Raw genomic sequence first — 72,089 nt, forward strand, 5'->3', positions numbered from 1 at the left:
ATAGAGATTCATTGAATCTGTAGATTGGTTTTGACAGATAGAAGAACATTGATGTAAACCTTTCCATCCTATTAGATTACCATGGATTAAAGCTGGATATCAACAACAAGAAAAACAACAGAACATTTACAAAGTCATGGAAACTGAATAGTTCTCTACTGGGTGAAAAAAATTGGTCAAGGCAGAAATTAAAGACCTTATACAATTGAATATAAATGAATGCACAACATATGCAAACATGGGACACAGTGGAAACAGTACTGGGGGCAGGTTTATGCCACTAAGTTCCTACATAAAATATTGGAGATGTCTTATAATAGCAACTTATTAATACACCTGAAATCTCTAGAATAAAAAGGATAAATCACACCTGAAAGGAAAAAATGGCAAGAAATAATTAAATTCATGGATGAAATCAAAATAGAACCAAGGAAAACAACTCAATGAATCAAAGAGTGCATTCTTTGAGAAAATCAATAAGATTTACAAGCCCTTATTTAAATTAACCAAAAGACAGAAAGAGTGTATCCAAATTAACAAAATCAGATACCAAGGAAATTCAGAGAATCAAAAGGATATACTTTAAAAATCTGTACTCTAGAAAATTGGAAAATCTAAAAGAAATGGACAGGTACCAGTTGCCTAAGTTAAACCAAGATCAAATAAGCATTTTGAACAGATATTTAAACCCTAGTAAAATAAAAGTAGTCATTACAAGTCTCCAACCAAAAGAAGCCCAGGGACAGATGGTTTTTTTGCACACATTTCTACCAGACTTCCAAAGAAGAGTTAACACCAATACTCCTCTAATTATTCTATTAATTAGAAAGAGAAGTAACACTGCCCAAATAATTTTATGAAGCCATATAACTAATCCACATAAAGACCAAACAGAGAAAGAGAATTACAGATCAATTATGAACATAGATGCAAAAATACTTGCAAACTGAATTCAAGAACACAGCAAAAAGATCATCCACCATGATCAAATGGACTTCCTCTCAGAAATGCAGGAATATTTCAACATATAAAAATTAATAAATGTAATCTACCATATAAACAACTGAAAGAAAAAATGATCATCTCATTAGATGCAGAAAAGGCCTTTGACAAAATACAACATCCCATCATTATAAAATTCTTGGAGAGATTGGAGATACACTGTACATACCTAAACAAAATAAAGGCAATTTATGGCAAGTCCATAGCCAACATTAACTTTAAAGGAGATAAACACAGGCAATTCCTCTAAAATTAGGAATAAGACAAGGTTGTTCACTTTTTCCCTATCCATTCAATGTAATACTTAAATTCTTAGCCTAGAGCAATAAAACAACTGAAGGAGATAAATGAGATACAAATTGGAAAGGAAGAGGTTTAAGTATCTATATTTGTAGATGGTATGATAAAATACATAAATGACCCTAAAAATTCAAACAAAGAACTCCAACAGCTGATAAACACTTTTGGGGAAGTAGCTGGATATAAGATTAACTCAAAAAAATCAGTAGCCTTCCTATATAAAATTGACAAATGGACTGAGAAAGAAATCAGAGAAACACATTTTCACAATAGCATCAGACAATATAAAATATTTTGAGGTAACTGTAAGCAAGTGAAAGTCTTGTATGATAAAATTTCAAGTCTTTGAAAAAAGAAATTGAAAACGATAGAAGAAGATGGGAAACTCACCCATTCTGATTGATTGATAGGATTAACATCATCATCAAATAATAATAATATAATAATAATATATTAATAATAACAATATAATAAATATTATTATTATAAATGTGCTTTTTGTTAACTTCAAAGTCATGTTTCAAGCATGGAAGGTATACATATCTTAAGGAACAGATGGCAGAAGTGAACTGGTAGGGGCCAAACTCTGCCATTCATTCACATTCTCAAGACTACAGAAAGCATTGCATTTTGGGCTTGGGGCAGACATCTTTGGAGATCAGATACTGATTTTTATTCTCTGTCTGGGAACATCTATCAATAGCCTCTCATGGTAGCCTGCACAGCATGTAAGGCCATTATGTTTTAACCCATTGAGAGTATTTTAAGGCCCTATCAATGGAGTTTCATTCTTGGGCTATGGTTGACTGAAGTCTAAACTCTTTGGTATCATTACATTCTATTATAGGGCAGAGTGAATGGACAATCATCAGTACAAGATGTTGAATAAAGTGAGTAATATCATGTGGCATATAGATATAGACTTTGCTTTGCATTTGCTGAATTAATTACTCATATTATATGTAAGTTGTAGATGTTTCTTCCACATATGTTAATTTTATTTTAAAAATTTAATTGAATTGGTTCTTAGACAATTCATACATGTGCATCATGCATGCTGACCTTCATTCTCTATTGTCTTTTACCTGCCTGCTCCACCAGTTTACCACTTCCTCCCAGCAAATCTCACTCTCACATTCCCATCCATGTGTTTTGTTTAGTGACCCACTGAGTTTTACTAGATCAGTCTGTGTGACCATGGGTGTAGCTGGAGGCTTTTCTGCATTCAGCCTAGTCCCATAGCCACTTATAAAATAACCACTCAGAGGCTTAATATTACTTTTAAATACTTGGCCTATTGTTTAGGCTTATTACTAACTAGCTCTTACAACTTAAATGAACCCATTTCTATTAATTTATGTATTGCAACATGACCATGGCATTACTGGTCGGCTGGCATCTTGCTCTTTGGTCTGCTGGATGATGTCTCTCTCGACTCTGTCCTTCTTTCTCCCTGTATTCAGTTTGGCTTTCTCACTTAGCTATATTCTGTCCTGACATAAGCCAAAACAGCTTTATTCATCAACCAATAAAAGCAACACATATTTGCAGAAGGACATCTCACATCACATAGGTTTGGAGTTACTAATCAGAACCTAGTGTACTCAGGGGGTACACAATTTGGGTCAATGATTCTCCTTTTTCCAAGAATCTACCAATAGCCAACTAACTTCTCAGTAGAAAAGGATGCTGCACTTCAAACCAGGCCCCTTCCATTGCTAGCTGTTGATAGGGCCAGTCTTGAGTGGGCAAGTAACCAGAGTTGCCTTGATTTCAGGATTACATTTACATTTCAGGATTACAGTTACATTTAGTCTAGAGGAAGGAATTCTACAGCTTTCTGCTCATATGTGCTCCCCACTGTCTGTCTAATTTGTGTTTCTACTTAGTTCCCCACAGTACTTAGCTCAGTGTTATGAATACATTATAGTCATAGCACACCTGAGGTGATGACAAATGATGGATGAACAAACAAAACCATTTCACTTCTTTGTTAAATACATAATCTGAAGAAATTGACTGGTTAATTGTGAGGGGAAATTGTTAGATTTGTCATGTGGAAGAGAATTAAGAACTCAGGCTCAATATATATCTAGCATCTCTTTTAGTCATAAAAGTGATAGCCCATCTATTATTGTTAAGAAAAAGTGACATGACCTTTTACTTTCTTTTGGAGAACAGTTCTTGTGGTTCTTTCTTCCCATGTCATCCACAGATGCTAAGTGCATGAGGCATGTTAGAAACTAGAAAAATGAGCCCAGGAGTCATTTCATAAAGTGCTGAAAGTATTGTTTGATCATTGACTTACTTCAAGAAATCGACTGCTCTAAAGTTCGTTACTTTTTCTTAAAGGGACAGATAACAGTATAGTAGGCATTGATGTCCACATAGTGCTTGTCACATGTGTTCAGCTCCCAAGACATCCCGTGAAGACAAATTGGAAATTAGTACAACCATATTGCAAAGAATCCTTTCTCATAAAATTATTCTGTGTGTCATAGCTTGTTTACCTCTGAATTAGTTTAATTGCTATAAAATGCATCCATACTATGATTAACGCTAGATCACCACGTTATCCAAGAAGTGTGATATGCACATTTTAGGTTTAAAAGCAGATTAAAAATTCTATCCACACCAGATGAAATATCAGCCCAAGACACTCTATACAATGGTTTAATCCATGTAGTGACAATACTGAGGAGTCTTCCTGAGGAAAGAATGAGCTCCAGAAGTCCAAAGGCTCAAACATACATTGTACAACCTAAGAAGGATATCTTTACAACACCTTGTACAGGGGCTAGAGATATAGCTTAGTGTTGAAGAGCATGCAGCTTCTCTTGTAGACCTAAGTTCAGTTCTCAGCACATGTCTGACATCCCATATCTTTCTGTTACTCCAGCACTAGGTGGATGCAATGTCTGGTTTCTTGGGACACCTGCATTCATGTGTAATTAAACACACACACACACACACACACACACACACACACACACACACACACACTCAATCAATCAAAATTAAAATTAATATTTTGAAACAACAAGTACAATGATTAAAGTCTAGTACAGTTCACCAAATTTCCTGAGATGGATCTTCAGAGAGATGCCTTGGCTAGGAAGATGGTTTGGTGGGTAAACTGCTTGGTGCACAAGTGTATATATCTGAGACCAGATATCCAGGGCCCCTATTAAATCTAAGCATGTGTGCCTACAACTATAGTGCTATGCGGGAAGACAGGAGGATCTCAGTGGTAAGCAAGGACATCCTCATGTCAAGTTCTGACTTGTGCTTTCACTGTGCCCACATAGGCAAATACACACACACACACACACACACACACACACACACCAAAAAAGAGAAGGCCAAGTAGACATAATACAGGTTTTGCTCAGTTTTCAGGTCCAGCTCTCAGCTGACCATCTTGGAGTCCTTGGTTTCTACTTTCTGAAGAGCACTACACTGGGCTGTGCAGACACTAAGCCTGGTGAAGTTGGGGTGGTTGCCCTTTGATGACAGCTGAGAAATCTGCATTTGTATCTAGAGAATGACTTTTAAGAATGTGGCCTGGTGTGAGTGGGGGTAGGGGATGGGGGTACTGGGAGGGGAGGATAGGGTAGGTGGCAGCTGGGATGCAAAATAAATAGATGAATTAATAATAATAATAATAATAATAATAATAATAATAATAATAGAAGATTGTGTCCCAGAACTGGCCTCCTTTATCGCCAAAAAGAAGTCATTGTTTATTCTCTTAAATTTTTTAGAGAAAAGAGTCCAAACGTGGCTTGATTTTTCAGGTTTGTTTATTGTTTGATTTGTTTTATTTTTGAGAAGTTAGAATGCTCTGTTTACAAACATTTATTAAATATGCTTTCTAATTGATTATTCATATTATTAACATTTTATGTTAAAACAAACATGTTTTTGTTATCCTAATTGAGACTGCTATCCAACAATTTGCAACTTTTCTCTCAATGGAGGGTAGAATTTTATTGGCAGACAGGGGACATGCAATGAAAAAGATGAGAACATTCTACACCCATAAAGTCTCACCAGCATGCCTCCCTAAACATGCACTGAGCAAGGATAACACCAATGGGCATGCCAAAGCAGGCAGGGAAAGCTCACAAAGCCTCAGCCTTACTCAAGGAACTACAGGCAACTGTGGAGGAGCTTCTCTTTGCAGAGAGATGGATGATGATGAGACTGAAGACTAAACGAAGTTCTGAGACTACATGACTGTTAAGTGCTCAGCCTTAAGTGGGACAGCTGCATCACCAACTCCTTTGAGGCCCAGAAAACATCACCAGAGACAGAAGAGAAAGATTGTAAGAGCTAGTGATGGTAGGACTATTGTGAAAGGCTGTCTTTTGGATAGAACACTGCTATTGTAGTCATGAATTCATAACAGCTTTGACCTCCTGCAACAACCACCATCAAACAAAAACACAGAGAAGCAGGAGAGGAGGAATGAAGAAGAAAGGGGGGATGTAGAAGAAAAACAGGAAGGAGGAGGATGATGGTGGAGGAAAAGAATAAAGGTGGAGGAGGGGCAAGGAGAAGAGGGAGGAAAGAAGACAAAGGGAGAGGAAAAAGAGGGGAGGGAAGAGGAGGAGGAAGAAGCAGGGAAACAAAAGATGAATGAGTGGGAGGATGTATGGACAGGGGAAGAAAAGAAAACAGAAAAACAATGAGCATGAGAAGAATGAGGAGAAGGATAAGGGAGTCATGAGTGAAAAAGAGAAACAAAGGAGGCAAATTGGGAGAGCATATTATCCTAGTATATTTTGTAAATGAATTTTTTTTAAATTAAGAACAGCTTTTTAAAAAAGGAAAAGAAAATTGTCTATTGCTTGGGAAGGTGTGTGAGAACAGCTCTATTGCTTTCTACATACTTAATTTCCTGATTGACTCCACATCATGAGGACCCTAGGAAGGAGATTTGTTCTCTGGCAAACGATTGCTTACCTGTTTCTTGTTAAACTGTCATCGTTTTGAGAGTTATAGTTCATCACACTGGAGCACCCTAGGAAACCATTGTCCACAACATGGACTCAGAGACCCAGAGGAAAAAAAAAATTTCTAACATAACAAACACCTCCTTGTGCTGTAGAAGATTAAAAGGGGGCATTTATTTTACTGGGCTATTGACTCCAATATGGGGTACCTGAAGTTCCCAGAGTAGCTCACAATGGGAGTGACAGTGAAAGGTTTGTGTCTTTAAACATTTACCATTGTGACTGCCAAGCTGCAAAGATAAATCTTTTTTTTTTTTTTTTTTTTTTTTGGTTTTCCGAGACAGGGTTTCTCTTGTGTAGCTTTGCGCCTTTCCTGGATCTCACTTGGTAGCCCAGGCTGGCCTCGAACTCACAGAGATCCGCCTGCCTCTGCCTCCCGAGTGCTGGGATTAAAGGCGTGCGCCACCACCGCCCGGCGATAAATCTTTCTGAGGAATAATAGGAGACTTTCTCCTCTCAAAATGAATGGGCTCTGTTGGGCTATTTCCCAGGCTCCAGGGAGAAGGGCAGCTTTAGTCCTGGGTTCCTTCCCTGCCAGTACCAATTTGCCCAGCCCTCTGTGGTAGTGCTATTCATCTGTCTCTCCTTCAGCTGTCCCATTTTACCACCTCAGCTCAGGGGTTCACTCTTGCATTTAACGATCATAGGCTGATAGCCTTTGGCTGGCCTCTTTTCCCCGATGTTTCCCAATGCAAGTGACTTCTGTCTGTTTCTTAGAAATTACCCTTTCAAAGAGTAGAGCTTTGTTGTGTGTTGTGCACCTGTGTGTATGTCTGTGTGAGAGATAGAAGTTGATATAGAATATCTTGCTCAATTGCTCTCCATGTTACTTGTTTGAGACATGGTATTTCACTGGCCTGGGGTTTGCCACTTCATGTAGGGTAGCTGTCCAGTAACTCCAGAGAGCCTTCTTGCTCCTTCTCTCTGTCAGGAATTTTATGCATGTAAGATCACACTTGTTTTAAGTTCTTATGGATCTCAGTTCAAGAACTTAGGCTTGTGTGACTAGCATTTTACAGAATAAGCAAACTCCCCAGCTTCCACATCATCAGAGGAATATATATTAAAATTTTAATTTAGCTTAAAATTATTTTCAAAATAGTAAGGATAAAAGGTTGTTCAAGGGTGCACTGTCAGTATCTCTAGACCTATACTTATTTCTGAGTTCAGTATCCTTAAAAGACAGACAATGCAACACATCCCAAGGGCCCAGCATCTAATTCCTTTTTGCCTTCTCGCTCTGACTGCTTAAGCTCTCTATCAAATCTCTACCTTTTCTCTACTTGAACATGTTCCTCGGGGCTCCCTTAGCACAAACAAGAGTGTTACTTTATCACTCAGAGTTTGAAAGACTTAGGAATTATATTGTGTAGAAAACATCATGATTCACAGATTTTCTTTATGTTTTTAGAAATATATTCCACAGATAACATATATGTACAAATTATTCTTTTAATGATATAACATTCCTTCACACATTAAATAACCAAACTCCAGTGCTACACAGCTCAACATTAATTAATTAAACACAATAAATATTGTTGAACTAAAAAAGATAATTACAGCTACTTACTAAAAAATTCTAAAAAAATTAATTGAAAATTAAGTGTCATAACTTTTTCTGATAAAAGAAATAATATTGAACAACTTAAATCATTAATCTATTTGTAATCAAACAAATAAGATTTGCTAACTTATAAGATTTAATTTTTTTCATAGACAAATTTTGCTGTACTATGTATATATTTCTGTATCATTTTAGAAGTTAAGTAATCTTTCCAGTGTTTGGAAAGGAGTTTAAAATCTCTGATTATCCTGGATTGTGGCTTTGGGAAACTATAGGTATACACTACCACAGTGTCAACTCTAACCTTTAAAAATTAGGGATCTGACAAATATTCTTTGAAAAGTCTTTCCAGTAACATTTTTGGTCACTGAACCAGAACATGGGAAACTAAGTCAAATTTCAGCCAACTGAAAGGCTTCCAGTATAACAAAGGAAGTAATCAAACCAATGATGAAGCAAGCTACAAAATGGGGAGAACTATTTGCAAAACAAATGTTGGATAAGGAGATAAGAACAACACTGAACAACAGACTGATTCTGAAAAACAGAAAAGGTATTTCTCTAACACATATGTGGTCAGAATCACGTGAAAGGGTAACTCAATGTTATTGATCATCAAGGAACTGAAGGTTGACACCAATGATGCCTGCATTAAAGATGAAGGGTAAGGAAGTAGAATGGAAACAAATAGTTGTAAATGGAAGTATTTTTGTAGAGTATGTGGCAAAGAGGCCTGAAAGTCCTAAACCTGCATTAGAAACATAGTCAAGAAGAAGATGATGGTTAAAAAGGTATCTAAGTGTGTTTGTGTTTTTGTGTGTGTGTGTGTGTGTGTGTGTGTGTGTGTGCGTGCACACGCGTGCGCTCTCGCACATGTATGGAGTTACAGAGAACCAATACATGAATATCCCAGTTAGATATGCAAAGGATTTTTATGTTGATAGAAAAAGATAAAGCAAACTATTGGTATGTTCAGAATATGTCTTTCTTAATACAAATGAAATGATTTTCTGTTTTTCTCCCTTAGAGCAGTGGGCAGATGCCTACCACAGGAGCCTAAAGTCCAATAAAATAGGCACAAACATCAACTACACTGTCTGACCCTTGGGCCTAGCCTAGAGAGTACAAATAGGACATTGAAATGAAATTGACAAAGTGGACAAGAAGTAGCTAAGCGTGCCATGCAAGAGACCATGTGACAGCAATGTTTCAGGATCGTTGAAAGGGAATTCGAGCAAAAGTGGTTTCAGCCATCCACAAACTTTCATTTTAGATCACATAATAGGAAGTTTATTGTAGAAGGTGGAAATGATAGCCAAAGATACTTGGTAGATTGAAGGTTAGTATTTGTATTATCTGAACATGATTTGAACACAGACCCACCTTCAATACTCTGAAGTTCCTTAGTTTGGCTGGCTGGGTTTCAGCCATTCATTGCAGAAATAGTCTTTTTAGTCAAATTTTTCTCCTATGTTAGGTTGCAGTGAGATAAAATGTATCTAGGCCAACTAGGTTCATGTTGGTTTCATTTAATGGAAAAAAAAAAACAGGCTTCTTAGAGGGTACATTTGGTTGTTCCTTGAGATGGAGAAGGAATTCCAAGATAACATGTTTATTGAACTCATAATTCAGCAGTTTTCCTTTTGTCCCATGTACCTTATCTCTATCATAAAAATATCACTTTCACCAATGACTGAGAAAAAGCATAATTCCAATTGCCCACAGGAGATGAACAAATGTGTGAACCTCTCTGTGGCAACTTATAGACTAATAAAAATGGGTTAATTTAAGATATAAGAACTAGATAACAAGAAGCCTACTGTGGCCATACAGTTTGTAAGCAATATAAGTCTCTGTGTGTTTATTCGGTTGGGTCTGAGCGATTGTGGGACTGGCGGATGAGAGAGATTTGTCCTGACCATGGGCTAGGCAGGATCAGAAAATCTCCCGGTATATGGACCCAATACAAGCAAAGACAATTTCTTTATTTTTCATGAGTATCTGGCCCTGCAGCAACACTCTTTGTCCAACATACAAAACAGTGTACAAATTCTTTAATTAAAGATTTAGCATCATTCTCAAAGAAATCCAGTCCCCATTCTGTCTCTTGGTAATAACTGGAACAGTGTGGGAGACTGCCATTGTCCTGACTATAGAGCTGATGGCATAACTGATACAATTTCTAAATTCTAGGAGACACAGAGTTGCAGTTTAAAACTGTTTAAATAACTTTGAAGGTATCTCTCAGCCAATTGTGGGGCACTTTGAGGATCTATACGGGGGCCACAGAGAAAAGATTATTTAAACAGAAATCCCAATTGTATTGTTCAAAGACTATATTTGAGCACCACTGACAGAGTTTGTATGAATATTTGATTACATCCTACAAAAACCCCATGATTTTTCTAACTCCTGTATGTGCATTCAAAATATTTCTATCCTTATATCATAAATTGGTTGCCATCACTCCCTATTAAATGAGTCACATGCTTTACCCTGACCCTTGTGATTGCCTAACTCATACCTATATTATTCTTGAATATGCACTGGATTTTTGAAAATATGACCTAATCTCTCAGCATATAATCACGTGTTTTAATGCTACCAAGAGCTTTCCACGCAGAAGGTGTTGGGCAATGTATTCTGTTAGCTTCATTTCATCACAATTCTTTCAGTGGAGATCATTTTATTACCTGTGGGAGTCTGTCAGAGTCCAACTCAGACCTGTCAAAGGGTTCTTGGGTAGGGGAGAGAGGAATGAGGAAATATTACATAGTACAATAGAAAGAGACAATAAAGCCGGGCGGTGGTGGCGCACGCCTTTAATCCCAGCACTCGGGAGGCAGAGCCAGGCGGATCTCTGTGAGTTCGAGGCCAGCCTGGGCTACCAAGTGAGTTCCAGGAAAGGCGCAAAGCTACACAGAGAAACCCTGTCTCGAAAAACCAAAAAAAAAAAAAAAAAAAAAAAAAAAAAAAAAAAAAGAAAGAGACAATAAGAAAGACAGAGAAACAGAATAGCTTCGAGAGGGATCAATACTCAGTCACCCTGAGGTTTATTCCAAAGGGCTTTTTGTAGAATGCCAAGGGGAGAGGCAAAAGGCCTCTTCCTATAAAGATCAAAGCACAATGTACTAGCAAGTGTAGACCCTTCAAAACATCTGTTAAACATGCCCCTGGCCAAATCATCACATTGTGTAGCCCTGCTGGGTACTTGTTTTACTTGTTTTCCACATTCTCTGACCCTGAGTAAGACCTCACTAGATAGCCTCTGTGGATCACCACAATTCCCATTTGAAGAATCATAAAGAAGCTCAAGGCAAACATGAATGCAAGGATTATGGCCAATATCTGAAATTCATAAGATTTGTCTCCCTTTGATAATCATTTCTTTTTAGTTTTAGTTTCTTTTTCTATGTAGCCACGTATGTCCTTGAACTTCTGATCCTTCTTTTCTGCCTTGTGCATGATGGGATTATAGGTATTCATCACCAAGCTTAGTTTATATGCCTCTAGAGATTGAACAGATATGTCAGGCAATCACTCTACCAACTGAGCTACATTCCTACCCATTTCCTCATGAGGAAATGGATAAAATCATACAGGGAAGATTGAAATGTTCAAGATGATTCCTGCCAACATCAGAAAGCAGCCAGAGGAATTGTCCAAATAAATCACCTATATGCTAGAGTGTGGTATTTATTTTGGGTTGAGCTATCTAGGGCTAATTTCCCTTATTTGGCAAGAGTTGTTTGTTAAACCCTTACTCTTTCTGTATCCAATTCAAGAATCAATATCAAGAAGACAGAAACATGGTGTGTGAGTTTTTTCATTGCCATGAAAAATACCTGAAAATAAACAATTTGAGTAGGATATCAATATCACCTGACACACACACACCCAAGATCTCAGAGACGATTGGGAAAGAACTAATAGAAAGGCTATACTAGTCTAAAATCAGGAAGGGCCAGGACAAAAAAAATGTCTTCTGGATATACCATGTCTGTTTCACTCATGAACTGTCTGTGGGTGTTGACTGCATAAGACCTGCACAAGATCAATCAGTATTCCAGCAGGGAGGGATGTGGAGTTTATCAGCTCCCACTCCAAGCTAAGGGCCTTTTGAGAGTAGATAGCTGCTGTGGTATGGAAATCACTTTTCTTTAAGGATGCAGCTCCTGGTAGATGAACCATTACCCAGTGAATGTTCTACCCACATGAATGCATAGTCAGCACATATTCAACTGGCAGATTATAAACAATCTAAATAAAAGAAAAAGACAAGAATTTGGGAGTTGGATGGGGAAAAGAGGGTAGATTTGGAAGGAGTTAGGGCAAAAAGTGGTGAATATGATCAAAATATACAGTATACCTCCTTCAGGGAGATGGGAATGGGGGATAGGCTGGGGGGAAGGGGAGGAGGGAGAACAAGGGAATCCATGGCTGATATGTAGAACTGAATTGTATTGTAAAATAAAATAAAAAAAGAAGGCCAAGAAAGGCATCAAAGGTTCCTGTAAATAAATAAAGGTCTTCACACACACACACACACACACACACACACACACACTCTGTATACATATATGAAATTCTCAAATAATTAATAAAACATGGTATATAAAAAGAAGTAACTTAAAGGAGGAAGGATTTATTTCAGTTTCCATTCCCAGGATAAACCATGGCAGAGGAAGCACAGCTGTAAATGGAGGTGACAGCTGGTCACCACTGAATCTGAAGTCAGACATTGAAGAGGAGACAGAAGGATGGATGGCTGGGCTGCAAACCCTCAAGGTCCAGCCCTGTTACCCACTCCCTACAATGAAGCTTTACTTCTTAAAATTTCCACAACTTTCTCCAACAGGATTATCAGCTTGGGAATAAGTGGTGAAATACAGGAGCCTGAGGAAACACTCCACATGGAAACTGCTGTATCTGACAGACATTAACTTTGAAATAAAATGTCCAGTCAACCCCATTCATCTTTGTCATGTCTGTGCTGTGTTGTTACACACCAGCAGTGAGGAGGGAGGCTTCCCATGCCTTGTGGGCCCCAGTGCAAGAGTGTGACATGTGTATTCTCGGCTTCCTTCTGTATGACTTGATTTTTTTGTATTCTACCCTCATATTTTCATGTTTCTCCCTTTGATAAAGTCATATTGACATGGAGAAATATATGAAATATATGGATAGAAAGGATATCACTTGCCATAAACCTTGTAGGTGGCATATTAATTTGTATGTCCCTAATGTTGTGTTCATGAGATATCATTCCACAAATGATCATCTGCCTTGTTTGAGTTTTACACTACATATTGGAGCTATACAGAGAGATTATACTCATGCTCGATGCCAATATTTTACCTGTATTATTTTATATTCATGGTGATTCGGCTACTGTATCAACAAAGTGTTATGGTTTTAATATTAAAACTTAATTACATATTCTCAAACCACTGATAACATAAAAGTGTTCTTGCTTGTCAAAGCAGCAGATCGGAGTATTTTAAAGGGTTTATTTCCATTATATATATATAATCCTGTTTGTATTTTTTGAAGTTTCAAATTATGGGTGTACTGGAAGGCATTTTATTACTTTGTGCTTTGAGAGTTCTGAATATTATAATACACCCCATTAGAATCGATGTACTGTATCATTACACATTACAGATAAACTCACACCTCTAATGTGAGGGGGGTTATAAAATTGAAATAGAATAATATTTTCCCCGTTTCTCTAGTGTTTTATGCACTTCATTTAGTAAAAAACATAAAAATGGTCAGTAAAATATTTACGAGTACTTTGAAAGTCTCTGAAGACATAAATTGAGTTGTGTTGTATCTCTCTGGCTTTCCATAAAGGACCTTGCTTCAAAACATGGCAGTCTGGCTCTTATTTTATTGTTAAATTTGAGTTTGCATGCTTTTCAATGCTAATCTACTTAAACCTAGTATGAGAGGATATCCCATTTTGCATTAAAGTTTTTATAATTTACTTTATTGTTGCTGACAAAATCTCAAATAGATATTGTGTATTTGCTGTTGTCTTATCAGAAGATTTTTGTTATTTTGTTTATTTGTTTTGGCATGTGTATGAATGTGTGTGTGTGTGTGTGTGTGTGTGTGTGTGTGTGTGTGTGTGTGTGTGTGTGTGTGTATAGCAAGATTCAGTCTAAAAGGGCACCATTTCCTACTTTGGGGATCTGGACTGCATAAGAGTAGAGAAAGTTAGCAGAATGTTAAGCATGGAGACATTCACCTTCTCTCTACCCTTCAGTATGGATTTGACAAGCTGCTGTCTCTGCTGTTTTTTTTTTTTTTCTCATCTTTTGGGTTCTTGGATTTGGCCTGACCTCCAGTAAAGCTGCGGTCTTCTTCCAAAGTTGTAGCCCAGAATGTGCTGCCCAGGGAAGGGAGTGCACCCTGGGGTCATTGGGTGGGCTTTAAGAAGTGTTAGTAGGTGGTTGATGGTATCTTTCCTGGGGCCCTTTGGACAAGCCTGGCCTCCAGTAAAGCCTAAGTCTTTTTCCAAAGTTGTAGTCCAGAATAAGAAGCCCAGGGGAGAGGGTGGACTTTAAAGAGTGTTCATGGGCAGTAGGTTGTATCTTACATGGGGTCTGTAGGACCAATTTGGCCTCCAGTAAAGCTTCTGGTGCTATGAGCAAGGGAGAGGACCATGGAATGTGTCCTAAGGAACAAGGTCTAGTGATTGGGGCAGCTCAGCTGGGAGTCAGGCCACTTACCTGTTCTACAGACTGGTGTAGACTGTACCTGGGGCTATGGAGTCTGCTGGAGTTGTGGGGAAGGGCTGGCTTTTGAAGCAATCACTTTACCAACTCAGCCATCTCCTCAGTCCCCACAGTAGCTTATTTGGATATGACTTTATTCATGAAACCTGGCCATTTAGTCTCTGATGTGGATCAACTACAGTTATAACTTTCTCTGATCTCTTCTATGAACCCATGTTAGGAAGATTCTAGTAATTGGCAATCGCTATAAAACACAATCCTTAATAGTTCATAAGGTACAACTTGGTGACATGTACATTGACATCATCATTAGTGGCATATTATCACATTAATGGATACAGGAAGATAAAATGATCTCATTAAATAGTGATGGCTTGGAAACATCCTAACTAGGAACAGTTCTGTGACAAAAAGATGTGCATGTCATCAAAGCATTTCCTGGGGAGGAGAAATGAATAAAAAACAAAGTGTGTATGAAAGCTTCAGCACAGCATAAAAAGCCTTCTCACTCCCAGAGACTCTCCTTTTACACATTATGAGGAATAGGTTTTACAGAGTACTCCATGTTGTTCTGATCTTCGAAGCATTCCTACCTTGTGGATTCTTTAGAAATGTCTATACTGGTTTGTCCTCAAGAACATTTCAAATCTTTAAATTGGAAAAATCTTTTATAACTCACACTGTGTTTGGTGTTTAGGAGTTAAATTTGATTTCTTCCTTCTGTGTTCTAATAAATACAGAATTATTTTCTTCTTTGTCTCACTGGAATATTGTACTTACATGTAAATATCACTTACACTGCTGCAAACATTCCTACTGTGCTTGTTAATATTGATTGCCAAATTGACAAGATCTAGGGACACCTAGGAGACAAGACTCGGGGCATGTCTGTTAGGGAGTTTCTAGATTAGATTAATTAAAGTTGGAAGATCCACCAAAATTTGGGTGGCACCAGTCTATAGGCTAGGATTCTTTTTTTTTTTTTTTTTTTTTTTTTTTTGGTTTTTCGAGACAGGGTTTCTCTGTGTAGCTTTGCGCCTTTCCTGGAACTCACTTGGTAGCCCAGGCTGGCCTCGAACTCACAGAGATCCGCCTGCCTCTGCCTCCCGAGTGCTAGGATTAAAGGCGTGCGCCACCACCGCCCGGCTAGGCTAGGATTCTTAAATGAGTGAAAATGATAAAGTGAGTTGAGCACCACCGCTTTTCAGCTCTTTCTGCTTTCTGTCTACAGACCCCATGTGACAAGCTGCCTCATGTTCCTGCCATCATTCTTCCCCAAGATCATGGATGGCATCTCTTTGAACTAGAAACTGAAATGGACAGTTCTCCATGGAGTTACTTCTTGATGAGAATTTTGTGGCATTAACAAGAAAAGTAACTAGTACTTCTACTTTATCTCTTCACTCTTATTTTCTCTGTAGACTGTATGTTAACTTATTTCAATAAAGCAATGCTATTAATATATTTATATGAAATTTCTTGGACTCTATTTGTTAAATTAAAAGTGACACAGGCAAATGCATACACTAGTAGTAATCCATAAAGGGTGTGTGTGTGTGTGTGTGAGAGAGAGAGAGAGAGAGACCTGCTTAAACTAAGGGATATTCCTCGGGCAATGTAAGAATAAACACTAAGTAAGTGCTGAAGTAAAATGGAAAAATTTCCCCAATATTTTAATTGACTTAAGAATTTTAGAAATTATAACTGCTGGAAAACATGGGTCTATTTATAGGGGAGTTTAATAAGAATATTTGTGGAAAATTTGTTACTTGAATTTATTTTTCTTTGACAATTCCATTTTTATTTTTTAAAGTGTACTTATTAAATGTATGTGTATTTGTGCATGTTATCCCCGCAACATACACAACATTCATGTGAAGAAGAGAAACTGCAGTTTTATAGCCTAACAGTGTACTTAAGTTTTATAACCTTGGGTTTTGAGATAGTTTAGTTGCAGCAGTATTGTGAAACAGACAATAGTAATATAAGTAGGGAGCAAATGTAGTGAGGATGGAAGCCTAAACCAAGTGGAGTTACTCTGGGGATCAGATGGCAACTAAACACTTGCAGCAAGTTGAGTGGTGAGAAACCTGATAGAGGGTACCGGGATACATTATAGTATAATACTTAATATGATATAGAAAGACTCCAGACAAATTGTATGAGCTCTGTCTAGCCCAGTCAGCTGAACATGACTGAGTAAAATTTGTCATCACTTTCTTAAAAGTAGGATATCTGGGATGGGTGTTATATAACAACATGGACAGGGAGCTGCAGAACTGGATTCAAAGTGCATATTGAAAAAGTTTCTGTAGAATTAATTTCAGTGTTAAAATATCTCACAGTAGTTATGTATATGTTGATTAGTAATTATTCTGAATATTTAACTATTTCCATGTGTCTTACTTTAAGAAATTGTTAAATGATGTCCAGTGAAATGACTCAGTAAGTAGATGCAGGAGAATAAGAAATGCAAGGTCATCTTTAGCTATACAAAGAGTTTCATGTCTGTCTATGCTACAAGAGACTATACAGCAAATAAATAAATAAGACATCGAGTGCTTCCAAGCCTCTTTAGAGCTATCATCATTAGCATTGTAAAGAGTCAGGAAATAGGGGAAGGGACATTTGAGGATACAACTTTCTTTGTTCTTGCTTTCTTTGTGTCTTTGTGCTGTAGTCACCTGCTTGTCATAGTCAGTCACCTGCTTGTCATATCCCAATATCAAAGTGAGAGACTGCTTTGCTTAGAGAATTCTGGTTTAGTCCTGTGTTCACTGTTAACTGCTGCCAGTATACCAAATATATGCTTATTTCAGAGCTTACAATGGATCACTCATGCTAAAAAAAACAAAAAACAAAACAACAACAACAAAAAAAAAAACATGGATGTGGTGAAAAGAGGAGGTCCACTGCCAAACAACATCTAGATCGAACTATTAACAGTAAAAAGAAAGAATAAGTGTCAAGTGTCCAAAAAATACATATCTGTAACAATTTATATTGCAAGGTATTGACAGCTGAGTTGCTTCATTCTTTATGCAAAGGTATTTTAAGAGTATAATATATCTCCATTCATGCTTCTCTGCTGGGATTCTTTCTTTTTCTTTCTTTCTTTCTTTCTAAATTTTAAGTGTATTTATATATGTTTGTGTGTTATACATATTTGATGTATGTGCACATGTATGTGGGTACATGCCTCTGTACATGTACATAGAGAATCCAGAAGGCATTAAGTGCCCTGCTTGTTTCTCTGGGCCTTATTTTTCTATGACAGAGTTCCTTACCAAACCCGGAGGTAGGCTGCTGTCAAGGAAACCCCAGAGATTCTTCTGTCTTTACATCCCTGAATACTGGTATACCAGGCTCAGAATTTAGTGTGTTTTCTGGGATTTGAACTCATAGCCTCATGGTTGTACATTAAGTACTGTTATCTTTAGAACCATCCCCCTTCTTTCTTTCTTTCTTTCTTTCTTTCTTTCTTTCTTTCTTTCTTTCTTTCTTTCTTTCTTTCTTTCTTTCTTTCTTTGAAAAAGTCTTGTGCTAGAAGCTCGTCACCAAGTCCCTGTCTAGTACAGGATGGTTTTGTACTTATGGTCTTCAATCCTCTGCCTACCAAGGGCTGGAACTGTAGGTAAAAGAAGATATATTTTCATTAAATAAGTCTTTATTTATTGGATTATATACATGTTTCATCACCAGTAGGGTTGGTTGCTAGGTCTTTTATGTCTCAATTTACTTTCAACAAGCTGAATATGATTTTATGAGGAAAGATACAGCTAGGTGCTTTGGTGCATTCCTCTATTTCCATAATTATGAAGCCCATCAGTTTCAAGATTTCTACAAATTAAATTTTTTAAAGTATTAAAACTTCAACAAGCTTTGCCACAATGAATTTACTGTTCTTTCCTTTGCTGTGATGTGGATATGAGTGACTACACATCTTTACAATGATATATGAGAATGAGAACAGTGACGATCTCTTTGTAGTACTGAATTCAAATGTAGGTTCTGTACAACGGCCCTATAAGAAACGCTAAAAATGAGGGCTTCAGACATGGCTCAGGCAGTAAACTATTTGGCATGCAATCATGAGGACTTAAGTTTCAATACCCAGCATGGAAAGATGAGCGCAGTAGTGCATATGTCTATAATTCCAGAGCTGGGGAAGCTGAGGCAGAAAGATATATAGAGCTCCCTGTCCACTCAGCCTCACTGAATTCATGAAGGAAAGGGTCAAACAAGAGGACCTGCCTCAGGAATGTCAAGAGGGGTGCTGACTTCAGAAGACACCTGTTGTTGACCTCTGACTTCCACACATGTGCACACACACTGGGGGGGGGGGAAGAGAGGGAGAGAGAGAGGAGAGAATGAAAGAAAAAGAAACTTTAACTAACCAATTCAAAATATTCCACATATCCCATCTGTCCCAGATCTTCAGCGTGGCTAACTTGGGACTTCATTGAAAAGAATTAATACGATTGTTCAGAAGGTCAGGATAATGGTTTTAGGGCATTCTGAAGATGCCATATTTTCCTTCAATAGATAAAACCTATTTGTTTTCAGCATATTAAACATCTATTCCTTTCAACACTTCTTTAAACCTGTTGCTAAGAAAACATTTTTCTTTAACATAGCCTTGTGGGTTATTCCTCTTCCTCTTCTTCTCCCTTCTTTCCTTCTTCTCCTCCTCTTGCTCCTTCTTTCTCTTCTTCTTCCCCCATAAGGTTTGATAGGGCTGTGAAGAACTATTACTTAAATCCCCTCCTGCTGCAAATCATTAGTGAAAGCCACTTCAGAACTGCCGTGCAGAGCTGTGCATTGCTAAGCTGTCTACTGTGGGTTCTGTAAAATGAAGCCCAGTTTGAACTGTATCTGATGCCATAGTACTTCAAGCCACAAATGGTGTTACATATTTTGTGATAGGATATTTTCACGATAGATTAGATGACTTCAGAGTTAAGTTTTTCTTAACATCTGTGTTATTATGTTGCTTATTTTTTCTTAGTGAATCTGGACCATATTTTCTATTTATCACATGTGTGAGGTGTATCATTTTTCTTTGTAAATGTTTCATTTATATAAAATCTGCAGAGATTTAAATCTGTACACATGCTGCTTAAAGGAGCTCTCACCTGGACATGTCTGCTTCAATATCTGTGGACAGTAGTTGCTGACATCAATGTCTGAGTAACACAGCAGGTTACATTTTTTATTGCTACCAGCAACATTTGCATCCACTGTAATTTGAAAATCACATTAGAGATATGGAACTAATTTTTTTAGCATCCTATAAATATTATAAATAATTTCTACTTTGCTGATTAAAGTATAAACTCAATAAGTTAGCAACTTTTCCAGGATTGTGGAGCAATAGTTGTCAGCAATGGGTTTTAAGCAGTCATTAACTTTGGAGGCCAGCTATAGTTGCAAAAGTTTGGAGGCCAGAAGAGTTCTTAAACTGGTCTGGGAGCTCTCCACTTGTCACAGGGCATTTGGCACAGTTCTAGGCCAGTAATGTTGAGTGGTTTCCAGTCAACACCCAGGCCTTGTCTCCTCTGTTTATTTTAGTGTGCATTCTTTTCCTGGCCCTGAATCCAGTTTCACAATCAGAATTCAGATTCACCTAGACTGTGCAAGCTGACTTTGTGTGGTTACATCTGCTAGTGTTTAGCACCCCCTTGATTTCCATGATCTTTTTCGGTATAAGGAATACTGGAAAAGTGCTTGATGGGCATCCTTCTCTCATTACCTTAGTGGTCTGTTATGATTTTGGTGTGCATGTGGGTCCAACCTTTTGCCATTTGGAAACAATTTTTCTCTAAAGTCGATGCTTTGGAATCAATCCAGTTAATATTTAAAATTTCATAAGTAAGCTGCCAACTTTATGTTAAACCACATTCACATGTATCTGGAGTATATGATGCCCTCAAGTATGGATTAGACATTGAAGAGAACACTGAGAGGAAGAACAGGACAGCAGATGGATACCATGACAAGCTAAGGAAACAGCAACATAGAAACATAGCTCTCACTTGAGGTAAAGACAGCTTATTCTGGAGCCCAAGGTGAGTGACATGCAATTCAAGTTACCTTAGACTCCATGTTCCAGTGTGGTAACATTTTCAGGTTTTTATATCAATAAACAAATCATAAATGGAAGCACTTTTCATTGGTGGAAATATCAGAGAGTCGGTTACGGCAAGTGGAGAAATCTCAGCTATCGCCTTTCGATGTCATCTGATGGCATTCATAGCCTTTTGGTTGGTAGGAGATAGTCAGTCATCTGTTAAGTCCATACTTTCACAAAGCTTTCTTCTGATAGCCGCAAATATGTCTGCCACAGAGTTGGGCAAGGAATGGCTACTCAGAGGGCTAAAGTTAACTCATGATAAATAGTAATTTGGCTCTGGAACTGCAACATTCCAACCTCTCCACTATCACTGAAGCACCTTTCAGTTAATCAGCCTTGTAGACAGTTCAGCACAAAATGTTTGCTTCAGGAACTTTTCCCACAGTATGGACATTTCTACAATACACTAACATCTACAAGTTTCCCCTGAAATATATTACTCTTTCCAATATTATCTTCTTACCTATATTTAAACTCCCAATCTGTGGGGCAATCTGACATTTCCTTGCTGTTCTTTACTTCTTCATACGTTCAACTCCAAAGCTCATGGACTGGGATCTGACTTAAACTACTAAGTCACTATGAACTCTGCTTCCCCACCTCCAACACTTCCTGCCAGACTCCCTGCCTATATTCTTGGACTCTCTAATTTTCTCCAGTGTTTCCTAGGTTGCCACCTTAGCACTAAGCTTTTTAGTCAGGTACATTATTGTAAGACTTTGCTTCTCTTGTTCTTATCTCCCCTGGATCCTCTAACTTCTAAATTCATATAGTCACATATTGTTACTGAATGATATTGCACTGGGTAGACAATTGTTTTTTAGCCACAAATAAAAGGATTCTTAGTTTCCTCAGGTTGGGGCTATTATAGAAAAAAGAGGTCATAAAAGCTGTGTGTAGAATTTTATGTGGACATGAATTTTCAAATCATTTGGTTAATTATGTACAAGTGTGATTGCTGAATGTCTCAAAAAAGGAATGTCTATCTTTTTAAAAACCGTGTAAACTGCTTTTCAAAAGGGGCAATGTCATATTTCACTTCCACTTTTCTCAATGAAAGTTCCTGTTCTGAATTCTGAGAATAAACCAAAAGAATTTCTGCAATTGTCAAAGTACTGGCAGTGTTTTGCATGATGAAACACACAGTATTACAGAAACAAAATTTTTCTTGGTAGGCTTGTCAGTAGACTGCATGTTACTAAGAAAGGATTAGTGAGCATGGAGAAGAATCATTAGCATCTTACAAGCTGAAATAAAGGGAAATTCACACACACAAACACACACACACACACGCGAAGACACAACTTATTAATAATTGGAATTCCAGAAATAAACCAGTTGTGAGAAAGGCAGACTAGGAAATACCCAAGCCTCAGACAACATAGGCCAAAATGTCACAGGACCTGAACAGGGAAAGGCAGGCACTGTGTAAATGTTGAGAAGAGCTTTCATCATGCAAATGACCCTTTGAGTCAGGCACCACTGAGCTTCCCCATAACCTCCCTCCCACCTCGGCTTCTCCTGTTCTTTGGAAGTATACTGTTTCTTAAGAAACTCTTTGTTTCTGCTACTATCCATGTGTCCCTCACCCAGTTCTGTTGTTCTTGAATACAAGATCCTGAAAAGCTTAGTGGCTACCAACTAGAAACCAAAAACTGTGTGTAAGTGTATGTTGTGGGGGCAGTTTGACTAGTTTCTAGGTGTATGTGTTCTCATCATGTCAGTAGGATAAGCTTAAGAACATTTTGTTTTATCTTATCAGTACTACTTAGATATCGTTAGTTTGTAGGATCTGTTGTTGAAAGCATTTCTTCTCTACCTCTTCAGAATCACAAAGTTGTCAAATACAATCAAATCTCAAAGGAAAGACTGAGTAGGTTGTTACTTGTATCTCTAGAATATGGTCTAGTCTGACATCAGCTGCCTCACTTTAGCTCTGTATTCTTAAAACTGGTGCCTAATTTCTGGATTACCACAATATAACCTGTAACTCAGTCAGCTCATTAAGCTAGGAGTAGGCTACAGTCTTAGGGAAAAAATGGTTCTAGAAACTTCTCTTATGATCACTGGCTTGCTTGGGGTATGTGCCAGTTTATATGCACTACATTGAAGCTATTAATTTATAAATGATCAAAAGCATCTCAAATTTTCCTTAGTTCAAATTATTATTATGGGAAAACCACAAGAAATATTCATATATTCATATATAGTGCATACTTAAATCAGGAAATATGAATTCAGATAGTGGAAGAATGAGATTAACTCCTTGAAGAAGTTCCCTAGTTAGTTATGCAATCTGAGATGTTTATATACACCCCTAAAATTAATTACTTAAGTATGTGTTTAACTATTAATACATTTTTAATTTAATAAATTAATTCATTTTTGGCTCTTTACTACAAAGACTATAATAGAGCAACTGCAGCAGAAATTATTTTAACATGGATAAATGTTAAAATTATTTTAACATTTGCTTTTTTCTGGCAGATGTTTCTAGTTTTCTTTCGTGTGTCTATTAGAAGATTCCTGTTCATGTGTGTAGAAGCTCAGAGGAAAATTTCAGGTGTCATTCCCCAGATACCACCCACTGTTTATTTTTTGGGTCAGGGTCTCTCACCGATGTGGAATGCTCCAGTTTGACTAGGCTGGGTGGCTGGTGAGCAGCTATGGTCACCTGCACAAAACCCAGATCGAGTCAGTCCTATAGCATAGCTGGGGAGGGACCTCACAAGTCCCCATCACTGTTTGAGATGCTGTTTACAAACTGAACATGCGGTTTCCCTCAAAGATGTTCTATTAGAGTTTCTATTGCTATGAAGAAAAATCCAGAACAAAAACCAAAAAATAAAACTCAGGAAGTAAAGGGCTTATTTTATCTTCCGTATTATAGTCTGGCATCATGGGAAGAGGGCTGACAGGGCAGAAACCTAGGTGGCAAAAACTGAAGCATAGACCACGAAAAAGTGCTGCTAACTGGCTTGTTCCTTATCGCTTTCTTAGTCTACTTTTTTCTTTTCTTTTTCTTTTTTGTCTAACTTTTATTTTTCTCTCATACTTTACATCTCAATGACATTTCTACTCCCTCCACTCCTCCCAATCCTCCCCCTATATTCCCTCTCTTCCAAATCCAGATTCCCTCATTTCTCTTCCATTCCTCTTCCATTTCTTTTCAGAAAAAAGAGCAGGCCTCTCAGGGATATCAACCAAACTTGGCATCACAAATTACAATAAGACTAGGCACAAACCCTCATTTCAAGGCTGAATGGGGCAACCCAGTTGAAGGAAAAGGGTCCCAAGAGTTGGTAAAAAAAAATCAAAGACACCTCCCACAAGATGTCCCACAAGAACTTCAAGTTACACAACCATAACATATATGCAGAGGACCTAGTTCAAACCCATACAGGGTCTATGTGTGTTGCTTCAGTCTCTATGAGTTCCTATGAGCCATGCTTAGTTGATTCTGTGGGCCTTGTTCTCATGGGGTCCTTGACTCCTCTGGTTCCTGCAATCTTTCTTTTCCCTCTTCTGCAAGCCTTTCCTGGATACACCTAGTGTTTGGCTAAGGGTTTCTGCATTTGCTCCCAACAGTTGCTGTATGATGCCTCTCTGAAGACAATTGAGCTAGGTGCCTATCTATAATTAGGAATTATTTCATTGCTTGCTGCCCACTTTTTGATAATTGTGTTTGGTTTTATTATGGGTCTCTGGGACATCAGGTCTCTAGCTCCTTTTCATCCAGGCAATGTCAGGTCTAGGCTCAATCTCATGGCATGGGCCTCAAGTTGGACAAATCATGGCTGGCCACTCCCATAAATCTACACCACCAATGCCCTAGTACATCTTGAAAGCAAGACATACACAGGTCAAAGATTTTGTGGCTGGTTTGATGCATCAATCCCACCTCTAGAATCCTTGCCTAGTTATAGAAGGTGCCCAGTTCAGGCTCTGTATCCTCTGTTACTAGGAGGTTTCACTAGGTCACCCCCATAGATTCCAAGGAGGTTTCATTTCACTAGGTTTCTATATCACTCCCTCAATGCTGCCATATTACAGTTGTCTCTCTTAGTACTCTCTCACTCCATTCCTTTTAACTCCACCTGGTTCCTTTTGTTCCCACCCATCTTCAGTCCATTGGAAAAATCTATTTTATTTCTTCTTCCCAAAGAGATCCCTGCATCCCTCCATGAGCCCTTCTTGTTACTTAATCTCTCTGGGTTTGTGGATTGTAGCATATTTATCCCCAGTCTGCTTTCTTATAGTACACAGGAACACTGGTCCAGGAGCAACACATTCAATAGTAATATGGACCTTCCCACATCAGCCATCAAGTATCTATCTAAAAAATGCACCATAGGTTTCACATGAGCCAATCTAGTGGGAAAATTTTCTTAACTGAGGTTCTCAATAAAAATGATTCTAGCTTCTGTCAAGTTGACATAAACTAACCTGCACAGGTGTGGTTCCTATTAAATTGTCCAGTGGACCCATATGTCCAGTTGTCTAGTGGACCTAAGTGTCCAGAGCACCCATGTGCTCTAGTAGTGAGTGGCCCTATACTCATGTGTGTAGCATGAATCTTAAAGAGTCTTAATAGTAAAAACAAACCTGGATCAGGGAAGCAGAACAAGCCACAGCCATCTCACCACACCAGTTCCTCAGCTGACTTGTTTCCTCAGACTGGAAGCCTCTCAGTCCTCATCCAGAATGAATCTCAGCTGAACTGTTGCTCAGAATCCTAAAAGCCTAACCAGGCTTTAGTTTCTCATCCTCATGCCTTAAATACCTTTTTGCCTCCTGCCATTACTTCCTGGGATTAACAGCATGAGTCACCATGCTTTGCTGTATCTTTGAACACACAGAGAGCCAGGCAGGTCTCTGCCTCTGGAATGCTAGGATTAAAGGCATGTGCTACCACTACCTAACTTCTACGTTTAATATTGTGGTTGTTCTGTCCTCTGACCCCAGATAAGTTTATTAGGGTGCACAATATTTTGGGGAACACAATATCACCACATGTGTGCTCTCAGAGTGGATGGCCCTATACCCATCTGCCTAGCTATGGATGGCCCTATACCCATGTGCTATATTAATGGATGACCCCATATTCATGTGCATAAATGCAACACTACATGAACTCATGGGCTATTTAAAAAATAAAAAGGAAGAGAACATGAAGTTGGAAAAGGGATGTGGGAGAGGTCCTGGAAAGTGTCCAGAGCACCCATGTGCTCTAGTAGTGAGTGGCACTATACTCATGTGTGTAGCATGAATCTTAAAGAGTCTTATTAGTAAAAACAAACCTGGATCAGGGAAACAGAACAAGCTACAGCCATCTTAGACAGATATGATCTAAACACATATATGCATATGAAATTACCAAAGAACAAATTTGAAAACCTGTTTGCCAAATGGGATGTATAATGTAATATTTGGAAAGCTTTAATCTTTTCTATGATTGTTGTGGATATTTCTCTGTGTTATATCCATCTGAGGTCTTTGATGTAGTTGAAGACTAGGTAGTTATAATTTCCTTAGTTATGATAAAAGATAAGTTACATATAAAAATCTTAGATTCACAAATATAGGATATCTTCTTTAATTTTTCCAAATACAAATAGACTACATTTTATAACTTTAATTCTTGCTTGATAATTATTTTGTTATATATAATTTTACTATGTTAAAGTTAAAACCATCCTTTTTGAAAAAAAGAAAAGGGGAAGTGCTGTGGATATCGCTCTGTATGCTGTGAATGTGTTGCTCTGATTGGTTGATAAAAATTACTGATTGGCCAGTTGCCAGGCAGGAAGTATAGTATAGGCAGGATAAGCAGAGAGGAGAATTCTGGGGACAGGAAGGCTGAGTCAGGAGTTACCAGCCAGACACAGAGGAAGCAAGATGTAAAAGTACTGTTAAGCCACATGGCAACATACAGATTAATAGAAATTGGTTAATTTAAGATATAAGAACTAGATAGCAAGAAGCCATACAGTTTATAAGTAATATAAGTCTCTGTGTGTTTACTTGGGCCACAGTGGCTGCGGGCCCAGGCTGGCTGGAGAAAACTCCAGCTACATATGATTGAGTGTGTATCAGACTTTGAGAAAGAAAGACAACTGTTTGGCAGAAAAAAATATAAGACTTTGATCTCATTCGACAGCTAAAATGATCAAATTCATGGTTCCTGAAGAATAACTCTAAGCTTTAATTTGCCCAACGTGACAACTGATGTTTTATTATATCAAATATATATATGTATATATATATATACACAAAAGCTTTTATACGTAATATAAATGCGACTTTAGTATCACATCTATGTGCACAGATATAGTTATGAAACTTCAATTAAACAAAGTAGCATATAAATTAGAAATTCAAAGATCTATATCCAGCCTCTTCCAATAAGTACCAAACACTTAGCATTGCCATAAGTAATCCTGAGACAAGAAGTAATAGCACTTTGGAACCCATGGTGGGCAGAGGAAATACAGTAAACAATCCCACACATTAATAAAGGCTTTTAGCATTTTCAAAACAATTTTGAACACATTATTTCATTTTGTCCATTAAATTATCCTAGGACAATTTGTGAGACTCTCATCATTCCCACTTTATGGAGCAATCTGAAGAAAAACATTTTCTTACATTTTGTCAGGCCTTTATGATTAATAAAATAAGTTAACACATCATTTTAATTTTTAAAATAGATTAGATATGAAAATTTTTCACGTAGAATTTATTTGGACCCACATGGTAGATAAGATGAAAGCAAATGTGTTCATGCACAGGATGAAGCAGGAGGAATCTCCAGTTCTACCCTTCTTGTCTTCTTTCCCCTCAATCTTAGTATGCAACCCTAAGAAATGTTCTAGTAGCCTTCCTGGAGCTTTACTTCTTTTAAAATTTCTCTTTTGATTGTTTAGTCATCAATTAGAATACAAAATAACAGGTTTCATTGTGGCACTTATATATATTGCTATATTTAGAAATGTAATGTCTCCCCCACAGGCTCACATATTTTTAATACTTTTTGGGAGGTTACGAAACTTTTAAACATGGGGAGAATTTTTCTGGATTACATTACTGGAGGTGGGCTTTGAAAGTTTCTAGCTCATCCCAGTTGCAGTTCATTCTCTGCTTCCTGTGTGTGCGTTTAAGAGAGTCTCTCAGCTTCTTGCGTTTGTTTCCATGCCTTTCCCCCATTTTCTGAGCATCTAGCTCTCTAGAACCATAGCCAAATGGAATTCTTCCGTAAGTTGATTTGATCACATCATTTCATTACAGAAGCAGAATAACTAATACCCATACTCTATAGATCCCTTCCACAGAGTTTTCTAGCCATCCCCAGTTCCCAACCACACTCGTCCCCTTCAGTGGTCCCCTTTCCACTTCCATATTATAAACATTCTGTATCCATCTCTTCTTCCTCAATGTCTTTCCCACTCTCATCACCCATTTCCTAGTTTTATGGCATAGCTTAATTATTAACATTCAACATGATTTCCATTCATTTTTGAGTATCTATGTTTAAGTGTACACACACACACATACACATGCGCGCGCGCGCACACACACACACACACAGAGGGAGAGAGAAAGAGAGAGAGAGAGAGAGAGAGAGAGAGAGAGAGAGAGAGAGAGAGAGAGAGAGAGAGAGAGAGAGAGAACTATCTCTTTGGTATTTTTTCTGCATTTATAAAATATACTTTTTTATAGTCTAGTAATCATGTGAACAATTCTGGTGACTTACAATAATTCACTTAAGAAATTAAGTCTAGTTATTATTCTTTCAGTTTCAGAGCAGTGAGCTAATATAAGGCTATAGAGGAATTTGTGCCTTAGGTTAATGTTCTTTGTTCCTACTCAAAAGCTTGAGAAGTGAGAGAATTAACTTCCCAATTATTAGGCCACTGGAGAAACTTGAAAAAGAGAACATCTTCAGGTCCAGCAGATGTCCATGATAATGAGTGGAATGGTGGTAGGCTTGGTGAGTTCAGACTCATCCTGCAATCCATCCAGGTCTCCAGCTGGTGGCCCAGTCCCACTTTGGCTAGACTGAGCACATGTCTGTTGTGTAGCAATTTTATTCATGTCCAAACATTGTCCACCCTCAAGGAAGGTGGGTTCCTTAAAGCTTGGGAGTTTCTAAGTTGAAAGAGGGAGAGGAAAGGTACAGGAGACTCAGGAAATAACACAAGGTACAAAAAGGTTTTGACCTAACAATATATATAGAGTCCCTTTTCCCATTCTGTAGGCTGTCGCTTTGCCTTGTTGACCATCCTTTGCTCTACAAAAGCTTCTCAGTTTCAAGAGGTCCCATTGATTGATTGTTTCTCTCAGTGTCTGTGCTAATGGTGTTATGTTTAGAAAGTGATCTCCTATGCCAATGCGTTCAAGACTACTTCCTACTTTCTCTTTTAGCAGGTTCAGAGTAGCTGGATTTATGTTAAGGTCCTTGACCCACGTGGACTTAAATTTTATGCACGGTGACAGATATGGATCGATTTGCAGCCTTCTACACATTAATATCCAGTTATGCCAGCACCATTTGTTGAAGATGCTTTCTTTTTTTCCATCGTACACTTTTGGCTTCTTTGTCAAAAATTGTATGTTCATAGGTGTGCAGATTAATGTCAGGGTCTTCAATTCGATTCCATTGGTTCACATGTCGGTTTTTATGCCAATACCAAGCTGTTTTTATTACTGTAGCTCTATAGTAGAGCTTGAAGTCAGGGATTGTGATGCCTCCAGAGGTTGTTTTATTGTACAGGATTCTTTTGGCTATCCTGGGTTTTTTGTTTTTCCATATAAAGTTGAGTATTATTCTTTCCAGGTCTGTGAAGAATTGTGTTGGTATTTTGATGGGGATTGCATTGAATCTATAGATCGCTTTTGGTAAAATTGCCATTTTTACTGTGTTGGTCCTGCCTATCCATGAGCATGGGAGATCTTTCCATTTTCTGACATATTCTTCAATTTCTTTGTTCAGGGACTTAAAGTTCTTGTCATATAGGTCCTTCACTTGCTTGGTTAGTGTTACCCCAAGGTATTTTATGTCATTTGTGGCTATTGTAAAGGGTGATGTATCTCTAATTGCCTTCTCAGCTTCTTTGTCCATTGTATATAGGAGGGCTACTAATTTTTTTGAGTTGATCTTGTATTCTTCTATGTTGCTGAAGGTGTTTATAAGCTGAATCAGTTCCTTGGTGGAATCTTTGGGATCACTCAACTATGCTATCATGTGACCTTTATCATGAAAGGGTGTTGGGTCAAGAGACAGCCAGAACTGACCTACTCTGGTGATGGGATGGCCAAACACCCTAATAGTTGTGCCAGAAACCCCATCCAACGACTGAGGGATCTGGATGCAGAGAACCACAACTAGGCCCCGGGTGGAGCTCCAGGAGTCTAATTAGCGAGAAAGAGGAGGGTTTATATGAGCGAGAATTGTTAATACCAAGGTTGGATAAAGCACAAGGACAAATAGCCAAATGAATGGAAACACATGAACTATGAACCAATGGCTGAGGGGCCCCCAACTGAATCAGGCCCTCTGAATACATGAGACAGTTGATTGGCTTGATCTGTTTGGGAGGCATCTAGGCAGTGGGTACTGGGTCCTGTGCTCATTGCATGAGTTGGCCTTTTGAAACCTGGGGCTTATGCAGGGACATTTGTCTCAGTCTGAGAGGCGGGGACTGGACCTCCTTGGACTGAGTCTACCAGGTTGATCTCAGTCCTCGGGGGAGGCTTTGCCCTGGAGGAGGTGGGAATGGGGGGTGGGATGGGGGGAAGGGAAGGTGGTCAGGAGGGGGGAGAATAAGGGAATCCGTGGCTGATATGTAGAACTGAATGTTATTGTAAAATAAAATAAAAGGAAAAAAAAGAAAAAAATATGTATAGAGTCCCTCTTCAATGTTATAGAAGCAGTAACAACTATCTGGGGAGGAGATTATCCATGCAGCACTATGTGCCAGTTTTGAAGAGAGCATTTTTTGGTGTGTCATCACCCTTAATGCACTGGCTTTTTGGTTTTGCAACTGCTTTTGAGCTACTCTTGGTAGTATAGGTAACCTGACTTCACCCATATCCCTGCAAGTAACTCCAGTAAATTTATTGGTTTGCTAAGTTAGACCTTGGTATAATCATTCTTTTGGTCTGTCTCTGTTTTCTTATCTTGAGTTATCATAGTTATGTTACTTCTCTCTAGGAACGTCTCACACAATACTTTGCATTTGATTTTCCGGGTAGTCAAGCTTTATGTTCTGTTCTAAAATGGAGCAAGGTATCTTCAGTTCTTAAGTAGGGAGTATTTCACTGGTGATTCACATTGACTAAGGAAGCAATGTGACATTCTTAGGCTACATATTCAGCAGGACTGGCTGCTATTTCTCAGTGCCTTCAACAGGTAGCATCCAGGAGAAACACCAGGTTGCAAGAATGTGCTATACAACTTTTGGCATGGCCAGTGGGCTGGAGGTCCACATATGTCACCAGCAGTCTTCATTTGTGAGGTCTCATTCTTTTCCTGCTCCTTTTACATTTAATCACATGATTTAAAAACCCTTCTTTCTCCCCAGTTATACACTCAAGATTCAGTCACAAATTTGATTATTTGCTTAAAGATTATGCTGAAGTAGACATAATTTCCTGGCATTTCTATTAACATTGTTTTTGAATTAGTGTCTGGTTACTTTCCAGATTTCTTGGTTGTAAAAGAGAACACCTAGAGCTCTGGAAGGAGTTCATGAGTTAAATACTATTGATATTAATACCTTGAAGTGTTGCTCTGGAAAATATGTAGCAATTTATTATCTACATATTTGATCTCAGTCTGTGTCATTTACCATCAATGTGTATTTGTATCACTTCTACTCATAAAAAAACAGTTTAAATAATGGAATTCACAGTGAAGGACATTTACTAAAAATAAAAAAAATGTTTTACTAAATAAGTTGACATTTAGCAGATGTTTTTATAATATATATAACAGAATTTTTTATCATAAAGACGAATGAAGTCATCATTATTACTGAAAGTGGTTGCAACTGAAGAGAAACACATTGAGTGATATAAGCCAATCATAGAAAAACAAATATCATATTTTTTTTACATCTTTTGCAAAGATTTATTTTTAATTATGAGTTTCTTCATGTGTCAGTATATATACCAGCATCTTCAGATGCCAGAGGAGAGCATAACAAGTACTTGTGAGTCACTCAACATCGGTGCTAAGAACTGAACTTGGGTCCTCTGGAAGGGCAGTAAGGACTCCTAAGACATCTCTCTAGCCCTTTCTCTAAATTGTGATTACTAGAGTTTGTATAGTTACACAAATTCATGTGCACACACACACACACACACACACACACACACAAATGATTGTGGAAGTGAAATTGTTTAGAGCAACAAAGGACTATGAGGAAATGAAGGAGGTAGAATCAAAAATGTAAACTCAGCATACAGTATATATGGATTGAACATTTAAAAATAAAATGCTAAAAGTATGTGGAAGTGTTTATGTGTTGGTATGTGCAAATGAGTACAGGTACCTGCAGAGGCAAGAGGCATCAAGATTCCCCTGTAACTGGAGCTACAGATGATTCTGACCCTCCCAACACGGGTGTTGGGAACAGAACTCAGATCTTGTAAGAGCAGTATATGGTTTAGCCACAGAGACATCTATCCAGTCTTAAAGTTTTAAAAAAAATTAAAAGGAAATATTTTTATTTGTATATTATTTTAAAATAGAAAATATAGAAGTGAATTTTAGCATTGACTTTGCTGAGTACCTGACAAAATATTAATACATTCGGAACACTGAATAGGCTGTGCATTTCAAAATAATACCAGATGGCAGAGTGAGTGGAGACATTCCCTGGTGACCTGTCCGCTTGGTGTTCTTTTCCATCATCTTACTCTATTTTAAGGGGTTGTTTTGGTTGTAGGTGACATAGAGTCCAAGGCCACAAAAGCTGTAGCATTTTTCTTACCTGATCTTAAACTTGATGCCATGATAAGAATTGGAAAATGTGTTTAGATACTGGAGCTTTTGTAGTTTGAATGTAAAATTTTCCCGGTAAGTTCACACATTTGGGCCCTGCTTTCCAGGTAATGGTGCTGTTGGGAAGATCAAGGTACCTTTAGAAGGTGGCACCTTCTTGGAGGAAGTGATTTATTTAGGGGCTGAATTTGAGGCTTCAGGATGGAGCCCTATTCCTGTTCACTACTGTTTCCTGTTAGGAAGTGATGTGACCTGCAAAGCTCCCGCTCCTGTCACCTTGGCTTCTCTATCTTTTGCTACATTTTACCCCTCATGATAGAACGTGCTCCTGCATCTGTTGTCCAGAATAAACTACTTCTCCACTATCTAACTTTTTGACAGGATGTTTTATCAAAGTGACAGAAAGAGCCTAAGCTTCAATTGAACACAGTAAAGAAAACTCTTGAATTCTTTTGGTACATGTGTGAGAGTGTGCATATGTGTGTTTGTACGTGAATGTATGTCTCTCTGTGTGGATATGTGGAGGGCAGAAACCAATGGTTGGTGTATTCCTTAGTTATTCTCCATCTTATTTTCTGATACAGGCTCTCTCATTAAACCTGGTTTATGTCCTAGTAATATTATTTGTCTCTAATACCCCAAAATTGGGATTACAAACACACATCATGCTGACTAGCTCTGTGTTTAAATAAATATGGATTTTAGGAATCAAATTCAGATGTTTGTGTTTGTATGTCAAACATGATACAACTAAGTCTCCTTCCAAGTCCCTGGATTCTTGAATGTTCAGTATTTCAGTATATCTCAGGCTTTAAGTCATAGAAGACATCTATCTCATTTTCATTATTGTTAGGTTTCAGTCAGGGCAAAAGCACAGTACTCTCTCATTCCCAGAGACCCAGTGCAGATTTTCTCTGTAAGGTGTAATGGTATGGCATATTCTTTAAAAAAAGAACTACTTGTTTATTGATTTCTTCTCTCATACATTCTATCCTGACCACAATCTCCACTCTTTCCACTCCTCCCAGTTCCTCCTGAACCTACTCTCTCTCTCAACCCTACTCCTCCTCCACTTGCTTTTAGAAAAGAAGAGCAGGCCTCCCAGGGTTATCAACTGAACACTGCATAACAAGTTACAATAAGACTAGGAGCAAACCTTCATTTCAAGACTGGATGAGGCAACTTTGTAGAAGAAAAAGGGTCCCAAGCACATGCAAAAGAGTCAAAGACACCCCCCATACCCACTGTTAGGAGTCCCACAAGAACACCAAGCTGTACAAACATAACATATATGCAGAGGACCTAAGTCAGACACATACATGGTCCATGTTTGTTGTTTGTTTGTGAGCCCCTATGAGCTCTGCTTAGTTGATTATGTGGGCCCTGTTCTCATGGTGTCCTTGACCTATTTGGCTCTGCATAGTGCTTGACTGTGGGTCTCTACATCTGCTCCCATAGTGGCTGGGTGATGCTTGTGATGACAACTAGGCTAGGTGCTGATTTTTGAATAAAGCAGAATATCATTAGAAGCTATTTCATCAACTGATCTTCCTTCCTTCCTTCCTTCCTTCCTTCCTTCCTTCCTTCCTTCCTTCCTTCCTTCCTTCCTCCCTCCCTCCCTCCCTCCCTCCCTCATATATATATATATATATATATATATATATATATATATATATATGTCTTTCTTTTTCTTTTTTTGCCAACCATGTGTGGTTGGTTCTATCTTGGGTCTAGGGTTATCCTGTTTCTGGCTTCTTGCCATTCAGACAGTGTCAGACTTATAAGGATAATCTTGCTATAATCCATCCACATATCTAGAAAGGTAAATTAACAAGGATAGCTCAAGGGGAGATTAATGGATTTCCCTCAGAAGGGGAAATAGAATAGATGTTGTGAGTAGACTGGGGACAGGAGTGAATAGGAGTAGGAGTAGTCAGTTTGGGGAGGGACAGAAGGAGAGAGTACTCTAAGAGATGACTGGAATTGTGGGACATTTGGCAAAGTGATTTAGAAACCTAATGCAGTGAAAGCTCCCTGGGATTTATGAGAGTGAATGAAGCCTCTAATGAAGCCTCCTAGTAATGGGAGATACAGAGTCTGAACTGATAATCTTCTATAACCAGGCAAGGCTTCCAGCACTGGGACTGGAACATCAACCTAGCCACAAAACCTTTGACCTACAATCTGTCTTGCCTGCAAGATGTGCTGGGGTACTGGTGGCACAGGACTTGTAGGAGTGGCCAACCGATGTCTGTTCCAACTTGAGCCCACAGTGCTAGAGGTATGGCATATTCTTAATGTAACCTATGCCCTGCTTGATGCTGTATTCAGAGTGAGGGCACTGACTTATCTCTCAGCACTCACTGCTCACAGCAGAGGAACAGGGGGCATTGTTATGTATCTGTGGCCCCTTTTACCAGGTAGCAAGCCGCTGTTAAGCATAATATAAACAATCACTATATATGGTACATCACTCATCATTGCAGTCACAGAGCACTTTCTCATTACATTGCTTTCTGTCATTTGGAGCGTACATTTATGATATTACATACACCTAATACCATTAATCCACACTATCTAGAAAACAAACAGGCATAGCTTTAAGCCAGAACATGTTTGTAGTAATTGAAGATTAAGTCTCTCAAGAACTTTAATTCTCCTCATTTACTTGACATATTGTAAACATACAGGGTCTCTTTTCTCCTGTGTAATTTGTTGAGGTATTTCATCAAATGTCATGTAATGAACACTTATGCATTCATGCACACACACGTAGAAACACACACGACATAAAAGATTCAATGGCATAGACTATCTAGTTAGAATTAACTCAAAACTTAGCATTGGCCTGTGAATTCCTTAAAATTGAATTGGTTTCTTTTAATTTTCCTTTCCTAAGTGTTTTTTTCTAATACTCATTATGAAGAAAGGAAAGAAAAAATGAAAAGAAACCAATAACTGTCTGATTGGAATTAAGGCCTGCTCATTAGGAGGGAGTTCAAGCCTGCTACTGTAAACACAGCCAACTATCCACAGCTGCTGAGGACCTGAACCTGGAGGAACGGCTACTACTGCCGTTTCCTAAGCCAGTATAACTCCCACCTGTAATCCTAATATCTGTCCTTATATCCACAGATCAGTGGGACTTTCATCTCTCATCAAAGATGCTTTATTTTTTTCTTCAGAAAAAGAGTATCACTGAAATCCACAGCTCGCCAGAGTTCAGGTAGCAAATGACTGTGGCTGCCCAGCCACAGCTGATGTACCTTCAACACAACCCCTATATCTAAGGATCAGGGGACATTATGGAAGAGCGGGAAGTTCAGGTAGTATTACAAGACATAGGCTTTATGGGGGCTAAGTTGTTAAGATCCCAATTTAGTTATGCAAATGTGCAGGATAAGTATAATCTAAAATGGCCAGATCTTGATACAACATTATATCCTCTAGCGACTGATCTTTGGAATTCAAATACATTAAATTGACCTGAAATCACATTTACCCCAGGGTGCTAACATATGGTAGGTATACTAATACCAAAGGGGACTTAATATGAGTAACTTAATTATTACTTTAAAATGATTTGATTCAGAGAGATCAACTTGCCAAGAGTGATAGTGTTAGGTATGTAAAGGGACAAATTGTTTCTTCAGTCAACATTTATTATGTATGACAGATTTTACACAGGAGTACACTGATCTTAAGAGATAAAGGACGAGTTATTCTGTCCTTTACCTTGTCAAAACAGGAGGCATGATAAACAAGCAATACAAGCCAGTAAAATATGAAGTGGAATAGACACTCTATTTTAAGTGGTGCTGTGCATAAAACAGCCAAACCACACATGCAAATGAATGAGATAAAATCTCCCAGCACCACATACAAGGGCATAAAGAGGCCTAGCAATCTAGTAGAAGAATTAAAACTCTATGATTCTTAAATGATAATAACAATGATGCACACTTCATAAGCTTGAATTCAGTAGTTTCTTGGTTACAATAGTAAAAGTGTAAGCATGAAAAGAAATTGCATGTAAATTCAACTTCCTCAAGCTGGGCGGTGGTGGCGCACGCCTTTAATCCCAGCACTCGGGAGGCAGAGCCAGGCAGATCTCTGTGAGTTCGAGGCCAGCCTGGGCTACCAAGTGAGCTCCAGGAAAGGCGCAAAGCTACGCAGAGAAACCCTGTCTCGAAAAACCAAAAAAAAAAAAAAATTCAACTTCCTCAATTTTTAAAATGTATGTGCTTCTAAAGACAACATGAAAAAGGCTAGTGGAATGGCTCAAAGTGCAAAGGAGATTTGCTGCCAAGCCTGAGGATCAGAGTTTGGTTCTCAGAACACTCAGGGTGGAAAGAGAGACAAACTCTTGCATGTTGTTCTCTGACCTCCACAGATGTGTCATGGGACATTCATGGACAAACACACACACACACACACACACACACACACAGATGAGCACTCTCATAAATAAAAAAAATAGATGTACCAGGCTTTTTTTTTTTGGTGGGGGGGGGCACCTATCAGCTCCCAAATCATGACACAGACTTCTTACTACTTATGAATGTGTGATCTAGTTTAGGCTCATTCCTGGCCAGCTCTTTTAACTTAACCTGCTTCTCTATATCTACCTTTTTCCTCAGGGCTTTTTACTTTTCTCTCTTTCTGTATGTTACTTTCCTGCTGTCTCTATGTCTGTCTGTCTGCCAGCTGCCTGGATTTTGGCCCCAGTGTTTCTCCCATTCTCTCCTCCTTCTTTCCTTTCTAGATTAGTTTTTCTTTCTACCTGACTGCCCCACCTATCCCTGTCTCTGCCTAGCTATTGGCCACTCAGCTGTTCATTAGACCAATCAGGTACCTTAGGCAGGCAAGGTGAAACAAATGCTATATATCTCTATAGAATGAAACACATCTGTTATCGTCAAACAAAAGAAGCATGTAACACATCTTTGCCTAGTTAAAATAATATTCCAAAACAAATATAAAAACATTAAAAAGCAAAATATGGTGCATCAGTAACAAATCAAGTATCTCATGAAAAACTCATATCAAAATATAACTAGTACATGTGTAATTCATTAATCGTATCACAAATATAAAAGTATACATATCTGATAATAAATTCCTTTAAAAATGTACACAAGTTCTTAATAGGCACATAATGTTCATTTGACTTAATCAATAGTCAAGTCTTTTCAATCAAATCTCAATGAGGTGCTACTTAATACCATTAAGATTTTGGGATATGATTTATGAGTGACTATCTGGTGGTCTATGAAGAATAAGGAACCATCACACACTGTGGATTAGAGATTTGGAAATCAGCTATTTTGGAAATACAATGTTTTTCAGCAGATTAAACAGAGTCACTAAGCAACACAGCAATTCACCCATCATCATATGCTTCCAATAAATATCCACATGAACTAACTCATACACAAACTTTCAAAGTCATATGCCTTATATTCTCAAATTGACATGTACCTGTATTTATTGGTGAAGGAATAGATAGATACATAAGTGTAGGCCATCCATATAGTGACTACTCATTTTACATTTACATTAATCATGACAGTATATCAAAATAGAAAAGTTTTTGTTCATGGATATTGTAGTATATATACTGCTAAATTCAATGATTGGATTTGTTTGTTTCTTTGGAACATTTAGCATACAAAATCATGTATCTGAAATAATAGTTTAACACTTTCACAGAATGATTTTGTTTCTTGCTTTATTCTGGCTAGAATGTGCTGCATAAAACTAGCTGTATGCAGTGTCCTGGCTTTTGTCTTGATCAGACAAAGAAATTAACAGGTCATGAGCTGTGATGTTAAGTGTGTGTGCTTGTATCCATATTTTCATAAATGCCCTCTGTCAGATTTGGAATGACCTCATTATTTTTGCTGTTTGGGAAAGATTTTTGAAGTATAATTAAATTGGTCAGATATCTGTCAAACTATTTTGCCATGTTTATTGACAATATTATATTTCTTTGTTTCTAATTCTGCAGATAGGATAAATGAAATGACACCACATGATTTTTTGATACTAGATTTCTGAGAAAAATTAGAGATGGTCATTATTCATAATCCTTTATAGGATACTGAATTTGTTTTGTTGGTTTATGTTATCAAGTTTCTAGCAATACTTTAGGAGATGTTTGTCTACCACTTTATTTTCTTAGATTATCGTTTGTTTTTTTTGTTTTTTGATATCCTTGGAATAGTAACCTATATATTAAGTGGGAAAGAATTTCTTTTTCTTTGATACTTTCTTGGAGGTTATGGGACCATGTAGAAGTCCTTTCACGTACAAGATAGGAGTTCTGCATTTTAACTAATCCCAAATGCCTTTTCTATTTTTTTAAAACTTTAGTATTGATTGATTTGATGTAGGTAAAATGCACCAATGAGACTTAATGAGCCTAGACATTAGTTTCTGTTGTATTGTGTTTTGAAACACTACTTTATCTCTTATTTAGTATATTATATCTAGATTTTTCTATTACTTGTTTATTCAGGTGTTATAGCTTTTAACTTTGTAATAACTTTTTCACATCTTTTAATATATCTAATATTTATTTCCATATGCACAATTCTGTTAAAACACTGCATATTTACCTATGTCAATAAAAACACCCCGTTTTCAATTCTGATTTTTTCAGTTAGATCTTCGTTTTTCTTTCTTTTTTTTTTTCAATGTTCTTGTTTTTCTTTTTTTATGGAGACTGTCATTAAATTTTTGTTAGCTTTGTTGAGCTTCTTACAAACTGGATTTTGGTCTAAACATTTCTTGAAGTACACTTAATCTCTATAGCAAAGTCCTATTTTCCTTAAGAGAATCTGTGTGATATTTACTCTTCGCTTAGATATCTTATGGTAAGAATTTTTATAGTTTGGTATAAAATTAAAACTAGTCTGTGATATGTAGTTGATAAATTCTATATTAATGAAATGGAGGATAAAAAGAGGAATCCACATGCACACATAAATATTTATAAGAAAAGATAGAACACATATTCATGGCAGTTGTCTTCAATTCCACAGCTGGTTATCTGGTGAGGTAGGTTAGTATTAGGTTCTGCTTCAGTGACCTAGAGCAACTTATCTTTGAAAGAATGAGCCTTGCTCTTGCCAGTAGGACATTACTGAGCACCACTTGCACTGTGAGCAATTTTTAGTCAAGTTCTTCTTTGTTGAAGGAAAGAAAAGATGTACCATCTTAAGTTTCTAATTGCACAGTGAGGCTGACTATTCTTGAAACTGTCATGGGAAAAAAAACCTATTAATCATTCCATGCATATACCTGATGAGATGCACATATACTTAAATTTATGAGATGTACAAATCATTTTAACTTTTCTAATAACTCAAGTGTGAATCATTCAAACTTTTCTAATAACTCAAATGTGAGTCACTGTAAGGATACACTTTGTTCCTGCCATAAGTGAGCTCCTACTACCCAAACTCATAAGATTCCTAGCAAAGAACTACAGCTTTGGTTCTCAACCTGTGGGTCTTGACTCCCTTTGGAGTCACATACCTCATATCCTGCATGTCAGATATTAATATTGTGATTAGTAACAGTACTAAAATTAGTTACAAAGGTAGCAATGAGGTAATTTTATTGTTTGGAGTCACCACAACAATGGGAAATGTATTAAAGTATAGCAACATTAGGAAAACTGAGAAACACTAGACTACAGACTGAATCCATCTTGCCAAGCTCATTTACATTATATATACCTTTTTCTGTTTTTTCTCTCCTAAATAGAACCTTCCACTATCAAGTGTTTTACTATGTTTTCACAGTTCATTTGTAAGTTATCCAAGAATCTGTAACCCTAACAAATCTCAAGAGCCAATGGTTCTTATATTTTTTTTCTCATTGTCCCAATTACAAGGTCCCATGATAAAAGCAAATGAAGAGAGAAAGAGTTTATTTGACTCAAAATTCCATGTTACAACCCATCACCGCTGAGAAGTCAAGGTGGCAGATACTTGAAGCAGCTAGTAATATCCCATAATAACCCAGAGCAGAGATCAATGAATATTAATGCATTCATCTTTACTACTGGTCAACTCACATTTTCTACTCTTATACAATCCAGGATCCCCTGTGCCGTGGGATGGTCTGTATGTCAAATTGCTCTGATTGGTCAATAAATAGAACACTGATTGGCCAGTGGCCAGGCAGGAAGTAGGTGGGACAGGGAGAGAGGAGAATTCTGGGAAATGGAAGGCTGAGGTAGAGAGACTCTGCCAGCTGCCGCCATGACAAGCCACATGTGAAGACACCGGTAAGCCACTAGCCACGTGGCAAGGTATAGATTTATGGAAATGGATTAATTTAAGCTATAAGAACAGTTAGCAAGAAGCCTGCCACGGCCATACAGTTTGTAAGCAATATTAGTCTTTGTGTTTACTTGGTTGGGTCTGAGCAGCTGTGGGACTGGCGGGTGACAAAGATTTGTCCTGACTGTGGGCCAGGCAGGAAAACTCTAGCTACAAATGGTGCCCAACGTGTTGGCAAGAGTTTCCACCTAAAACCCGAGAAAAAAGATTCTAAAATGGAGCTAAAAACAGTTTCTAGTTGTTTCTCTCAAGTTAGCGGCAGCCTGCATGTTTGAGCTACTATGGTGGGTTTCTGGCGTATGCACTCAACCTGCACGATGGCGGGAATGAGGCCTCTGCAAGTGGCACATTAAGCTGCGTGGTGAATTAAGCCTTTGCTAGTACAAAACAAAAAAAGAGGTTTCTGGGCTACACGCTGCTTTGATAGAAGCATAGATCCACTATTTCTGAGAATTGATGGCTCCCAGAGCTGGTGGAAAACATGCCACCGCCATGTTGGAAAGCTGAAGTGGGCAGAGTCAGCAGGCTTAAAAGGCTGTAGTTTAAAGCAATAGGCTCAAGGTAATATAAAAAATAAGCCATGTAAAGATGGCTACCACACAGAGAATCTGGATTATGTTCTCTTTAATATTCGTAACTGAAGAAAAACATTTGATTGCAAAAGCTTTTGAGTTATGCCAAAATGTATATTTTAAAGGTACCTTGACTTCAAAATTTGGATGTAAGGATATGTTGCTTTGGAAAGGAGGCTCTGATTTTGTTTTTACAGAAAGCCAGAGGCTATGGATTTGTTCCAGATTAAGATACATCAAGTTTGACCAGCCAAGACCCCCTGAAAGGTCTCTGATGACACCATGGCCCAGAGGATCCAACATCCAGAATTGTTTCAAGGCAACTGGCTCAGACAATACACCCTCACAGACTACTCCATGATCCTAAAATTTTCTTTGTGTCCCCATAAGATACTGTGATCCCCCCCGTCCAGCAGGAAGTAGTAAGAGAAGCTACGCCCAAATTCCCAAATATACCAAGCTGGCTTTGGAGCTGTGTAAAAGTTAAAACCTTCCTTTTTAAAAAAAGAAAAGGGGAAGCACTGTCGGATGGTCTATATGTCAAATTGCTCTGATTGGTCAATAAATAAAACACTGATTGGTCAATGGCCAGGCAGGAAGTAGGTGGGACAAGGAGAGAGGAGAATTCTGGGAAAGAGAAGGCTGAGGTAAAGAGACACTGCCAGCCGCCGCCATGACCAGCAGCATGTGAAGACACTGGTAAGCCACAAGCCACGTGGCAAGGTATAGATTTATGGAAATGGATTAATTTAAGCTATAAGAACAGTTAGCAAGAAGCCTGCCACAGCCATACAGTTTGTAAGCAATATAAGTCTCTGTGTTTACTTGGTTGGGTCTGAGCGGCTATGGGACTGGAAGGTGATAGAGATTTGTCCTGACTATGGGCCAGGCAGGAAAACTCTAGCTACACCCCAGCCCAGGAAATGGTGCCACCCACAGTGGGTGGGTCTTCTCAAGTCAGTTGATGTAGTCAAAATATCTCCCACAGCCAAACTAGCATACACAATTCTTCAATGAGACTCCCTCCCCACATAATTCTAGATAGTGTTAATTTGATAATTAATCCTAACTATTATAGCTGATACTCATTGCTATCTACCTTCCCTATATATTCTATCCATATTAATTTTCATCTTAACTAGCACCTAATTAAGTCAATTTTCTGTAACTGGTGGGAGTACACAAACTTTCATCCCCGAAAATCATGAGGCATTGATTTTGTGCCATCTGGATTAGATTATTGTTGTCTTCAGTCAAGCTTGATCACATGGCACAGTAAGGCTAAATGACCTGATACTATAATGCTTGCCTCTCAGACACACTCTTCTTTGCCTTTTTTGGACAGAATTCAAATTTGTTGATCATTTTAGTCACCCAAGCCAGTATAGCAACTGAAATAGCAAGCTTGTAGTGTTAACTTAGATCAACAGAGTTAGTTCACTGTCTCCCAGTAGAAGTCTTTCTTTTCATGTCAGTAAGACTTCATGGGCACAAGAGCCCAAAGAAGTAGGTGCAAAGAGCAAATTATTTTGTTTTGAGCACTTTTAGGTTACAAATGATATGAGGGAGTCATGTAGTCTCCATTTCAACTCCTTGATAACTAGATCCATAAATTTTGGCTGTAAAATGTGTTTAACCTTTATGTATGTCTCCTTTTTAGTCAGAATGAAAGGTGAAGGAAGTTCTAAATAAGATTCCACACAAATCTTGTGGTTATATTTATAGTTCCTCAATGTACAAGAGGAAACAACATACCAATCAGCAGGTGGAATCCTCACAGAGATTACCTGACAGAGGAAGTGAGGACTATTAGCACTGCCTCACACAGGAAAGAAGTAAAGCACATTGCAGGGATGATTGCAATGCTTAATGGGGAATAGAAAAATGCAGGGGTGGTGGCTGCCACCACATCCCCATTCCACTTTCCTTTCTGGTTAATGTAGAAGACTACAGTCTTGAGAAAATGGGAGTGATTTATTGTAAACTTCTCCAGGTTGGAATTCCAGCCGAAGCTGCTATACTGAGTGCAGTTTCAGGGTGTGAGTAAATTCTAACTCTGCTTGATAGGTAGCTATTGATCTAGCAAATGTATTCTTTTCTCTATAAATGAAAACCATTGGAAGCAGCTTGAATCTAGATGCAATGCATTCAAATCATATATATATATATATATATATATATATATATATATATATATATATATTTTTTTTTTTTCCTGTCCAAAAGATGCCACAGTGATAGCCTTGTCTTGATGGCAGTCAAAGTGGACTCAGTTAGAAAAAGAGTGACAACCACTCTATACTACCAGCACGATTCACTATCTGTCCAAGAGCATAGAAAGTAATCACTGGTAATATTAAGGTCCTTTCATCTTACTGCAATCATTAGAAGTTGTTGGTGTTAATATCATTGTTAACCTGATAGCTTCTAGAATCACCTAGTAGACAAACCCTTGGACACATTGGTGGAGTTTCTAAGTTGGGTTAATTTAGGTGAGACAGTTCACCCTTACTCTGGTAGGCACTGTTTTATGGGTTGTTGTTTCAGACTGAGTAAAAAGGACAAGATGATGGAGTAGGCGAGGGAGATCAGTTGGTAAATTGCTTGCCTTACAAGTATGAGTACTTAATCTGATCTTTAGAACTGAAACAATAAAATCATGTGGTGGTGTGTACATGTAATTCTGATGCTGGAGAGGCAATGAAAGATGGATCCTGCACCAATTTGTCACCCACCATAATCTATTTACAAAGTTCCAAGCCACTGTGAGACCCTGTGTCAATATAAATATAAAAACAAAAACAAAGTGGCTCCCAAAAACAAGATGGCTCCCAAGAAAAGTCATCTGAGGTTTTCTTTTGGCTTCCACATGCATGTGCAAATGCACACATATGAAAATGCCCTACAAAGGAGAAAGTATTGACTCCTGTTCTCTGTCTAGATCTTGACTATGAGTTAAATGTAATGAGCTGTTTCATCCCTCTGTTGTCATGCTCCCCCAGCACAATAGACTGTAATCTCAGACTGTGAACCCAAATAAACCTTTCCCTCTGCAAGCTGTTTTCCTCAGGTATTTTATCACAGCTAAGAGGAAAGTAACCAATGCAGAAGTTCAGGAGTATGGATTCATGGAACATTATTTTTATTATAAAGACAGAAGACAAGCTGTGGCCTGATGAACCTATATCTGGTAAAAGCATAAAGATATGTGTGTATCATGTTATCTCATCAAAGTATGACCTTAGCAGATAATTATTTTAATAATCAAGTGATTGAGACAACCCAGCTATCCTGTCACTCTCCAATGTACTCATGAGTACAGTGGCCCTGGTAGCGGGGTGGAGTTTGGACATAGGCATGGTAACATGCACCTCCACTCATCAGCAGTCCCATGCTCTGGCCTTGGTTCATGCTGAGACTGGAAACAGAGAGACCATCAGTCATATCCCCGAGTAGCTGATGTCAATGCTCCACTTTCATCACTAGGGTATCCTTTTGTTCTTATTAAAAGAGCTAGATATAGATGGGGTCTCCTTAAAGTCAGTGCTTCTGCCCAAACAACCATGTGTGGAGTTATTGAATAAAAGACCATGCTATCTATAAGGGTAAATGAAGAATGTATAAATAAACTCACATATAAATAACTCATAGAAAATTAAACCTCAGCAATCCATGCATCTTAAGGATTTCTATGTAAGTTTTCTTGCTTCTCTAAGGCAATTTTATTACAGTTTTGAGTAATATATATTTATACATGTCACAGAGGAATGGCAAGCTGAGACAAAATTAATGAATATTTTTGCCTCTTGTCATATGAACTTTTTGTCTTTTCAGCTTAGTGTATTTCTATTAGAAGATAAATAAGTCATAAATCAGTGTGCTCACTGCTTCTAACAACAGGACAATGTGTCAATACCTATGTGGCATTTTACTTTCCTATTCTTTTGCTAATTTCCTCTTCTTACTTTCCATATTCTTTTCTATTTTCCTCATTTTTTCACTTATCCTCCTTTTTTTATTTATTGTTAAATACATACCACTTATTGTACTTAGTTAATACACTTGATAAAGAAATGAATTAGCTTGCCCTGTATCCTAGTGAAGTCAGGAAGGGATATTTACACAAAAGGCTAACTCTGGCAATAAGACAGGTACATTGATGTCACTAATTAATACACATTTCAGAAGAACAGATATGGAGGCAATTAAATTTCTAAACAAAGAGAAGATGTCAGAAAAATATTGTACAGCAAAGGATACCCAAATATGATTTGTGAAGGGGTTATGGCTTAAAATTTTTGGCTCATTTGCTTTTCTGACTTCCTGAAGTTTAATAAGTTGACTATAAAGTAAATATGCAAAATAAGTTAATTTTTTCTAAAGGAAAAAAATCTTTTGAAGTAAAGAACAGCATGACTTCTTTGACACTGGTTTACAGTTGGGGAAATTTGTTGAGGTTTCAGAAGCAATGTTGGGGAAAATAAAACACTCTCAGCCTGGGAATTCAAATCAGTGGCTAATATGCTAGTGGTACAAACAAGAAGACCTGAATTTGAATTTCCCCAATCCACCAATCCATTTAAAGCAGTATACATATTCCCATATCTGTATTCTCTCTCTCTCTCTCTCTCTCTCTCTCTCTCTCTCTCTCTCTCTCTCTCTCTCTCTCTCTCTCACACACACACACACACACACAGTGTACAAACATAATGTATACAACATATAAAGAAATAGCTTTGATGCTGTACACTATAAGATATCCATTGTCTTTAATCAATATGAGTGGTCAGATTGTCCCAGGTATGAGAATATGAGCTCCAACAAGAAAACTGCACAGATGAGGGAATCAGGCACAATGCCCTGGAACAGATAATTCTTGAGCCAGCTTTTGGAAGTTGGAAGCATACTAGAATGCCTATAGTCTGATGGTCAGTTGGAACAGGTAGCTGCAGCCACAGATTGTGAGAGTGTTCAGAAATAGTTTCTGTTGTGGTAGAAGTTGAGGACAAAAACAGGTAATGGTTTCCCTGACATATGACTAGTTAGAACTTTATCAAAACAAAACATCAGCATGCTTCATCATTGCTTCTTTATTAAGAGAATTTTATTATGGACACATTTATTATGGACACACATGATCCTATTACACCAGGTAAGGAGCTATTTGTACCTTCACTTAAAACTGTTGGCTATCCCTAAAGGACTTGCCTCAGGATGTCTACCTGGCTTGCCCGATCAACACTTTTTAGGGTTATATGGGCCATATGTCTCCCTAAACTTATCTCATATCCTATTTAGATGCAGAAATTGGCAAAGGCTACCCTAAAGTTTTCACGATAAATGCAGGATGGTAAGTTACAAAGTAAGTTTTAAGATCATATTTTGTACCTAAGTACAAAAAGACATCCTAAAGATAAATGTCTATAAAAACAGGATCTTATTGAGACTTAGGAATGTGACAATGGGAGATTTGCTCATATAGACAAAAGTGGAAATTCACTTTTTATTATGAGCTAATTGTGGAAACTAGCTTCAAAGAATAAGTTCACAAGAAAATTCTCATAATCACTTATTACTTCTTTTAAATTATTTCAAATTTTAAAGCTCCTAGTAGGGCTGTTGAGATGGCTCAGAGGGAAAAGGAATTTGTGGACCACAAGTACAGACCAGAGTTTGATGCCTGATAGAAGAGAATTCACCCACAGAAGGTGTCACCTGACCACTTCATAAATGGCAATATGTGTGATCCACAATAATATTGGAATTTAAAAACTTTCTAATAAAACAAAGTTATTCTATAATTTCATATCATTCAAGCTAATTTCAAAAATGAAGGCAGCAAAAATATATTGATGCAAACATTGAAATAATTCATTATTTGTATGCATTTGCACTTCCAAAGGGAACAAAAAAAGGCACTTTAAACTAAATGGGATTACTAAATGAAAATATTGTAGTTCAGAAAAGCAGCAAGGCCACAAAACTGTACTGTATTTCTATGAATATAAAAGAGATTTTAAGTAACTTTATACAACTATAAAATTTTATATATGTATATATATATATATATATATATATATATATATATTCTTTAAGAATAGGCCAATAGTAAGACTGTTGGATTTCAGTTTAATGATTATCATAGGAAGTTACAGAACTGATGGTACATATAACTAAATATACAAGAACAGGAAATGAAGACTGGATGAGTGAATAAAATTATACTCCTCTATGATTTTTATTTGTTTAAGGAAATCTATTAAATATTTTTGAAAAGAGGAGTAGAATGAAGTCCATGTCTTCATCTGCAGAGCTGTTAAATTCAATGGAACTTCCTGTTATGATGGGAATTTCTACAAGAGAAGTCTAGTTATTATGATGTAAAATTTCATGTGAACAGAGTCTAGATGAACTCCAACATACAATATAACTTAATTGTATAGAGCCACAATTTTAAGCTTGTAAAATTTATGATAAAACTCATTAAGATTATAAACTAGCAATCTATGTTAGTAAATATCAGTTGCTTATAAGATACAGTAGGACATAGTGGACGGTTATTGACTGAAGAGGTGATGGTAGAATTTCTAGAGGACCAGAAACCTCCTTCATAAACTTTATGAATGGTCTCTTTTAGTTTTTATTTGTTGGTGCATGGTGGATATACATGTTTTGGGGATATGATGTGATATCTTAAATTGTGTAACATAATACTTCACTTAAACACATCTTTTGTTCTACAAGAATATTGAAAAACTTGTCTTTAAGTATTGTAAAATATTTAATGCATTATTGTTAACTTTAATTATTATACTATGAAAATAAACACCAGAATATGTCACTCTTATCTGGAATATTGTACAGTGAACTTTTAGTTTCCATCTTCTCTTTCTCCACAGCTCTTATAAAACACTACTCTATGCTCAACTTCTTTGAGATAATGGTTTTTATTTCATATATTCTATCCAATTTTAGTAATGGCTATAGAGTTGTATATGATTGTCAAACCCCACTGAATATAAAGCATTTAAGATCTGTTTGATTTATTGTATGTTAATTGTGTATCAATTTTAAAAATTGCAATTTGAGGAACTGGATAAATATTTCAATTATTAAAGTTCTTGCCTTGGACTCATATGGACCTGGAGTTTGATCTCCTAGACAATACACGGAAAAAAAATCTAGGTATGGTGGCATGTGCTTGCAATCCCAGCATTGGGGAGGTGGAGGCCAGGTGATACTTGGGGCTGCATATTTGTCTAGCATATTTGGTGAGTTCCAGATTTTACTAAGAACACTGATGTTCTCCTCTGGCCTTCAATGCATCTACAGGCATGATTGTTCCCACAAATACAGTGTGCTTCAACACACACACACACACACACACACACACACACACACACACACACACCTCAGTGTGGTAGGAATTGTGTGGGTACAATCAGTGGGATGGAGCAAAATAGAAGCAGTTATTCAAAGTGAAACAGAGAAGTTCTTGTCATTCCATGAGCAGTACTGGAGTAGCAGTCCAGAGCCTGTAAGGTTATTAGAAGATGCACAACACAAGGGAAGATGAGCTTGTGCTTCTCTTGGGATAATCTTAGAACTCAATAAGTCACATTCCCCTGGAACTACGCAGACTTACAAATTATTTTGCCCTAACTCAGATCACCCATGTACCTAATAATCTGTTTTAAATAGATGTCTTGAATATGGCAGTGATTTACACTGAGGCTCAAGAATCAGTGAACATTGGGAAAGATTATTCTCAGGGGAAACACTGAAGACTGGAAGATTTGACACCACACTTTCTGTTTTTTTAGTGCCCCATAGAAGATTAAGATCTGACAAATATCAGAGACATGAAGTGGCCTTAAACATGTACATTTGGATATTTCCTCATGGCAACTGATACATATGAACTACACCTCACACAATGAAAACGGATATTTATATAACTATGGACAGTGTTTACGTATTAAACAATAGCATCTTCCTAAAGAAACTGAAGCCTGCTTGAGCTTTAATGAGATAGGTTTGAGGCTGGGAACTGGGGATAAGGTTGAGTGGGTAAGAATGCTTGCTATTCAAGCATCAATACTTAAGGTTCAGTGCCCAGCAACATGAAAAAGGCTGATGTAGCCATGGGTGTCTCTAACAACAGCACCATGGGGAAGAGGCAAACACAGGCAGATTTCTAAGGCTTGTTGGTCACTAACCTAGTTCCAGGCTCAGTGAGAGATGCTGTCTGCAGGAATTAAAGCATAGAGTGATAGATCAGGGCATCTAATATCTGCCATTGTCTTCTATCCTTAATGTGTGATGTGCAAGGACTTGCACACATATGCATCCCTCCCCTCTCTTACACATGCATACATGGAAGGTAGTTAAAAGCTATATGGTAAGAGGTGGTCAGATGTGAATTAGTTGTGTTAGAAAGTTCCAGGTACATTGTGTTTTGATTTCAACGTGTTTGCAATTATACAGGCCCAGAAGGGAAAAGGTGCAGATGAAAACTGGGAGGCAATAGACTTATGAGGTTTTCATGCTTAGTCTCCAAATGATAAACTGTTTGGGAAGGAGTAAAAAGTGCAGCCTTGTTGGAGGAGGTGTGGCCTTGTTAGAGGAGGTGTGTCACTGTGAGTAGGGTTTGAGGTTTCAAAAGCCCATGCCAGACTAGTCTCTCTCTGTCTCTATTTCAGTCTCTTGTCTGTCTCTGTCTCTTTCTATATATCTTTCTGTCTCTCTCTCTCACCCTCACTCTAGCTCTTGTTCTCTACCCAACCCTCACCTGCCATCTGTGGATAAAGATGTAAAGTTCTCAGCTACTGCTCAAGACCCATGCCTCTCTACTTCCCACCATGACGATCATGGACTAACCCTTTAAAACTATAAGTAACCCCAGTTAAATGCTTTCTTGGAGAAAAATTGCCTTAGTCATGGTGTTTCTTCAGAGCAACAGAATAGTAACTGAGACACCAGATAGCCCAGTGATGTATCAGAGCACATGCTGATTGAATGCCATCCCTCTCAGCTTTACCAAGGGACTCTGAGCTGTTCTGAAAAGCTTTCCTGTTTTGTCTTTATGAATTCAACTTAACTATGCTTCTTGCTGATCTGTAACACAGTCACTTTAGTCCCTGGGAATCTAAAATATTTATCTCCCCTTTTCCTCTTCTCCTAATTTCTTTTCAGCCAAGAAAAATGTTCATTGTAATACAAGTCCGAATCCATTGTTGGTATTTTAGAAGAGTGTGTCCTAATAGTTGCCCTGGAATTATTAATTACTCCACCTTCTAGATAAGGAAATTGAGGCTTCAAGAATTCAAGTGGCTCAAACAAGGCCATACAGATTGGTAAAGACAGAACTGACTGAGGAAATAGTCATTCTATTTCTGCATCGTTACTTCCTTTCTCTCGCTGTGACTTTGACATTGTTTCTGGGAAACAAAAGAAAGAGAAAGAACATCCTTCGATGGCCCTTCCCAAAACATAGCTCTCACAGTTTATCATTGCCTTCCAATTTCCCCTTGCTGCCTACAATTACTCTCCTTAGTAACTGCATTATTTAAGTCTATTAAATATTTAGGAGTGCTGTATGAGCAATGTCACACAAAATAAAGTTTTATTAGCCACAAGATGCAGGTTCACACATAAATTATGTGAGAAGACAGATGTACAATGAAGAGAAAGATTATGGCCCCAGGGCTATTCGTCATCTGCCTGCACTCACTTTCTGTACCTTGTTCCTCTTAGGCTTGGGTGAATTATGTCCTGAAAGCCTCGAAGCAAAATGATTTCACTTCTGCTTCTTCCTAGGTGACAACACCAAAAGATCCATTTTCTCCAATTGACGGAAAAATCAAGAGTCTCATGAGTGCTTCTGGTTTCACATCCACAAACTGCTCCCATTTCCAGTGTAGGGGAAGCTAACCTGTGTGCCAGGTAGCACAATATGCAAGCAGCAGAGTTAGAACACTACACTCCTCTTCCTGTGTCTAACTGGAGTTACTCATTGCCTTCAAGCTCTGAGTTTTGCTCTTTTGTGTCAGCCATTTCAGGTCGAGGACCAGGTTATCCTTGTCACAAAGAGCAGGCCCCTTGCTGTTCCATATGTAACTTTTAGCAGAAACTCTAGATGTCTCTGATACATCCATTTGTATCCTCCACATGGCTGTTTTTATGTGTTGATTGTGTTAAAAAATGCACAGTAAAAATGTGTCTATACTTTCATTCCTTTAATATACACTTTTATGTATTTTCAGAGAATGTTATATATACATGTGATATATATTGATTATATTCACCCCTGACTTCTCACCCTATTTATCTTAGACACAGTCCCAAACTCCCCATCTCCTCCCAATTCCATGTTTTCATGACCCACCATATCCAATTTGTGCTGCCCACATACTCCTGGCTGTGGGGGAATCCACTGGAGGAGCACAAGGAACCTAACAGAGGCCATATCCTTAAAGAAAATGTACTTTTCCTTCTGCCAGCAGCCATCATCAGTGTGAATTCAAGAGCACATTGGTTCTGTCATGTCCAAGAGATACTGTTCTGCTCCAGTCCTCCACCATCCCTCCCTATTACAATGTCTTCACTGCATCTTCTACAATGGTCCTTGAGACTTGGGGGAGGGCATACAGATAGTCTATTTGTGACTGAGTACTCCACAGACTCTTTGTCTCTAAATATTGTTCAGATGTGAATTATTGCATTGACTCCTGAACACTACACAAAGAAAATCTAATGATGTCTGACTGTTTTACTAATCTGTGAGTATAGAGATAGGAGGTAGTGCAGTTGCACACTATGTTCATTTAGCAAAATAATATTTCCATGCCTAGGGGCCATGAACTCCACAATAACACCTATTCATTTTTATTTTTAATAATGTGTGTGTGTGTGTGTGTGTGTGTGTGTGTGTGTGTGTGTGTGTGCAAATGCTGTGTGGGTACACATGACCTTGCTTTCATGTGTGGAGGCCAGAGGTCTACAAAGGATGCTTTCTTCAATCCCTCTGCAACTCCATTTTTGATCCATATTTTTGAAGCTAGAGTTAATTCTTTTCCTGCTAGTTTTGCTTGCACGATTGTCTCAAGGATTCTTCTGTCTTTGACTATGGGGCACAGATGTGTGGTATGCTCAGATTACACAAGTGTGTAGAATGCAAACCTTAATTTTAACAAATCCTTATTTGAGGATGTTTTGGGGCTGCATATTAATTTAGCCAAGATTAAACAATGTGAAAAAATAAGGTGTTGAATTTTTTCATCCTTGCTGAGCTGATAATAACAAAATGAAGGCACCAATCCGGTGAGATTTGTTTCATGCAGTGATAGCTTACAAAGGGAATTTTGCAATGTGTTTTTTTTTTCTTTTGAATGCTTTATAAATGAACATGGGATTGAATGAGGTGAGAAGATCAACCTTCATTCCCAGATGGAAATAAAATTAACAGTGATGGAAGAGCTAGGAGAGACTTCCAAGCTTAAGGACCAGGGCTGTAGCCTAGTACCCACACGGAGAAGTCAGAATAGTGTGTGCCTGTAATTCCTACACTGAAGACGTATAGACACACAGAATCTGATACTCACTGTCTACCTGCCACAGCCTGGTGGAAAGTTCTAGGTCACACTGAAAGACCCTAACTCACAATCAAGGTAGAGAGTCACTCAGAGGAGTGACAATATAAGTTGTTCACTAGCCTTCACACATGTGCCACATATATATGCACATCTGTGTATATATGAACATGTGTACATACCTGAGCAAAATGTACACACACACACACACACACACACACACACACACACACACACACACCACGGTAGTAAACAGAGAGGTAAAATCATTATGGATATAAATGAGAACATGGTGGTCACATCTATGTGACACAGGATAATATCCCCTAAGGATATCTAGATCTTAGTCTCTGACTGTTATGAGAATAATATGTGATTTTTCAAGACACAAAGAATTGGGCAGAGGTAATTAAGGTTGAAGGGATTGGTGATGCCCCTGGCTGCTCAGGTGGGCTCAGTCTAATGACTTGAATCCTTCAAAGTGGAGACATTTTCTGGGGTGACAATCAGGGAATGATGTGATCATGACGAAGTGTAGGTAAGAATGGCAGCTTGAGAAGGGTGCCACCTTCTGGCTTAAAAATGGAGGAAAAGGCCTACAAGCCAAGGAATACTGGCAGGCTCTAGAAGCTGGAGAAGTGAGCAAGCTGGCTGTCCTTTGGAATCTAAGGGAAAAAAAATACATTCCCACAGATGTGAGTTTACTTCAGTGAGACTTCTAGCAGCCTTTGATCTTGCAAACTGTAAGGTAACAAATGTATATTGATTCAAGGTGATTGGTTATTGGCTATCTAACAACAACAACCAGGAATGAACACCTTTAGCAGGGAGCTATCCAGTTTGTAGAGTTACAAGGGTAGGAGCATCATTGTGCTCCATCCTGATTTTTCTTGTTTGGTAAACTGTGTTATTTCTCTTTCAGGAGATGGCCGCAGCTTGGCAGACCCTCAAAAATTTTGAAAATGCTTGAGGTAAACATAGGACAAAGTTTTATTGTACATTGTGCTCCTCTTTCCCTAGAAACACAGTCCCTTTTTGAATGAAGATTGCTATTAGGCAGCCGGGCGTTGGTGGCGCATGCCTTTAATCCCAGCACTCGGGAGGCAGAGCCAGGCGGATCTCTGTGAGTTCGAGGCCAGCCTGGGCTACCAAGTGAGCTCCAGGAAAGGCGCAAAGCTACACAGAGAAACCCTGTCTCGAAAAACAAAACAAAACAAAAAAAAAAGATTGCTATTAGGGGATTCCAGTAAACCCATGGCAACACTTTTATTCGGGAAAGTATAGGCTTCAAAAGCAATCCTTTCATATAAGTTGGATGCTTGGAAACAGTTATTTGTGATAAAAAATGAAATGAAATCTTTTATAAATAGTGCCTCAAAAATAAGAATAAGGACATTTTGTATTTGGTATGTTTAAGAAGTTAATTTTTCAAAATCTCTCATTTGGCACAAATCACACAGTCTTAACTTCTTTTCTTTAATTTTTTTTTTTTTTTTTGGTGTCTGGAGTATTTATTTATTTTGCCCTGGCTCCACAATTACCTTTTTTCACATTCCATACTATATCTTAAAATACTAACATTTAAAAGACTAATTAACCCTTCTACTACTGAACAAATCTATATGGCAGAAATCAATGCTCTGGATGTAGAAAGTCACATAGGTATAGAGACTCCTAGTGAACACTGAGTAGTCTTATGTTGTCAAATCAGATAATTTTCTTGTTACTGTGACAAAAAAATAACCTTAGAAAAGAAGCACTTATTTGCCTCACTGTTCTAGTACACCATTGTGCTTGGGAACATCATGACTACAGAAGTTAGACACAGCTGCTCACATTGCACGTACAGTCAGGAGCTCAGTTTACTGTCTCCTGCTTATGCATCCAGTCCAGGGCTCCTGAACATGGAATGCCTACATTTAAGGTGAGTTTTATACCTCAGTTAACCTAATCAAGACAATCCACCAGATATGTCCAGAGACTGATATCCAATGGAATTCTAGGTCTTGGCAAGTTGATAATGAACATAAAAGATCACAGACTGCTGTGGAATAACGATTTTGTACACTGGTTTAATAAAACACTGATTAGCCCATAGCCAGGCAGGATAAGCAGACAAAGAGAACTCTGGGAAGAGGAAAGCTGAGTGAGGAGACACCAGCCTGCCGTCCAGGGAGCAGCATGTAGTGGCATACAGGTAAAGCCCCAGAACATGCGGCAACATATACATTAACAGAAATGGGCTGAGTTTAAATGTAAAAGCTAGTCAGTGGTAGGCCTGAGCTAATGGCAGAGCAGTTGTAATTAATATAAGCCTCTATGTGTTTACTTGGGTCTAAGCAGCTGCAGGACTGCTGGGCTGCAGGAGTCGAGTGGGACCAGAAAAACTTCAGCTGCAACAGACTTTTAGTTTCATTGCATAGAGTCCATCATGCCAGAGAAATAATATGAGGCAACTGATCAATTGCGTATAGTCAAAAGCAGAGAGAAATGAGTGCTTATGCCTAGATAGCTTTTTCCCTTCGGCCTCTTTATCTATTCTAGAACCTCAGCTCACAAGTTGATACCATTCTTTTTCACAGTAGTTCTTCTCATCACTGATAAACTACTCTGGAAGCAGTAAGTAATTCTTAATCTATCAAGTTGATAATGACAATCACCGATGTTCTTTCTTTCATTTAAGTTAATTATGTCTATTTTACACAGCAAATACAGCATTGGTCTTGTCAAATATAAGGGCTAGTTTTTGAGAGTCTCCAGTTTTCAAGGTTTTATGAATGCTTTTCATGAATGCTACACACTAGCAGATTCAAACTGTTTTATATTGATATTCAGGTGGACACACTTTAGCCAGAATGCACATACAGTGAGTGAGTCTTTGCAAAGTAAGATAAGAGTTGTCTGATTTTCTGAAGTTGAATTGGGTTACAGTCTATCACCGGGACTTGACTATAGTCAGACACTCTGAGAATGGGCATGGTAAGGAAAAGAATACTGATATATGACACATTTCCTGAGATTGAGGACAGACTAAAGTATGATTCCACACATGTCTAAATCTATAAACAAGTAGGTTTATTGGGGGCGGTAGCTGATAGAAGTGTGGGTGAGGGTTACCTATAGTAGCAGGAATGAGTCAAATGTAGCTGTATCACTCAAAGCCCACCTCAGCATGAGTGACAGCTCATGAAAGGGGAAACCTGGAAGCTTGCTGCATTACTTTTAGGCAACCTGACAAGTTAAAAACTGTCCTGAGGCAACTCAGATGATCTCTGTCTCATCAGCTGTTTTTCATTGCTTTTATAACTTTGTAAGGGATAGGTGATTATGCACCTGGTCAGTTTAAGGAGCTTTCTGAGACATGTCTTAGTAAAGTTAGAAATAAGTTAAGAATCAAGTATAATTCTTTGTAGAATTACTGCTGCTGCTGATTTAAATGCACATTGTATCATAAACATATGCAAACATATGATTATGAGTTTGTTTTTGAGATGGGCCTGGAGACATATCTCAGTTGGTACAGAACTTGTCTTGAAATTGTAAAGACTTGAGTTTGATCTCCAGAACTTATGTTAAAAGCTTGGAAAAGGACCACATGCTGATGATTACCCAGGCAGGTCCTTGGATCCCAGACAACCTAGCCTATTGGGTAAACTCCAAGATCATGAGAGACCTTGTGTCAAAATAAGCTAAACAGCATTTCTAAATAATGACACTTGAGGCTGTCCTGCAGTTTCTACACAGAAGAGACTCACATATGCAAACACTTTCATATGTACACTCCCAACAGGAAAACACACATGCATATATACACATAAACAATGGGCTACTCTTCCTATTACAAAAAAAATCTGTGTTATAGATTATCTAAAATATAATAAAAGCAGAAAACACCATTCATGTTTACTTCCTCAAGTGATAGTCATTTCTTACCTAATGCTCTGTTTTGATATAGATGCAGATCTGTGAATTAAATAAATAAATAAATTGAACTCACTATATCACATTTCCAAAAGTTTCAACCCAACCCATTCTGTTTAAGTTAAATGTAAAAGTTTGGGTCTGAAGAGAAGGCTTAACACTTAAGAACACTAGTTGACCTAGGTGTAGTTCCCAGCACCCACATGGTAGGATACAACCATCCATAACTCCAGTTCCAGGCACTCCAACACTCTCTTCTGAATGCATGTGGTGTACATACAATACAAGCAAAAAAAACTCCATGCACATAAAATAAAATAAATAATAAGTGAAAGAAAATAAATCATAAAATGTATCTAAGTATATTAATACATATCAATCTTTCTATAACAATTCTAAATATATGTGTTAAGACTCGTGGTATGATCATTCCAACTGTTTTTTTCCAATTTTTTTTCTATTATCCTTCATTGGATATTGAAAGCTAATAAATATGTGAACCAACAAGAACAACAAAAGAATGCCATAAACATGATGCCTTTTGTATCCCTTTGCCCTGTTAACAATCAGAAAATTCATAAGCATATAACATATTCAATGTGGAACTGAGAAAGGAAATGTCTTTTGATCATCTAAACTACACTGAATGCTTTAGGGATAAAGATTTTCTGTGTGAAGTGACAAGGGGGTAGGTTTGCTGGAGGGATGTAAGTTATCAGAGAGACACTGAGTCCAGAGAAAAGTGGAGGAAGTTCAACCTTGCAAGACTAGCATGTGTTAACCTACTGCATTTAGAAACAGTATCTTTTTCCTGCTTTAATTGTTACAGTTGCTTGATCTGAGTGGATTATATAGATCATGCAGGTGGTTTATCTGTGAATAGATAGGTGTTATCCTTTGGAAGTGAGACAGGAGAGGAAAGTAACTTATGTGGTAATTTCAATGATCTGGATTGAATTGTGAGAGGAAAGGAAAAAACAGATAATAAATTAACTCCCCAGGGTGAGAGGCATAGGTGAGAATCATTGATGCTCAATGTATTTACAGGTTGTCAAGTATTAAATTTGCAATGTTTAGAAGGTTTTTAAGAAGATAAATCTATATACAGAAAGACATACCATAAAACAGAGAAGATAATATCTCTCAAAGTAAGCCACACCTTCCTGGAACCAGTAGCTACTTCACCATCTTTTGAAAAGGAGATGCAGACATGATAAAACAAGTAACAATGAAAGTAGCACGTTCTTCCATAGTGACCATGTTCTTAACATAAAACATAAATCCAGAAAATTGGAGGAATAAGGAAGACAAATACTGAACGAGAATACTTGTGCATCCTTAGGAACCAAGCACTGCTGGGTCTCCTCTGCTTCCACATGATAGTTGAATTCTTCTTATGCTATAACTTGATTAACATAGACCAGATAAAGACTTAGTTGAAATAACTATAAATCCTGTCTAGTGAACTAACGGAGGCGTCAGATCATTGTGAAGCACTGATAACATTCTCTCTGCAAAACCAGAGCAGTCAGAGGTTCACGCAAGGCCCCACCGAGAGTAACTGGGTCTTGAAACTCCAAAAGCAAGACTTCAGCCTCCAAGGCTCATTGCATCTTTTCCTTTCTGGAGAAACCACAGCCATGTCTGGGAATCTTCAAAACTCTACTGCTTAACATGATTACCAGGGGTGAAAATGTAAGTTTGAATGTGGGCTTCATCAGTAGAATTAACTTGGGAAGTATCCTAGTAAGGGTTCTATTGCTGTGGAAATATAGCATGACAACAGAAAATTTTATACAAGAAAGCATTTGATTGGGGCTTGCTTACAGATTCAGAGGGTTAGTCCATTATCTTCATGGCAGGGAGCATGATGGAATCAGACATGGCAGCTGAGAGTTATACATCCAAATCCACAGGCAGCATTTAGACAGAGACAGAATGGGCCTAGCTTGAAATTTTGAAACTTTGAAGCCCACCCTCAGTGACACATTTCCTCCAACAAGGTCATACCTACCTCAGACAAGACCATAGTTTCTAAACCTTTCAACTACTATCACTTCCTAAGCATTCAAATACATGAGCCTATGGGGGCCATTTTTATTCAAACCACCACACAAAGCCAAGACAAAGACAATTATTTTATGTTTTACTAATTATGAACTTTTGAAATTAGATTAGGAACACAAAGACTTTGTTTTATAACTATAAGTCAGAAAAGTAAAAGTGAGGCAAACATATCATCACTCTCTTAAAAAACAAAATCACCAGTGTGCACCCTATCCCAAATGCTGACACTAATCTCCATATTTGTATATTATTTTATTTTCTCTTAATTAATATTTTATTCTTTTAAGTCTATCATGCATTTTGACCATATTGATCTCACTACATACCAGCCCCATTCTCTCTTCATCTCCTTAATCCCTCCCAAGCCTTCTTCCTTCCCCACTTCCCATTCTCCTTTCATGTTGATATTGGATAGCCTTGTGTATCTGAAAATGACCTAGAACTTGCTGTATAATCCAAGCTAGGTTTGAACTTGAGGCTCTTCTTCATGTTTTTCAGCATTTGTCAATAAGCTTATGCTACCACAACCAGTTTGCCTCAGTGACTATGATTTTTTCCTTTATCATATACCTATGTATACACACACACACACACACACACACACACACACACACACACACACACACAATGTGGAAGTATGGAATATGTGTGGCATGTTTTCACACTAATTAGTTGGTATTAATTGTTAATGTATGGCTTTCAGCCTTCAAAGCATGTTTAGATTCATTTATTCGGATTCATTAAGCCATAGTTATGATTAATTTACTTTACAAGAAAAATGTTAGCTTTGTGATTGTACGTATACATGATGTGCTGAAGAAGATAGTAAAGTCTAAAGAAATAACCAAGAACCCAAAGCATGGTTTGTTCATGCTGTTTAGATAAAGAATAAGTGGGTGAAGTAATGATGAGACAAGTGGATTTCTAAAGCAGGGCAAAGGTATCTAGGGATTTTTTCTTTTCTTTTTTTGAGAATATATTATTACATTATTTCTCCTTTCCCTTTTCTATTATCTTCAATGACTACAACATAACTATCCTTGTTTTCTTTTAAATTCATGTCTTCTTACATGTTTTCAAGGCTGGAGACTTTTTTTAAGATAGGTTGCTCTATGTATCCCTGCTTGTCCTAGAACTTGCTATATAGACCAGATTGGCATTAAACTCACAGAGGCTACCTCTCTATGCCTCTGAGTGCTATGTTTAAAAGCATGACACCATGTCTAGCTCTAGATTTTTAGGGATGCTACCAAGAGACAGACAGAGAAAGTAAAGGTTTCTGGAAAATATGACTATATGGATGTTGTTTACTCAGCCTCACAGAACCTGTGACCAATCTTTTATCTTCTAGGCCTATTACAAAAAGACAGAGTTGGTGAGCATGGTAGTTTAATTATGAATGATCATATAATTATAGGCTCACATATTTGAACCCAGTTGGTATGTCTATTAGGGAAGTATTAGGAGATATGGCCTTGTTGGAGGTGTGTTGCTGGGGGCCAGGAGGTTTTGAGGTTTCAAAAGACTTATGCCATTCCCATGATGCTTTCTGCCTTGTGCTTGCCATTTTGAGTTGAGACCTCAGTCATTTCTGACACTGTGCAGTTGTTCTTCCGCACAGACACGAACCCTCTGAATCTGTGAGTGCAAACAAACACTTTCTTGTATAAGTGTGTTAGTCATGGTATCTTACCACAATAGAAAATTAATATGGTAATATAAAGTCTCTCTATGGTCTGAAATTAACCCACTAAGCTATTCTCATTGATCTATAAGCCACAGGGATCTACCTCTCTCCCTAGTAATGGGATTACCACTATTATTAAACCCAACTTTTTTTCTACGTGCATTTAGGACATAAAATTTAGGTTATCTTGCTTCTGTGTCAAGCACTTTACAGACTGAACTAAGTCGCCAGCCTCATGTATTCTTCAAAAAACTCTGCTTTGAAGTTCAACGAAGAGTTCATGGACCTAGGATCATGGCAGATCTAAACTTACAAAATTTTCATGTCAAAGTCAACAACACAATAGGAAATTGTGATTCTATCACTTCTAGAAAGGAATTTAGTTCACTGGCATTTAGACTTTTATTCTATGGTTCTTAGGATCATTTTTTTTTCAGAGAATTGGAACTCATTTCCAATTATGAAGAGTGATGAGCATTTGGGTATAGGTGGAAATATTAAGTTTGGAACAGACTACAATCAACATATTCAATTAATACTCAAGCAGAGATACATAATTTAATAGAGGCATGGGGCTGTAAGTCAACAAAATTTCTAGATTTTGTTTATCTGTATTTCTATACAAATCATTTTATAAGTTTATTTTCAGCTTTGATAATAAATTGAAATCTACAGAGAAAGAAAATGGTCTAAGAATTTGCCTATATTAGCAAAGACAACCATTAGTGTTATTAAAGGGTCTGGAGAAGGCTTAGCAGAAAAAAATCTGCATAAGCATGAGGAACTGATTTCAAATACCCATTATCTAAATAAAAATATCTGGCATAGCCATCTATGCACCTGTGCTTCTAATCTCAGCCTAGTGGGGAGAAGAGACAAGAGGCTCACTGGAGATTTCTGGCTGACAGCCTATGTCCAGGTTCCTAGCTCAAGAGAATAAGGTGGAAAGTGATAGCACAGGACACCCCAATTTTTCCTCTGGTATCCACATTTGCTCATCAGCATGCACATTCACACAAGCACAGGCTTATGCATCATAAACACAGATACACACACACACACACACACACACACAAACACACACACACACACACACACACACACACGTTGCCATGTAGGTTGTATGATATTCAGTTAGGAAGAAAATAAGATAAAATAGATTCACTGAGGCCCGACTTCCCTTCTGGACCAGAGGTGAGTACCCGGGTCCAACCTGGACCCCATCCCTGGGCACCAGCCACTCCGGGGAGGCCTGCACAGCTTGGCGCCGGGTTCTGGCCACCAGGCAGCTCCCCTTCTAGCCCCACCGGGAGGGATCCCCTTTTCCAAGCCCCCAGCAGCCCCTGCAGTCTCCGCGCCCTGCCCCCACGCCCATCTGCCCGAGACCCCAGCCACTTCCTGAGACTTAGAGACCGGCCCCCAGCTCCCAGCCTGTACCCGACTGCCATTCTGGACCAGAGCTTGCCCCTGACTTCCCTTCTGGACCAAAGAGTTGGACAAGAGAACTCCCTTTTGGACAAGAGAGAGAGTCTTCCTGAGTCTGTCAGGTCTTTGTGAAACAAGTACACTGATAAGACCAAGAAGGAACCATAAGGAGATGGGCAGACGTCAAGGCAGAAGTACATACAGCAAAATGAAGAGCAATACAGCATCACCAGAACCTAGCTCGCCTCCAACATCTAGACCTGAACACCAAAAATTGGAAGAAGCAGAAGAAAGTAGCCTTATGAGTAACTTCATGAAGAAGGTAGAGGCTTGTGTAGAGGAAAAGACAAGAAAATTGGAAGAACGCTGTAAACAACTAGAGGAAAGGGCAAACAAATTAGAAGAAAACAATAAAGCCCTCCAAGAAAACAATAAAGTCCTGGAAGAAAACATTAAAGTCCTGGATGAAAACAATAAAGCACTGAAAGAAAATCATGAAAAAGCAATGAAACAAACAAAGGAAACAGTCCAAGAACTGAAAAGGGAAATTGAAAAAATAAAAAAGACACAAACAGAGGGAATGCTGGAAATAGAAAACTTGAGTAAAAGATCAGGAACTTCGGATGCAAGTATAACCAACAGAATGCAAGAGATGGAAGAGAGGATTTCTGGCATTGAAGATACAGTAGAAGAAAATAGTTCCATCAGTCGAAGGAAACACTAAAGCCAACAAAGTCATGAACCAAAATGTCCAAGAAATCTGGGACACCATAAAAAGACCAAACCTACGAATTATAGGGATAGAAGAAGGTGAAGAATACCAACTCAAAGGCACAGAAAATATATTCAACAAAATTATAGAAGAAAACTTTCCCAACTTAAAGAAGGAAATGCCTATGAAGATACAAGAAGCCTATAGAACACCAAACAGACTAGACCCCCAAAAAAAGTCCCCTCGACACATAATAATTAAACAACTAAATGTACAGAATAAAGAAAGAATATTAAGAGCAGCCAAGGAAAAAGGCCAAGTGACCTATAAAGGTAAACCCATCAGAATAACACCCGATTTCTCAATGGAGACTTTGAAAGCCAGAAGGACCTGGACAGATGTAATGCAGACACTAAGAGACCATGGATGTCAGCCCAGACTAATATACCCAGCAAAACTTTCAATCATCATAGACGGAAGGAACAAGACATTCGAAGACAAAGCCAGATTTAAACAATACCTATCCACAAACCCAGCCCTACAGAAAGCACTAGAAGGAAAATTCCAACCGAGGGAAGTCAGATACACACTTGAAAACACAGGCAATAGATAAAGCCACAACAGTAAACCCCAACGAAGAGAAGTACACACACTCTACCACCAAAAATAACAGGGATGAAGAATCACTGGTCATTAATATCCCTTAATATCAACGGACTTAATTCACCTATAAAAAGACATAGACTTACAGAATGGATACAAAAGCAGGACCCATCTTTCTGCTGCATACAAGAAACACATCTCAAATTCAAAGATAGACACTACCTAAGAATAAAAGGCTGGGAAAAGACTTTTCAATCAAATGGTCTTAAGAAACAAGCAGGGGTAGCCATCCTGATATCCAACAAAATAGACTTCAAACTAAAATCAATCAAAAGAGATCAAGAAGGACATTACATCCTCGTCACAGGAAAGATCGACCAAGATGAAGTTTCAATTCTGAACATATATGCCCCAAACACAAGGGCACCCACATATGTAAAAGAAACATTACTAAAGCTTAAACCACATATAAAACCCCACACATTAATAGTGGGAGATCTCAACACCCCACTTTCACCACTGGACAGATCTCCCAAATCGAAACTTAACAGAGAAATAAAGGACTTATCTGATGTCATGACCCAATTGGACCTAATAGATATCTACAGAACATTCCATCCTAACAAGAAAGAATATACTTTCTTCTCAGCACCCCATGGAACTTTCTCTAAAATCGACCACATACTTGGCCACAAAGCAAATCTCAACAGATACAAAACAATCAGAATAACCTCCTGTGTTCTATCAGATCACCATGGTTTAAAACTAGATTTCAACAACAACAAAAACTACAGAAAACCTACAACCTCATGGAAACTGAATAATGCTCAACTGAATCACCAATGGGTTAAGGAAGAAATAAAGAAAGAAATTAAAGACTTCCTAGAGATCAATGAAAATGAAGACACCACATACCCAAACTTATGGGACACTATGAAAGCAGTGTTAAGAGGGAAATTCATAGCACTAAATGCCCACATAAAGAAGTTGGAGAAATCGCACACTAGTGAATTAACAGCACATCTGAAAGCTCTAGAACAAGAAGAAGCAAAGTCTCCCAGGAAGAATAGACACCAGGAAATTATCAAAGTGAGAGGTGAAATTAATAAATTAGAAACTAAGAGAATAATACAAAAAATTAATGAAACAAAGAGTTGGTTCTTTGAGAAAATCAACAAGATAGACAAGCCCTTATCCAAACTAACCAAAAGACAGAGAGAGAGAATCCAAATCAACAAAATCAGAAATGAAAAGGGGGACATAACAACAGACATTGAGGAAATCCAGAGAATTATAAGGTCATATTTCAAAAACCTCTACTCCACAAAACTGGAAAACCTAAAAGAAATGGACATTTTTCTGGATAGATACCACATACCTAAGTTTAATCAAGACCACATAAACTATTTAAATAGTCCAATAACCCCTAAGGAAATAGAAACAGTCATTAAAGGTCTCCCAACCAAAAAAAGCCCAGGACCAGATGGTTTCAGCGCAGAATTCTACCAGATCTTCAAAGAACAGTTAATACCAATACTCTCTAAATTGTTCCACATAATAGAAACAGAAGGAACATTACCAAACTCCTTCTATGAGGCTACAATTACCCTGATTCCTAAACCAAACAAGGATGCAACAAAGAAAGAGAACTACAGACCGATCTCCCTCATGAACATTGATGCAAAAATACTCAATAAAATACTGGCAAACAGACTCCAAGAACACATCAGAACAATTATCCACCATGATCAAGTAGGCTTCATCCCAGGGATGCAAGGGTGGTTCAACATACGAAAGTCCATCAATGTAATACACCATATAAACAAACTCAAAGAAAAAACCACATGATCATCTCACTAGTTGCAGAAAAGGCATTTGACAAAATCCAACACCCCTTCATGATAAAAGTCTTGGAGCGATCAGGAATACAGGGAACATACCTAAACATAATAAAAGCAATATATAGCAAACCAACAGCCAACATCAAATTAAGTGGAGAGAAACTCAAAGCAATTCCACTAAAATCAGGAACGAGACAAGGCTGTCCACTCTCCCCATACTTATTCAATATAGTACTTGAAGTTCTAGCCAGAGCAATAAGACAACATAAGGAGATTAATGGGATTCAAATTGGAAAGGAAGAAGTCAAGCTTTCCCTATTTGCAGACGACATGATAGTATACTTGAGTGACCCCAAAGATTCCACCCAGGCATTGATAAAGCTTATAAACACCTTCAGCAACATAGCAGGATACAAGATCAACTCAAAAAAATCAGTAGCCCTCCTATATACAATGGACAAAGAAGCTGAGAAGGCAATTAGAGATACATCACCCTTTACAATAGCCAAAAATGACATAAAATACCTTGGGGTAACACTAACCAAGCAAGTGAAGGACCTATATGACAAGAACTTTAAGTCCCTGAACAAAGAAATTGAAGAAGATCTCAGAAAATGGAAAGATCTCCCATGCTCATGGATAGGCAGGGTTAACATAGTAAAAATGGCAATCTTACCAAAAGCAATTTACAGATTCAATGCAATCCCCATCAAAATACCAACACAATTCTTCACAGATCTGGAAAGAACAATACTCAACTTCATATGGAAAAACAAAAAACCCAGGATAGCTAAAAGAAACCTGTACAATAAAACAACTTCTGGAGGCATCACAATCCCCGACTTCAAGCTCTACTATAGAGCTACAGTCATAAAAACAGCCTGGTATTGGCATAAAAACCGACATGTGGACCAATGGAATCAAATTGAAGACCCTGACATTAACCCACACACCTATGGACATATAATTTTTGACAAAGAAGCCAAAAGTGTACAATGGAAAAAAGAAAGCACCTTCAACAAATGGTGCTGGCATAACTGGATATCAGCGTGTAGAAGGCTGCAAATAGATCCATATCTGTCACCGTGCACAAAACTTAAGTCCAAGTGGATCAAAGACCTCAACATAAATCCAGCTACTCTGAACCTGCTAGAAGAGAAAGTAGGAAATAGTCTTGAACGCCTTGGCATAGGAGATCACTTCCTAAATATAACACCAGTAGCGCAGACACTGAGACAAACAATCAATCAATGGGACCTCTTGAAACTGAGAAGCTTTTGTAGAGCAAAGGATACGGTCAACAAGGCAAAGCGACAGCCTACAGAATGGGAAAAGATCTTCACCAACCCCACATCTGACAGAGGACTGATATCCAGAATATATAAGGAACTCAAGAAATTAGACATCAAAAGGACCAACAGTCCAATTGAGAAATGGGCTTTAGAACTAAACAGAGAATTCTCAACAGAGGAATCCCAAATGGCTGAAAGACATTTAAGGAATTGCTCAACTTCCCTAATCATCAGGGAAATGCAAATCAAGACAACTCTGAGATACCACCTTACGCCTGTCAGAGTGGCTAAGATCAAAAACACTGAAGACACTTTATGCTGGAGAGGATGTGGAACTAGGGGAACTCTCCTCCACTGCTGGTGGGAATGCAAGCTTGTACAACCACTTTGGAAATCAATATGGCGCTTTCTTAGAAAATTGGGAATCAATCTCCCCCAAGATCCAGCTATACCACTCCTGGGCATATACCCAAGAAATGCTCAATCATACCACAAGAGCACTTGCTCAGCTATGTTCATATCAGCATTGTTTGTAATAGCCAAAACCTGGAAACAACCTAGATGCCCTTCAACTGAAGAATGGATAAATAAATTGTGGCACATATACACAATGGAATACTACTCAGCAGAGAAAAACAACGACATCACACGGTTTGCAGGCAAATGGATGGATCTAGAAAAAATCATCCTGAGTGAGGTAACCCAGACTCAGAAAGACAAATATGGTATGTACTCACTCATAGGAAGATGCTAGGTGTGGAACAAGGATGACTAGACTGCTACTCACATCACCAGTGAGGCTACCTGGAAAACGGGACCCCAAAAAAAGACACGGAGAAATGGACGAGATCTACATGAATAGCCTGGTCATGAGTGGGAACAATGAAGGGCGACAGTCGAGGGAAAGAGTGGGAGATCCTAGCTGGATCAAGAAAAGAGAGGGAGAACAAGGAATAGGAGACCATGGTAAATGAAGACCACATGAGAAGGTGAGAAGGGGAGGAAGCAGAGAGCTAGGGAGGCCCACGGAGATCCACAAAGATACCCCCTCAAAAGACTGCTGGCAATGGTCGCAAGATGGCAGGAACTGACCTACTCTGGTGATGGGATGGCCAGACACCCAGATAGTGGTGCCATAAACCCCATCCAAGGACTGAGGAATCTGAAGGCAGACATCCATGGCTGGGCCCCTGGTGGAGCACTGGGAGTCTAATTAGTGAGTAAGAAGAGGGTTTATATGAGCGAGAATTGTTGAAGCCAAGGTTGGATAAAGCACCGGGACAAATAACCAAATGAATGGAAGCACAGGATCTATGAACCAAAGGCTGAGGGGCCCCCAACTGGATCAGGCCCCCTGAACGGGTGAGACAGTCATTTGGCTTGATCTGTTTGGGAGGCAACTGTGCATTGGTGCCAGGTCCTGGGCTCGTTGCATGAGTTGGCTGTTTGAATCCTGGGACTTATGCAGGGACTTGGCTCGGTCTGGGAGGGGGGAATGGACCTGCCTGGACTGAGTCTACCAGGTCAACCCCGGTCCTCGGGGGAGACCTTGATCTGGAGGAGGTGGGAATGGGGGGTGGGCTAGGGGGAGGTGTGGGCGAGAGGGGGAGAACAGGGGATTTTGTGGCTATTATGTTGAACTGAATGGTGTTGTAAAATAATAATAATAATAATAATAATAATAATAATAATAATAATAATAAAATAGATTCACTGAACTAGAATGGTGAGAACTTCACAATGCATTAGTTGTCAAGAGCTCTAAATACTAATTTTATGTCAATGTCTCATATAACACAGACTCAAACTCTGTAACTTAAAAGATAAAGTTCCTTTTTTCCTCTTGGAAAATACGATTAGATGGTAAGATGGAATAAAATTGACTTTGGTGTTGGAAATCAAAATAATGATTAAGTAATGAAAACCATGTACAGACAAGGCCAAAAAGAAAGGATGAGTTGAGACAGAGTGTGGAGAGGCATGCGATGCTGTGTTAGTTTAAGCTAATGTCTGGTCATAATTCTCCATGACCCAAGAGACTAGGAGTTAGATTTCCTGGTAAAAAGACAGATAGGAGCTAGGCAACAAAGGTGGTAAACTTTCAAGACATCCAGCTCCTTCATCATCCTTTTGACCTGAGACAAAAGCCTAGCAGCTTAAAGACCTTGTAAGCTTTTTTTAGGGGTAGTGGTGGTAGTGTTTGGCTTTTTATCTGTTTGCCTACCAGGGAATCTAATTCTTAGGCTCTTACTTTGTCTCTACAATGCTTTTAGGGGCAAGAAGAGCATGTAAGACCCCTTCAAGCTTGACTTGCAGACATTTTTGAGTTGGCTGTGTGGATGCTGGGATCTAAGCTCTATTCCTCATGACTGAGTGTTCGTCAGTGCTCTTCATCCCTGAGATATCTCTTCAGGCTTTCTCTGATCTTACCATTTAAGACTCCATACTTTTCTGTGTCAATGCAGTGTAGAGAGAATAAGTTGAGGCACATCTATTTTTCATCTTTACACTTCTGTTCGATGGGATCCCTCACATACCCATGATTATATAGTGAGTCAGGAATGTAGTCTCACTCCATTCCACCAAATCAAACAACTAAGAATAAACAATTTGAGAAATATAGCCATTCTCTATCAAATCACTAATTAGATTTTTTCTAGGAATATTTGTTAAAAAGGCCAATAAAAAATGAGAGCAATAAAAGAAAATTGAAATAATAAAATAAATGATGCTTATTATTATTTTTTCCATACTAGCTCCATTCAACCTTTCTTTCCTGGGTTATTTTCGTATCTGAAGTTATTTTGGTCCTGCCTGGCCGACGGTTAGGACAAATCTCTTTCACTTGCATTTCTCAAGAAAACACACAGAGACTTATATTACTTATACTGTATGGCCATGGCAGGTTGTTGCTATCTGTTTTTATATCGTAAATAACCCTTTTTTATAACTCTATATCTTGCCATGTGGCTTACCGGAATCTTACATCATGTTTTTTCCTCGTGGTGGCTGGAAGCATCTCCCTCTCTCAGCCTTTTGTTTTAGCAATATGCTTGAGTTTAGAGAAGTTGTGAGCCAATTCCATCTTCAAAGCCAGCTTGGTATATCTGGGAATTTGGGCATAGTTTCTCATGCTACATCCTGCTGAATGAAGGCGCTGTATTCTTATGGGGACATAAAGAAAATTTTAGGATTATATAGTAGTCCATGAGGGTATATTGTCTGAGCCAGTTGCCTTGAAACTGTTTTGGATATTGAATCATCTGGGCCATGGAGTCATCAGAGACTTTTCAGGGGGTCATGGCTGGTCAAACCTGATGTATCTTTTTTTTTCTTTCATTTTTCTTTATTAAAAAATTTTCTACTCACTCCACATACTATCCACAGATCCCCCCATTCTCCCTCCTCCCATCCCCCCAGCCCTCTTCCATAAGCCACCCCGCATCCCTACATCCCCCAAATTGAGGTCTCCAATGGGGAGTCAGCAGAGCCCAGCACACTGAGCCTAGGCAGGTCCAAACCCCTTCCCACTGCACCAAGGCTGTGCAAGGTGTCACACCCCAGGTAATGGGTTCCAGAAGCCTGCCCATAGACCAGGGACAGATCCTGATCAACCTGCCTGGGTGCCCCCCAAGCAGTTCGAGCCAAACAACTATCTTCCGTATCCAGAGGGCCTTGTCTAGTCCCATGGGAGCTCCACAGCCACCAGTCCACAGTTGATGGGCTTCCACTAGTGTGGCCAGTCATCTCTGAATGTCCTACCATCATGATCTCGATGTCCCTCACCTGCAGTATCTCTTCTTTCTTTCATCAATTGGATTCCCAGAGCTCAGCCTGCTGCCTGGCAGTGGATCTCTGTATCTGCCTCCATCAGTCACTAGACAGAGGCTTTATGATGACAGCTAAATTATTTGCTAGACTGGTCACTAGATTAGACTGGTCCAGGCACCCTCTGGACCACTGCCAGAAGACCAAGGTGGGGTCAAACTTATGGATTCCTGAGAGCCTCCTCAGCACCCTGCCTCTTCCTATTCTCATGATGTCCTCATCTATCATGGTATCTTCCTCCCTGCCTTCCCACTCTGTCCCTGTTCCAGCTTGACCCTCCCATCTCCCTATGTTCTTATCTCCCACTCCTTGCCCTCTGCCACACCCCCACACCCAGTCCATTCATGTAGATCTCATCCACTTCTCCTTTACAGGGTTATCCATGTATACCTCCTAGGGACTTTCCCTGTTAGCTAGCCTCTCTGGAGTTGTGGGTTGCAGTCTGGCCATCCCTTCCCTTACATTTAGTATCCATTAATGAGTGAGTACATACTATGTTTGTCCTTCTGAGTCTGGGTTACCTCACTCAAGATGATATTTTCTAGTTTCATCTATGTGCCTACAAATTTAATGATATCATTTTTTTTTACTGCTGAGTAGTACTCCATTGTGTATATGTGCCATATTTTCTTTTTCCATTATTCCGTTGAGGGGCATCTAGGTTGTTTCCAGGTTCTTGCTATTATGAATAATGCTGATATGAACATAGTTAAGCATGTTTCCTTGTGGTAAGATTAAGCATTCCTTGGGTATATGCCTAAGGGTGGTATAACTGGGTCTTAAGGAAGACTTATTCCCAATTTTCTGAGAAACCACCATACTGATTTCCAGAATGATTGTGCAAGTTTGCATTCCCACCAACAGTGGAGGAGTGTTCCCCTTGCTCCACATCCTTTCCAACATAAGCTTTCTTCAGTGCTTTTGATCTTAGCCATTCTGACAGGTGTAAGATAGTAACTCAGAGTTGTTTTGATTTTCATTTCCCTGATGGCTAAACATGTTGAACAATTCCTTAAATGCCTTTCAGCCAGTTGAGATTCTTCTGCTGAGAATTCTCTGTTTAGCTCTGTAGCATATTTTTTAATTGGATTGTTCAGTATTTTGATGTATAGCTTTTTGAGTTCTTTATATATTTTGGAGATTAGCCCACTGTCAGATGTGGGGTTGGTGAAGATCTTTTTCCATTCTATAGGCTGTCATTTGGTCTTATTGACCATGTCCTTTGCTCTACAAAAGCTTCTCAGTTTCAGGAGGTCCCACTTATTAATTTTCTCTCTCAGTGTCTGTGCTACTGATGTTATATTTAGGAAGTGGTCTCCTGTGCCAATTCATTCCAGACTACTTCCTACTTTCTCTTCTATCAAGTTCAGTGTAACTGGATTTATGTTGCAGTTTTTGATCCACTTGAACTTGAGTTTTGTGCATG

The sequence above is a fragment of the Peromyscus maniculatus genome, chromosome 11 (genome assembly GCF_049852395.1).
Source record: "Peromyscus maniculatus bairdii isolate BWxNUB_F1_BW_parent chromosome 11, HU_Pman_BW_mat_3.1, whole genome shotgun sequence".
Taxonomy (NCBI): domain Eukaryota; kingdom Metazoa; phylum Chordata; class Mammalia; order Rodentia; family Cricetidae; genus Peromyscus; species Peromyscus maniculatus.